Genomic DNA, 60,948 nt, shown 5'->3' on the forward strand with positions numbered 1-60,948 from the left:
AAACTATTATTTGATAAATTTTAATAAAAAATTAGTAAAAATATAAATTATATTAAATTATTTTTTATAATAATTACTATTATTTTAAATTATTATTAATAATTAATATTATTATTATTATTATTAATTACTATATATTAATTTTATTATTTATTGTTATATTTCCTTACAATATATATATATATATATATATTTAATTATTATTATACATATTTTTATATATTTATTATTATTATTATATAAACACACACAAAATACTAGTCATTGCTCCCCTATACCATCATAATTACACACCCACAATACGGGTTACATAACCGGTGTTGCTACCTCTACAAACCACATTCTCTCTCATTCACACAACACTCACACACAGGGGTATAATGGTGAAAGTCGTCTTCGCATCCATCCAAATCTCCTCAGCCACAGAGGGATGTGCTTTTCCTAATATATCTTAAGTCCGTCTTCGCACTTACTCTTTAATCATAGCATTGGAACATAATTCAACCACAACATCCATCTCGCTCCAAATCAGTGAGATTTATAAATCCCCTTATGCGAATAGGCCCTAAGGAAAATGCTAAGGGGTATCCTTAAGATATTGGTTAATAAATAATTAATGATCTCTAATTTTACTATTTTTATATCAAAAATTGAAATAATTAACAAATTTTAATTAAAATAATATAAATTTATATAACAAATATTATAAAGACAAAAGTGTCTTCTAGAATTTCTAAACAATATCTCTGGCACAAAAATAAATATTTTGGAATTTTTATCGCCTTTATTAAAATGCAAGAAAAAATATATCTTGGACACTTGAAGAGTCTCTCCGTGGAAGCCTAAAATGTTTGAAATGTATAGTCTTTAATTTTTGCAAAAAAAAATCTTTGTGAAATTTATAGTCCTTTTCAAATTCTTCTGTGATGAAAATATTGCACTTTCACGTGAAAATATTTTCCATTTCTTCATAATATCTTTTGTTAATCCTTCAAATTAATTTTATTTTTTTACGTTTAATTATATTTTAATTTTTTAGCAATATTAAAATATAGTGTGCATCAAATAAATTATTAATTAGGGTTGTATATCACTTATGGACATTTTTGTCCTTTAAATAAATTCAAATTGTATTTATGATGATTAAGTCAATATTCATTTAATTATCTTTAACCAGTGTCTATAAGACACTAGTTAGCAAGACCCAATGTTAAATACACATTTTGGACTGTTATGAGTGTTGCTTGACAAAGAAGGAAGCAATCTCTTTAAATTTGTTGGGAAGTGAAGTTTAGGAGATTGTTGGGAAGTGAAGTTTAGGAGATTACTCTTTGTAAATATTATTTCCACATGGATTGTTAGTTTTGAAATGGTTGAAAAGCCAAGAAGGGGGGGGGGGGTTGAATTGGCTAGTTAAAACTTTAGGCTATTTTTGCAAGCTAAAAACCTTCTTTAATTGAATCAAATAGATCACCAAGTTAGGATGCAAACAGTACTGAACTATACACTTTCAATCGATCAAAAACAGAGTTAACAGATTAATTTTACTAAACAGATTCTGTTCTGGTATAATCAATCGATTGAAATTGAAAAACAGTCGACTGAAGTACTGGAAAAAATGCAGAAATATGAATTTGAATTTTAAACCATAAACAATGCTCAAGAATGATCAAGATCAGTTCCAGATGATTATACAAACATGCTTAATGCTTCAGATGCTATGAAAACATGCAAGAACATGAAAAAGATGATTAAAGCACAAGTTCTTGAAACTTTAAAATGAAAATGCAAGAGAGAAAGGTTAGAGAAGAGAGGACACCACGAATTTTTATACTGGTTCACTCAAACTTGAGCTACATCCAGTTTGTCAAGGCAACATGAGCTTGACTTTGCACTATTTCAAAAGTTTTACAAAGAATCCACCCTTACACTTCCAAAATATGCAAAAACACCACAAAAGACTCTTGAATCACACAAGAATCACACCAGCACAGCAAGAACTCTCTTGCAGACCTGGAAAACCACCAGGCACACACACAAAGCTTGAGAAAGATCAAACCTTAGTGGTAGCATAGCCTTGCCTACCACAAACCACTTTCTCCAAGCTTCAAACCAAGCCAAAAGCTTCAAGAATTGATCCAAGATCAATCTTCAACAGCTGCAACACCTATGATCACAAAGGAGAGAGTTTCCACACGTTTCCAGAACCAAATCGTGCTCTAAAATGATCAACAGACCTCTCTTTCGAAAATCACAACTTTTATAGTCAAACTGTTACGAAATTCAACAGGTTGATTTTCAGATCAATCAGTTGATTTCACTTGACTTAAGTGAAATCAGTCGATTAAAAATTAAATCAACTGATTGAATTTGTTGCAATTTAAGACTACTACAGCCAACCTTTTAACCTGTTAAAAAGCCATTCAACAGATTAAAAGAGACATTTTAACCTGTTGAAAACCATTCAACAGATTAAAAACACACAAAAGACCAAACTACATCTAATTAATGCTTTAAGGTCTACAACATGAATTACAAACTACAAGCACACTTTCTTAATGATGTAAGTACATGGAAAACACACATTCTAGCCTTGATCACCATGGATATCATCAAATCTCCTTTCCTTCATCAATGTAGACTTCATTCCAATGTTTATGGCTTCAAGATAGTTCAAAAGAGCTTCATTCAATCTTCATCAAATCTTCAAGAAGCAAACCACATTGGCTTCTCATGTCAACATGGACAACACATGTGAAGGTATGTGACAAGTGGTGTAGATGCCTACGTGAAACATCATTTATTACGTAAGACAAAATGTAATGTCGTTAGAAAGGAAGGACTAGATTGTGGCCACAACAATAATGGGTTTCAGAGGTGGAGGAAGAGGTGGGAAGGAGGAACAAAAGAGAAAAAAGGATGAGAAAGAAGAAATATAGGAGGAGGTAGAACTGGATGCAGTAACGTGATAGTGGTGGCGATGGAGAAAGAAGAGGGCAAAAAGGAAAGGATGAAAAGAAGAGGGAAAAAAGGAAGAAAAAAAAGACACAATCATAATACTTATCGACATCCAAAATTCGTCGATAATTATCGATGAATTTATATCGACAAATTTTAGGTCACCAATAACTATTGATGGATTTTTTTATCTGCCGATGAAATTTATTAACAAGCATTTTACTAATGGATTTTTGGTCATCAGTAATCTATATGTACACTCGAATAACCACTGAATTTTCGTTATTGATTATTGACATATTTTATCCATCAAAAATTAATAATTTTCTTGTAGTGAATATTCATAATCTAGGTATACCTACGCGTAATATCTATTTATACTATTTACAGTACTTATTTATAGCTTTACTCTGGCAAATGGAAATGAATGTTTGGAAAGGAAGAATCAAGTTTGTGGAGAAACATTTTAATATCAAAATATGGGTTCTAAAGAGTCCTAAATGAGAACAAAGAAGGCACTAATTACTCTTGGTGGTGGAAAGACACAAAGGGAGTATGGAAGATGAATGGGGGTATTTGGTTTGACGCATTAGTGTAGGAAAGTCTTTTTACACCAACTAAAAAAGATTTTTAATGTAAGTTCCAAAACCAACATAGAAAATCCACATTCTATGTCGGTTAAAACCACGATCAGTATAGAAAGTATACCATCGCAAAATGGCTGTCTTCTTCTTCACGCACACTAGGGCACCCAACCTCTCTTTCATCCTTTAAGAGAACCCACCAAGAAAGCTCCAATCTCACTACTCATCTCCTTCCTTCTCCAATTTCTTCAAACAATATTTTCTTCCCCATCACAAAACCACACACACAACTTCTCCTTCTTCCAAATTTTCTCCAATTTCATACACAATGCACACCCTCCATCTCATCTTCTCCACTAGACCCTACCACTTCATCATCTTCACTCCCACTTTCCAAAGAAACCACTCTCCTCGCTAAACAATGGCAGTGCAACTTTGCACCAGGCCTTCATTCTCGCTCTAGGAATATCCTCTACACCAACCACCACAAACATCTTATTGATGGCTAGTTCATGCTTTTGTCCTACTCCGGTGCCAACATTGTATCCTCTAGATTCTACATCAGAGCTCGTTGGAGCCTGCGCCACCTTCACCGAAGCTCGCGGGTTGAGAACGGAACATTCTCCTTCCTTAGCCTTCTCATCCTTCTCATGGATTTTTTTTTTCTTAATCTTTGTTTCGTTAAAGCTTATACATGTGTATAATTTTTAATTTTTGAGTTAATGTAATTTTTACTAATAATCATGCACTTGTATTCATCAACTAATTCAACTTTATCTTGTGGTTGAGTTGTCAATTTACTCCTACTTATACACGTTTCTGTTTGTACTATATTATCTTGATTATCTTTTAACCGAGGTTTACTATAATACAAGAATATTTCATAAACTTTGTTAAAGGAGTTTATTTAAGGAATATTTGTTCTATTCTAACTTATAGCTTTATAATTATTATTCTTGTATATTTTAATATATTTCTTTACTATCTTTAATTTATTTATACCTTTATTACTTATTTTTATTTTATGAAAACAGTTAATTTCAAATAGAATATCATTAATTTGAACAAAATAAAAAAATTCTAGAACTCTAATTATCTTTATAAAAAATAAAATTTTATTTCATAAATTAACTATTAAAACAAAAGTCAAAGCATCTGCATAATTATATGATTTTGATAAAAATATATAATTATATTTTTTGTCATTTTTATCGAGTAACTAACTAGCATGTATATTGACTTTAGGCCAATCATTAATTTATAAACTAGATAGTAAGTAACTTCTTATTTATCAACTAGTTTATGACATAATTTTTCGTAACTTAGTATTAACATACATTATGAAGAATATCTGTATAAGAAAAAAGTAACCATTTTTTTAACTTTTTTTTCTTTCGTAAAAAGTTTTTCAGAGGTCACACTGCTGTCAAAATGGTTTGAAATTCACGAGCCAATTCGACTCGCTGTGGGTTCGGGCAGGGTTAGGTTTAAATATTTTTACAAATTTTAATACAGGTTGACTCTTGACCCGGCTTACCTAGAACCTAGCTCATCTGGGTTGAATCCGTAGTGAGCTGGGTTAGCTCACCAACCTGCAAATAAAGGGTCACACAAGTGTTTTATGTTAAGTTGGACTTTTGGTCATACTAAGTTATTTTTTTTAGCCAACACATAGATAATTTGTAATTTTGTGATTTTGGTGTGTATTTGGGTTGTATTAAAGTTTATTTAGATTCTAATTAGAATTATAATTTAGTTTTGACTAAAAAAATAAAAAATAAAAGTATTTTTTTAATTAAGTGAGTCCGTGAACCAACTCGTTTGACCCACCAACGTGTGGTGGGTCAGACCGGGTTCGAATTTTGTTGGCTCGTTAATAAGTGAGCCAAGTTAGATTGACTCATTAAATGATATATCCCACAGTAAATCGAGCTAGATCGGATCGTGTTACTCGTTTTGACAGCTCACATTTTAGCGATAAATAAAACATGTTAATTAAGAAAGAACTCAATTATATCTCTTAAATATTTTTCAATTAAGTAAAATCTTTAACCCAATAATTTATATAGAAAATTTCTATGTTAATTATTGAAATACAAAAATTAAATTCATATTAAAAACTTGAAGTCTACAAACCCATTAATTCTGAGCAGAGAGGTCGTTGTGTAGCCAACGGAATACGCGTCCGGAGTTGACCAAGTGGTTTTCCTCATTCCGTGTTTGAAAGCACCATAATTTCAACTCGTTTGGAATAATAAGTTTTAGGAAAATTATGTTTTGACAAAAAAATTGAAAAATTTGCTATAAATAGAATAAAATATTTTTTTTTTATTTTTTAATCAAAATAAAGTAATGAAGTAGTATTTTTTTATCTAAATTATTAATTTGTCAAAGTTTTTAAAACAAAACTTTGTCAAAGTATATTTTTCTAAGTTTCATTATTAATAATTACAGTTTTAAGTTATCCACATTATTTTTATTTGTAATATAAAATTAAGTACATTCTATATATAGTTTCTTATAAGTTAATTCACTTATTTAAACTTAAAAAGTATAACTATATACAAAATATCTGATTATTGTTTTAAAGATATATAAAAACCTTTGATTTACATACATTATTATTTATACATTGAAGTATATTATTTATATTTTTATCATTTCGCATTCCAAATGTCAGACATCAAACTCTAGTAAAAGGTATTTTTATATAATATCAAGATTTAAATTATTAACTATAAAAATGATAATTTATTTATTGTTAACAATATTAACTAATTTTATTGATACATTTGTGTAGACCTTTAAAATCCAATAAATAACTTGGTTACACAAATATTATTATATAAACAAATACAATTCTAGCAATTTAAAAGCTTCACATACTAGTTTGTGATATGCTTTATTTAAGTAATGGATGAAATTCATTAAGTAAATAAAATGAGTGTTGGAGTTGAAAATGGTCGAAAACTAAGTGTGTGTAGTGTGGAAAGAGCAAAAGTCCACAGTGGTTGGTTGGGTTTGGAGTCTGATATCATAGCCACTTGCGATGGTTTAATGTTGCGGCGAAATCCCCAACGGTGCAGAAGATGAGGAGCCATTAATAGCACTCACTAGTGGACGAAGCCTATATAAACAACACTAGTCGTTTTGCAAGAGCAGCATCTCCCACTTCGATAAAGTGTGTGCATTTGTATCATTGTTCACACAATTATGGCTGTGGCTACTAATTTTCATCCAAAATGGGTTTCTGTCAGTGCTCTTCTTCTCTGCATTCTTCTTCACTTCAGTGTTGCCACTCTTGTTCTTGGAGATCAGAAGCTTGACAAACAAATATTCGGAGATGGGTTGGGCCGTCGTGGTGCCGGAGGCGGTGGCGGCTTTGGTGGCGGAGGAGGAGGTGGACTTGGAGGTGGGTCAGGTCGCGGTGGAGGTTTTGGAGCTGGAGGAGGTGTAGGTGGTGGTGCTGGGGGAGGCATCGGTGGTGGAGGAGGAGGTGGAGGCGGCGGTGGTGGAGGAGGAGGTGGATTGGGTGGTGGCTCCGGACACGGTGGAGGTTTTGGAGCAGGAGGTGGTGTTGGTGGAAGTATAGGTGGTGGAGCGGGTGGAGGTGGAGGGGGTGGAGGAGGAGGAGGAGGTGGTGGTGGATTAGGTGGAGGTTCTGGACACGGGGGAGGATTTGGTGGTGGTGTTGGCGTAGGAGGTGGTGTTGGTGGGGGAATTGGTGGCGGTGGAGGAGGTGGTAGTGGTGGAGGTGGGGGAATAGGTGGAGGTTCAGGTCATGGTGGTGGGTTTGGAGCAGGAGGTGGTGTAGGGGGTGGAGGAATTGGTGGAGGAGGGGGAGGTGGCGGTGGAGGAGGTGGAGGTGGAGGAGGTGGGATAGGTGGAGGTTCGGGGCATGGTGGAGGGTTTGGTGCAGGAGGAGGAGGAGGAGGAGGTCGTGGCGGTGGTGGAGGGATTGGTATTGGAATTGGCATTGGAGTAGGAATTGGGGTTGGAGGTGGTAAAGGTAGTGGTTCCGGTGTTGGTGTTGGAGGAGGTGGCGGGGGTAAACATTAAGCTTTTGCTTATGCATGCATGAAGGAGCTTTAGCCAACGTTAATCCGTTATTTTATTTATCACAAAGTGTTTTAAGGAGTCAAAGGTTTTTGAACAGTTAATTAATGACACTGTCCATCCAAGAGGTCGCAATTTGTATTTGTAACTATGCCTTTACTTGTTTGTATTATTGAGACATCACACAAAAATAAATTTTATGCATATAAATCATCATGTCTTTTCCAGGCTTGACTTGGACTGTTTAATTATCAATTTCTAGATTTCAAACTTTCTGTACAAGTGGCATATTTGCTTTCATGAACTTATCAAATTTTTAAGGTGGTAATATAGTTTTGGTCGGGGAGACAGTCTATAGGTTCGTCCAAAAAAGTAGAACAAGGTGAGATATTGAGTCCGCTGATCTGCAAAAATTTGATCCACACATTATTTGCAACTTGTACAGTCTGGACCTGACCCGCATAAAAAAACAATCTTACACTTACACTTGTATATATTAGTTTCTTTCTTTCTGGACTTTTGTATGAACATCCAAATTTTTGTATAAGTAAAAAGACAAATGCTATATATTTTTGAATGTCCTAAAATTTAAAGAATTCATCGTGCATGTCAAAGTACAAATATGAATATAATGAAAATGTTGAATTATCAATTTATCATTCAATTTCTCAAAGTCTTTGCTTATTTTTACGAACTTGTTAAAATTTTCTAATTTGTTTAACATTGAAATTTTTATCATAAGAAATTAAAAAAAAAAATACAAACCTGCCCGCGGGCCAAAACTTATGCAGGACGGGCCAGACTTTTGAACCCACATTTTCAACGTGAGGCGGGCCAAGTGCGGGATTGGCCTAAACAGGTCGGGCCGACCCACATTGCCACCCTTAACAATTTTTATAGGAACTCAAGAGTTTTATGTAGGCAGTGATATATTCTTATACATCCTATTTATTTTTATTTTTTTTACGTAATATCATGTCTTGTTCTAATCTCAAAAATAACTGCATAAGAATTTTTTGCACAGAAATTTAAATGTTTTTTTTTTTTCAATTTTGGGTCACTTTTGAACATGAAATTATAAATGAGGTTGTTTGACCAGCCATTTATAATTTCGGGTAATGTCGGATTAATTCCTGAAAACTTTACAGGTGAAATCGCTATGTTCCAAATCGGTTTCTTCGCGAATCATGAGAGAAGTAAAGTCGCTAGGAGTGATAACAGTTTCTCTTTCCTAGGTCTGAAAGAATTCGCTATGAGTCCTAGCGACATTGAGATGAAGTAGATAGGAGTTTTGGTGACTTCCTTTTTATTAATTCAAAGAAGTTGTTATGTATCATAGCAACTTCACTTTTCCTCAAAAATCGTTATTATTCTTAGTGACTTCTGTTTAAATGTCGGTTTGGTCCAATCGATTTCACCCAGTTTTATAATTTTTTAGTCAACCAACCCTGTTTTGTAATTTCTGGAAAAAAATTGACCCAAATTTGAAAATTAGCCAAATTTCAATGTATGCATTTATGATATTTCTTTTTATTTTGGTAACTTAATAGTCATATATATATATATATATATATATATATATATATATATATATATATATATATATATATATATATATATTGAAAAACTAAAAGAATACCCATGAAAAATTTACGGAGTCCTATAGTAGTTCCATTGAAATAATTTACTTGTTCATATACATAAAAATGTAAACCAAGCTAAAAAAAATTCAAATGATAGTTGTATCATGTATTGTTTGTTCGAATGGGTGTTAATACGTGCTTAGTAATTCAGGAGACATGCATTTAAAAAAAACAAGTATTTTAAAAATTAAAAAAATAGAAATTAATGGTTTGTTAAATAATGATGAGAATAATTTTTTATAATTTCTAATAATTTTTAATGAATAAAATAAGATGTGTTAAAATAATTAATATTTTGTGTTGAATTACTTTTGATATGTGTTGGTAACAAGGATATGAATCCTCTTAAAAAACACTTAAAGTGAAGTCTCAATATATCTCTTGAAAGCAATACAAGCACCATCTTCCTCCATAATACTTTATCTATAATTATTATAAAAAAATTTGTAAGTAAAGGAAATATATTTGTTGGTAAAATTAAATTCAGTAACAAATTCTTACAAATATAGATTTTAAAATATTCAGTAACGAAAATATCTGTCAATAATGAATCTGTTAGTAAAATCTACCAAGAACATATATTATCGATGACAAATTTGTCCATCGATAACTTTTGTCAGTAAAAAGGGTAGCACACTTCCCGCTTTAGGTGGATGAAGAAGAGAAAAATATTACTTTATAAATTAAGTGTGATTGGTGAGAAGAAGAGAAAAATAAGAGAAGGTGGATGAGAAGGAGGAATACCAATGGAGGTAGCTGATGCGGTAGTAGGCATTGGTGATGGAGAAAAGGAAGGTGAGAAGGGGATGAGGAGGAGAGAAGGAGGAAGAAGAAGAAGAAGACACAATCGCAGTGTATGCTACGAGCCTATCCAGTTCAATGTGGACCAATTGGGTTAACCCGGGAAATCAAGTTGATCGAACAAAACAATTGGACAGACTAATAAATAAAGTTGTGTCGTCTTTTTAAAAGAATTTGTGTAAGACCCGAGAAAATTAAATAGCTATTTAAATAATTATTTAATTATGGCGGGTAATAGAAACATTTAAAGCAATTAATGTGATGAATTATGATGTGGAAAAGTACTAGCTCAAGTGGTTGAGAGTACTTTATTGTGTGTGAAGACTTAGGTTCGAGTCCTATGTGTGCCACTTGGATGTTATTTAAATTATGCATTTTTGTGTATTTATATATTGAATGCGTGGTGTGATAATAAATTCCTAGAATTGTACGAGTTATCATGAAATTTGGATTGGTTGAATGGTTTGGCCTTGGTTTGGTATGTGCAAGAGTGTGGGTTCAAATCTTGTTGAGAACTAAATAATTTTTTCTTGCCAATTTTTCCTTTGGCATGAATGTGAAAGGGTTAGAAACCTAGCAGCCAATGGAGAGGTAACCTAAGGGCTGGAAAACAGAGGGATAATTAAACATTGGACTAGCCTTAGTGTAATTTTTTTATTAAAATTCGTGTAAGGCATTAAAAGAGTAATTAAGTGAGAGTAATTGTGAGAGAGAAGGTCATAAGAGGAGAAAGAGAGCATTGTGAATTCGTACTCATCATAAGCAAAGGTTTTCCAGAGTTTTGGGGCTGATTGAGAGAAGTGGTGAGGCTGAAATCACGAAGGTTGGATTGGAAACAAAGGCTAGGAAGGTTTATGTGAAGGGATAAGCATACCGATTCGAATTTAGCAAGGAATCCAGGTAAGGGGAGTTGTTTTTTATGTTTTAGATACATGTACATTGTACTGTGTTTTGGTTGATTGAAATCGCATGTCTTCCATCTGATTCTACACTGTTTGATCGAGTTTCTGGGTTTTTTCCCAGAAACCGCCTGGCGGTTCAAGCCCTACCGCCAGGCGGCTCATCAGTGATGAACGACTGTTCTTATTTTGGTTTGAATCGCCCGGCGGCGATGAGTTTCTGCCAGGCGGCGCGACACTATTCGCGTTCTGTTTGGTGGTTTTAATGCTGCTTTGGGTGAATGTAACCGATTGCTGAGGCTTAGTGATTGTGTGTGTGTGTGTATATATATATATATATATATATATATATATATATATATATATATATGTGTGTGTGTGTGTGTGTGTGTGTGTGTGTGTGTGTGTAATAGTTTATTGTTCTGAATTGATATGTTGGGATGCTTGTGATCATATTGGAATTTCGTGTATGGGAAGTTTGGGGTGGAAACCTAGGAGTTAATATGAACCTTGGGTTGTTTGGGCTAATTAGGAAGTAATTGGAAACATGGAATGCGGAAAAAAATAATATTGGTAAGAACGGGTGTTGAAAATGTTGTAAATGAATATGTGGTGGTGATCGGGGGAGAGGAGAAGAGAGTTGAGATTGTGGAGTATGCAGAAAAATGCGTAAAGAAGTCTGCGTCTGGTATGCCGCCTGGCGGCTCCATGCTGGCCACCAGGCGATGACGTGTAGCAGTCCAGGTTGGATGTTGTGCCTTGGACAGTGCGAGAGGGGGGGGGGAAGTCTTGGTGATGGAGTAGTTGGTACAGTGAAAACTAGAGAATTTATGAATGAGGGGTTGGGGAAGCAAAGTAGCTTGAGTGGAGGAAATATAGATGGATAGGAGGTGAATTATACACACACACACACACACACACACACACACACACACACACACACACATATATATATATATATATATATATAGTGAGTCGAAGGGAAGAGTGAAATTGCAATTTATTGATGTCCAACAGGAAATGAAGACGTTGATGGGAATATAAGATCAGATTTAAATAAATGGTGGTAGGAGAGGATAAGCATATTTTGTCAGCAAATATAAGTCCTTGGGTTTTGGTATGCTAATTAAGAATGATTGAAGGATAAAAGAACTCGATAAGTGGGTTAAGCAAAGGCAAGCGTTGGTCAGTTCAGCGTGTTAAGGAATTGAAATGCTAGCTATTTTCATAGGGTGGATGGAATCGTTATGTTATGATAATGTTCTTGTTACTTGAATAAAGTTGAATAGATGGATTAATCATTTTAAAAGTATAGGTACTTGATTACATATAATAGTGGTAGATTAACCACAAAGAGCAGTCGATATTGGAGTCCCTATTTGGTCATGAAATTGAGTTATGCAGTAAATTAGACTAACTAAGGTGCCACAAATCAGTAAGGTATTGTTCTGGTATGGCGCCTGGCGGTCTACTAATCACTGCCAGGCGATAGGTTTAACGTGGGAGAGCGTTGTACTGAGGGACGGCAAGACATGCTCCGCCAGGCGGTAGCGGTAAAACAGTGACGCTGGGAGGTCTCTAGCGCTTGGTGGTGAGCTGGTACCGCCAAGCGGTCTGGAACAGTTTCGCCTGGCGGCATGTGGGCCGAGCCAGGCGGAGATGCTGTTGTCCTTTGTTTGCTTGGTGTGTTGTTTGAGCAATGCTTCTACACTTAGATCGGGAGATGTTGTGCCATGAGCGGGTAGGTTCATGAATGGTGGTTAACATGTGATGGTATGAGCGGGGAGGTTTATATCCAGTTACTCTCACGTGGGGATACGAGCGAGGTAGGTTCGTATGTTCCGTGCTCACGTCTGAGAAATGCCACGTGCGGGGAGGTACGTGGCTGGTGGATCACATGTGTTGGACTACGGGCGGGCAGGTCCGTAGAGCAGGACTACGAGTGGGGAGGTCCGTAGAGTAGGACTACGAGCGGGGAGGTTCGTAGAGGCAGGACCACGAGCGGGCAGGTTCATGTGAGCATCATATTCCCGAGTCCAAGGCTAACCAGGGTGTGATTTGAAGGCTATATACCTGTTATTTTATTTTCTCAGCTCACCCTTTCTATTTGTGTATGGCGATGATCGTGTGATTCGTTGCACGGGAGCAGATGTTGACACAGGTGATGCTGACGATGTCTAGGCGACAGAGTGAAGGCTAGCTTTGGGATTAGAGCTAGGATTTACTCACATGTATTTTTATGCTTTTATTTATGAACACAAACTTCGAGAACTTGTAAAACTTTATGGTTTAAGTTATGAGTTTTAGCGCGCTCTTTTAATGAATTTAAATTTTCCTACGTTGGGATTATTATCGAGACAACTTTTGATATAATTATTTCTTTTATTATTTATTTTTTTAGTAATATTCCTTAGGGATGTCACAATTTGACTGACCACTTGAGTTACCGATTGGTCGTACACCAAGCACAATTAAGAGCATCTACAAAGACTAGCACAAATCAACTTGGAAATTAGGACTAAAGTGTGATTAGGCCATAATTAGGTCGATAGTAAGTAAAAGCCAATTACAATTTGTATAAATAGGAGTCCAAGTAAGGTAGTTGATTACATTGATTGCTACATCTAATATTAGAGAAATCGACCCCCTTTTTGACTTAAGCATCGAAATGCCTTTTGCAAGTACCATTCGAGTTCTTGTTGAATGAACGAAGGGTTACTTGTACCGAACAGAATAAAGAAGACAAAAGACGAATTAAGGAGAAAGAAGTGAAGAATTGAACCACTTTGGAGTTATTAGTACTCAACCGTTCCAGCAGAAACATGTGGTATTTATCGACAAATTTTGGTTGTCGGTAATTACCAACAAATATTTATCATAAGGTATTTATTGACATATTTTAGGTCATCACTAATTGTCGACGGATATTTACCAATGAATTTTAGGCCACCAGTATATCGACAAAGGTTTTGATATATTTGTGAAATTTATCGACAAACATTTTTCAAATAAATTTTTTATTGTCAATAATTTGTTGATAAACTCAAATTAACAACCTATTTTTTATTTTATCCCCTGAATTTTTCTGTCAAAAATCAACAATTTTCTTTCAGTGAATATTCATAATTTAAGTATGCCTACACATAATATCTCTTTATGGTATTTTAAGTTATTTATGGCTTTACTCGACAAATGGAAATGAAGGTTTGGAAAGGAAAAACTAGAGTTATGGAGAGACATTTTGATATCAAAATATGGATCTTGAAAAGTCCTAAATGAGAACAAAGAATGTGTCAATGCCTCTTAGTGGTAGAGACACATAAGAAGAATGTATGGAAGAGCAAAATGGGGTAATTGATTTGATAGTAATATAACTTGGAATAGAGAATTAAGAAATAAAAGAAAGTTTTGGAATGATGTGTGGAATGGAAACCAAAGGATATGAAACTTTGTATGGAAAAGAGGAATGGGAGAAACTAGTAGTTGATGAGTGATGCAAGAGATACATAAGAGTGTAAACCTCAAAGGGATACAAATGATCAATGGATCTGCAAGGCAGATGAATCATAAAAGTATACTATACAATATTCTTATAAGTGGCTGATTAATGGAATTAAAGGGAAGGATGATGACCTATATGAAAAACATTGGAAGTGCAGAGCTTTACTAAGTGTTTAACATTTTTTCTTGGCTAGTTAGTATTAATAGAGTTGCAACAAATGAAATCTGATTAAGAGAGGAGTGTGCTAGGAAAAAAAGCTTTTGTAGTGTAGATTTAAAGAAGAATTAGTATCACTTGTTCTTTAGTTTGATTTATTATCTTTGTAATATTCTTTTCAGACAAAAATGATTAAAATTTTCATTGTGATTAGTTTAGGTCGATGTAATATCTAATTGAATTCGAAATCTAGGCATTGTTATTTGAGTTGAATTAAGATTGTTTGCACTAGTGCAAATTGTGGATATAATAATGATATACAATATCAGTTATCAAGAAATGATGTAATTAAAAATGTGGTGACAATTTTGTAAATATTGAAAACAATGACATATGTTGTTGTTCAACTTAACCGATGTATTATTCATCTAACAAAAGATACTACATCGGTTGGGGGAGGGGAATCCATGTAGTATCTTATTTGAATTTTTTTTTAAAACAAAAAATAAGATATTGCATCAGTTGTTGGGGATTACAAATGTAATTTCCCTTTTTATTCAAAGCCTACGTCTGGATTCTATTATTCTCTTTTTCTCTTATTCCTTTTGTCTCATTCATGTCTCATTCTTCATCACTTGTGAGCCTCATTCGCACTTGGTTTAACCTCCATTAATGTGTGTCTTCATTTGTTTCACTTCCATTATCCTCTCTCAATTTGAAATGCCACACATTTGTGGGTTTTAGGCCTCCATTCTCGCCCTAGGGGAGCTTTTATCTCACCACCGGTACTACCGTCGCTACATGCAAAAAGCATCCTCCTTACGGTGTCATTGAGAAGACCCATCTCATTAGCAGTCCTCCCTTCTCGCAGACACGCTTGTTTAACCATTGCAGCCTGTCCATAACGTGCCATTGTTGTCTTGCGAAGTTAGTTTCACAACACCTTAGTCATCACTGCCACCTCTAACAGTTTATTTTAACAAAAAAAAAAACTAAATTATAAGTTTTGAATTGTTTAGAATAAAATTGAAAATGTTATTTTAATTTTGGTTTTGGAATATATATTTTGTTGTGCTTTGATATTATTGGTTTTTATATGTTAACGTGTTGGTTTGGGTCCGACGGTGTTCAACCCTCAACAATATCTTTAGAAGTTATTAGTTTAAATGTTATTCCATTAATGTTGTAGATGTACTCTTTCTTAGTTTTCCATGTAAGATTTGGTATAAAAATTGAATTCTACTTTTAATTTTAATTATTCATATGTTTCATCATATTTCAAAATTAAAGGAAGTGGTAATGACAATTATTCTCTATTGTACACAACACATTTTATAAAATTTCTAAAAGATTCACTATGATAGTTTTCCTAACGTTATAATTTTGGATGGCAGAAAATATGCACTTTCTTTGACACTATGAATGACCTGACATAGTAAATTCATCTTACTATGTCAAATGTGAAAATATGTTTCATAGTAACGTGAGGTTATTATCACATGACTTAATAATCTTGACATTGTTTGTTCACTTACTATCATGTGCATGAAGACATGACATAATAAGTTTCATTCAATATGAAAGTTAGTGTTACACCTGACATAATAAGTCACATTTACTATGACAATTTCAGTCATAATCGTCATAGTAAATAGAATTTCTTTTCAAAATTATTTTTTCATTTATCCTGCTTTCTCTCTATTCAATTCACCTGCAAGTACATTCAAATTAACCATACAATACCAATCACATTCAAATTAACCATACAATACCAACCAAATCAATTCTAATAAATTTGTCCAACAAATAATTAAACATGAAACATGAAATTGTTTATACAACCACAAAACCATTAAATTTTTTTACAAATAGCTTACAAATGATTAGATACTAGATAAACCTAAGTTTTATGCAATGAATCACTAACACCAAAAATAAAGGAAACCCACTTCATTGTAATTTCTTCCATCTATGTCTCTTGCAATGGGATGAATAATTGAATATCTAAAAAAATGAATATATTAATCATACAATTTAAATATTTTGCTTAATAAAATTTGTTGACTTGGCATTTGTTTATAATTTGTCAACAATTAAAATAACTCGACCGGTAAATGTAATATATTCAAAAAGTAAATCTTAAAAGATTAAAATTAAAATCACACATTTGCGACATTGAAAATTCTATTTCCATAGTGAATATCTATGGATGTATTAATATACCTATGATCTATTAATATATTATGGTGAATATCTCTATCTATCTTCTTTTTTTCTTTCAAAAGGCTTTCAGTCTACAATGGTTACACTTTAATTAGAGTCACATATGTTAAGAAAGAACTTAATTATATGTCTTAAATAATTTTATTCCATGTTTTTAAATTAAATTTTAGATTATATGTATAGAAAAAATATTTTAGACATATATATAAAAGCTTTTTATTTACATATATTATTATTTATACATTGAAGTATATTATTCATATGTTTAACCTTTCGCATTACAAAAGTAAAACATCAAACGCTATTGTAAAATATTTTTATACTATAACAACATTTAAATGATTACCTGTAATAATAATAATAATAAATTGATTGTTAAAAATAATAACTAATTTTATTTGTATATTTTTGTAATCCTTTATAATCCAATAAATAAACGTTTGTTACACATGAACAAATATTCTAATACTTTAAAAGCTTCCCATACTAGTTAGCGATATGCTTCTGGTAATGAATAAAACAGACCAGAGGAGTTGTAGATGTAGAGATAATGACGAAAAGGAGAAAAAAAAACTAGTTAATTAGAGTAAATAAAATGAATAAGATACTATGACTCTCATCTCGTATTTTTATTTTTCTTATATGATTTTATTAGGATTATTGATTAATATATTATTTTATTTTTTTTTAAATAAATGACTCATACTACACCTTATAAAGAAGTTAAATATGAGAGTAAAAGAATGAAAACTATCCTATAATTTTCCAAATAAAATAGGAAAGTTATGAACACACAACTTTCAATCTTTCTTCACCTATTTAATACTTAATAATTTTTTTTTTCTACTTGATTCATCTCCAAATATTTAATATTTTAAAACAAAAATGTTAGTGTTGAATAAGTGTGATGTTCGTTTATCATCACCCAATAAAATGAGTGTTGGAGTTGAAAATGGTCGAAAACTAAGTGTGTGTAGTGTAGAAAGAGCAAAAGTCCACTGTGGTTGCGTTTGGAGTCTGATAGCATTGCCACTTGCGATGGTTTAATGTTGCGGCGAAATCCCCAACGGTGCAGAAGATGAGGAGCCATTAATAGCACTCACTAGTGGACGAAGCCTATATAAACAACACTAGTCGTTTTGCAAGAGCAGCATCTCCCACTTCGATAAAGTGTGTGCATTTGTATCATTGTTCACACAATTATGGCTGTGGCTACTAATTTTCATCCAAAATGGGTTTCTGTCAGTGCTCTTCTTCTCTGCATTCTTCTTCACTTCAGTGTTGCCACTCTTGTTCTTGGAGATCAGAAGCTTGACAAACAAATATTCGGAGATGGGTTGGGCCGTCGTGGTGCCGGAGGCGGTGGCGGCTTTGGTGGCGGAGGAGGAGGTGGACTTGGAGGTGGGTCAGGTCGCGGTGGAGGTTTTGGAGCTGGAGGAGGTGTAGGTGGTGGTGCTGGGGGAGGCATCGGTGGTGGAGGAGGAGGTGGAGGCGGCGGTGGTGGAGGAGGAGGTGGATTGGGTGGTGGCTCCGGACACGGTGGAGGTTTTGGAGCAGGAGGTGGTGTTGGTGGAAGTATAGGTGGTGGAGCAGGTGGAGGTGGAGGGGGTGGAGGAGGAGGTGGTGGTGGTGGGTTAGGTGGAGGTTCTGGACACGGGGGAGGATTTGGTGGTGGTGTTGGCGTAGGAGGTGGTGTTGGTGGGGGAATTGGTGGCGGTGGAGGAGGTGGTAGTGGTGGAGGTGGGGGAATAGGTGGAGGTTCAGGTCAGGGTGGTGGGTTTGGAGCAGGAGGTGGTGTAGGGGGTGGAGGAATTGGTGGAGGAGCCGGGGGAGGGGGAGGTGGAGGTCGTGGCGGTGGAGGTTCGGGTCATGGTGGAGGATTTGGTGTTGGTGTCGGAGGAGGTGGGGGTAAACATTAAGCTTGCATGCATGCATGATATTAAGGAGCTTTAGCCAACGTTAACGCGTTGTTTTGTTTTAGAATAAAGTGTTTTAAGAAGTGAAAGGTTTTGGAACAATTTCGTTATATCCATGTTAAATTAGTCACACGGTTGATTCGTGTGTTCGCAAGGCTTTGCTTGTTTGTATTATTGATACACCACAAAATCATCTACATATAAATCATCAGTCCTTTTCCAGGCTTGCGTTGGGTTGTTTAATGAAGTTTTAGTTACCGAAACTGTTAATGCCTTAAAGTTTTATTAATTTCTAGATTTCAAATTGTGCAACACTAATGTTCTAACGTCTAAAAAGACTCTTGATGTGAAATGTTTTGTTACGGTGAGAATTACACAACACTGACATGGTTCAACAGAGGAAAATGGAAGGTGAAGCACAGAGAAAGTCCGAGTTATGAGTTATAAATACAATATATTTTCACAATTAAACTTTTTGACAAAATTTTCTTATGCATCTTAATTTTGAAATATAGAAAAATGAAAAAATAAAAATCACTTAAAAGATACTACATTAAATTATGAAAAAAAGTTGTCAAAAAATTTAATTGTAAAAAATTATTTTCCAGAGTTATAAGACAATACTAGTAGGGCTTCAAAAGGAATATATAATACTAGGTAGGCAGAATTTACATGAATGTAATAATTAACTTTTGTTGGTCTAACACCAATTTGTGTGGACTGTTGCATTGCAGCTATGTTGCTGCAAAAGTTTATGTACTTAGAATTTTCTAGGTTAAATTATATTTTTAGTCTCATTTTCGTAATAAAATTTAAATTTGGTTCCTCAATTATTTTTTATTTCAATCTGATTCCTATTTTGGGAAATTTGATCCAATCAAGTCCTTTCCGTTAGTGGTGTACTAACGGTGTTAAATGGGGTGTCACGTGTCAGCTTCTGAATTTTTTGAATTTTTTTTATTTTTTAATTATTTTTTTAAAATTTTTTAAAAAAATAAAAATTTGTCATGTGTCAAGCTGACATCGTGCCACGTGGTAATGACAGTGCCACGTGTCACTATTATAGGAGGTGTCATTTTGTCATTCTCAATTTGGTTCCTGTATTTTAATTTTTGTCTCAATTTAGTCCCAATTTTTGTAAAAATTGTGCAATTTTGTTCCTCTCCAAATTGAAACCAAATTTAATTTCTATATAAATATACACAAATATTTCTATCAAAATTGATATTTCAAATAAATATTTTTAACAAGATTAAGTTTATTTTAATTTATATTTTACATTAAAATTTATTTAAAATTGTTTTAAAGTTGTTAATAGAAAATAATGCTAATAAAAAAATTCATAAATTATATTGATATTTTATTACATTATACTTTAATATTATTTTTTATTTGAATTTATATTTTAAATAATTGCATATTTTTAAAATGTGTAAAATTCAATAATTTCTATACAAATGTTTTAGTTGGTATAAAAATAACAATTATATAATTTAAGAAAAGTTAACTAGTTTATGTAACAATAAAAAACAAATAAATTTAAAATTTGAAAACAATTTTAAGTAAAATTGAATGTGAAACAAATTCAAATTTAATAAAAATATTTGTATAACATTTTATAATTTTTGTTTCAATTTGGAGGGGACGAAATTGCATAATTTTTACAAAAATTGGGACTAAATTGAGACAAAAATTAAAATACAGGGACTAAATTGAGAATGAAAAAATGACACCTCCCATAATAGTGACACGTGGCACTGTCACTGCCACTTGGCACGATGTCAGCTTGACACGTGGAAAATTTTTAATTTTTTTAAATTTTTTTAAAAAAAAATATATAAAAAATCAAAAAAATCAAAAAATCAAAAAAATCAAAAAATCAAAAATAAAAAAATTCAGAAGCTGACACGTGGCATCCCATTTAAAACGGTTACTACACCACTAACAGAAAGGACTTGATTGGATCAAATTTCCCAAAATAGAGATTAGATTGAGATAAAAAATGGATTGGGGTACCTAAATATTTATATATATATATATATATATATATATATATATATATATATATATATATATATATATATATATATATATATATATATATATATATATATATATATATAAGTCGTAGATTTTATTAATGATTTATTGAACATATAAATTGATGTTGTCGTGTACAACTCCTGTTAGATGAAGTCTACGACTTCAATGTTTTCTATTTTTTATTTTTTAGTTAAAATGATAAATTTAGTTTTATTATGATTGATACCTATTTTTTTATACTTAATAAATTGTATTAACAAAATAAATAATTGAAAAAGTATTATTAAAAAATTAAAGAAATAAGGGAAAAATATTATTAGAAAGAAAAAAAAAAGAAATATTATCAGAAAAATGTAAAATATATTATAAATGATCATATTATTTTTAAAGTTCTACAATTAGTTGAGTAGTGAAATCATCACTTCTCAACTTATTGTAGAACTGTAAAAATAGGACAATAATATTTTGACAATTTAAGATGTCATTTATAATATATTTTATCATTTTCTCTAATAATATTTCTTTTTTTCTCTCTAATAATATTTTTTTCATCTTTCTTTAATCTTTTAAAAATTTATCTTCCATTATTTATTTTATATTATTTTAATACAACTTATTAAGTATTAAAAAAATTAGGCATCAATCATTATAAAAACTAAATCTATTATTTCAACTAAAAATTAAAAAATAGAAAATATTAAAGTTGTAGACTTCGTTCCAAAAAGGTTCCAAAAAGGTTGTATAACACAACCACAATTTATATAAAAAGTTATTAATAAGAATTTCGACTTCTTGTCCCAAGTCGTTCAATTCACATTCAACTTTGTTCTTTTAATAAAAAATAAAATACCTCGCAGTATTAATATTAATATCATACTGAAATTGTATTTGTTATCTACAACTTAATAAAGTCGTATTCGTGATATACGATTTTTTTTTTAAATAGTATAAATTTGATACAACTTACTCATATCGGTAATTTTTTTAAAAATTACTCATTCCAGTAATTATTAAGTATAATTACACCATAAAAGAACCGAAAATTTGTGTTCTCCGTAACATCTTTACCTTACTCCCTCTGACATCATAAAGATTGGTAGCTAGTAAACTTGGTGTTGTGTTTTTTCGTGTTGTGCTCCTTTATTCAAGTTTTGTACACGATTCAACATTCCAATTCTTGGAAACATATATATAACATTTTTTTTAACATACTGTAATATTAATTAAAAAAAAAGTACCTTTCAGTAAATTAGTATATTATGAGAGTTACTGCCAATTTAGATCACAAAATATATCTTTGTGAATTGTGGAACCTTTTTGATTGATGCTAAGGTTTCTTGATGCTGATGATTCATGTTATAACAAGAAAAAAAATCTAGAAATACAAGTTTTTTTTCTGTCAATATGAAAATTAAGTTTCCTACAAGATAAGCGAAGTTGGCTAAACATATACAAATATCTAAAATTAAAATCTAGTTTTTAAAACATTAGTAATTTGAAATTGATTGCATTTTTTATATATAATACAGAAACTATTAGTCATGTAACTATTTGTTGTTCCTATTTTTCAAATCTATGTTGTTTTTATGATGTCAAGAAGAAAAATGATAGCATAAAAGTGTTGGGATCCAAACAAGACATATGTGTGTGAACATGATGTGTGTCATGTTGTATGAGGTAAATGCCTCACACGTAGTTGATTAGATTATTCAGTCATGTCTGATATATGTGAGATAATTAAAAAAATGTTATTATGTTGTCTCGATAATCAATTATAATACTAATCTAGTCAACTAGATTAATTCTGGAACTTGGATTTGAGCCTAGTCAATTAGCTAATTAATCTAGTCAACTAGGCTCGTCATGACAGTAGCTGATCAATATAATTAGATCACTGCACCTGCTATTTTTCACGTTTTTCAATCAAAAGAAAGAAGAAAAAAGGGCTGAATATTTTCTTGGAGCAGTCTTTGAAGATCTCTTTTGAAGTTCATCAAGATACATCAAGACTGATCTCTACTACATGGATCTTGACTTGGCAAGTTGAAGGAAACAAAGGTGTATTCAATCTGATTTCTAAGCTGTATTTTTGTATTCTGTTATAGTTTGAAATTCACTATATTGCTAATTTTGTTTGAAGCAAGTGGGCGGTATAGCCTTGTTTATTGTGTTTGAAGCAAGTGTGTGATATAGCCTTGCTTGTATGGTTTTCTTGTCTTAAAGTTCAAATTTGCTAAGTGTCTTTGTTAATATTGTAAATCTTTGAGATATAGTGAAAGAATCTTTCTAGTTGTGGTTTGCTAGGGGGAATGTAGATTCTAAGAAATCAAACCAGTATAAAATCTCTTGTGTGTGTTTTATCTCTTCTCCTCTTTATCTTTGAAATGATATAAATGATCCAAACTTTAAGCATCCAATCACATTGTTTCAATTGATTTAACAAGCAAAGGTTTTCCAAAAAGGTTTCGAAATTGCTAAAACTAGGTAAAGATTGTCAAAACAAATTCACCCTACTTCTTAGTTGTGAAATATTGGTGCATCAAAACTAACACTATTTAGAAATCATAATCGTTGAGACAGTCTAACCTTGTGTTTGGATGAACCATTTCAACAATTTTAAGAAATTGAAATACATTATATTTAAAATTCTTGCAATTAAATTTTCTTCATTTTCTAAATAAATTATTTGGATAAAGTGATTGAAATACCTTAAATTTCAATATCTTATTTGGATAAAATAATTGAATTTCTCTTATGAAATAAAATTTCATTTTAATAATATTTATTTTAATATATAATTTTTGAAATTAACTTTAACAAATATAATTGTCAACTAAAAAAAATTAAATTTAGTCAAATTTCGATCGAGCTGACTAGACAAAATTCGACCAAATTTTGGCCGGCGTAAGCTCAGTCCAATTTGGCCAAATTTAGGTCGGAGCCAACTCAATCAAATTTGGCCAAATTTTGGCCGGTGCAGACTCAACCAAATTTTTTCAAATTTCGGTTGAGGTTATGGATGTCAAAAAAATTCGTACTTGTGGGTATCCATGTATAAAACCCGCAACAAGTAGAAAATGGATACCTGTGGGTAACGGGTACGGGTATTTGTTATACCCACTTGTTAACGAGGCGGGTACGGGTATCATAGTATCTATACTTGTGGATACCCATACCTGTTATACTCTCATTTAGATTAAAAAAGAAAATTATTAAAACATTAACACATTTATTTTGAATGAGTTATTTTTTATCAATTGGTTTTAAAAAATCTTCATTTATTTGTAAATTGTCATTCAACACTATTTAAATGGATCATTTTCACTTTGTTTGAAATTTATAAATATTATGCATTTTATTTTTATTTGAATTTATGGTTAAATTTTTTTATTAAATATTAAATTTTTCTTTTATAAATACACGCGAGTGCCCATGAATATTCGTGGATATTAAAAAAATATGGGGGTACCCGCATAACAGATACTCATACGGATATGGGTACGGGTACAGGGGAGCTACTACTTGTACCCTACCTATCCCGTTGACATCCCTAGTCGAGGTCAACTCAGCCAAATTTGGACAGCTCGGCTCGTCTCGATCATCGTGATTATTTGGTTCATCAGGTCCCTAGCCCGTTTGGGTCCTTGGGCCAGTTCGACCCGTCTTGGTTGTCAGACCCGTTTGGGCCCTTTCGGCCCATGTGGGTCGTCAACCTGTTTGACCTGTTTGGGTCGTCTGGCCTGCCTAGCCTGCTTTGGTAGTTGGGCTCACTCGTCCGACCTTGATTATCAATGGGCCCGTTCTGTTTGTGTCATCGGGCCTTCCTAGTCCGTCTGATTGTCTAGCCGGCCCGACCCGTATGGGTCATCGGGGCAGGTCGGCTTGTCTAGGTCATCTAGACTCAATTGACACTCCTAATCTTGAACAATGAGGAATTCTACAAAATGTGAAATTTCAATTTCTTTCATTTTTTTTAGTGAATTTCAAATTCTACTATTTTAGTAATTTGAAATACCTTCTTAAAATTCCTCAATTTCAATTCCCTTTTAATTTCCTCATCCAAACAAGTCATTTTACTTCAAAAAAATTCAAATTCTCCAAATAAATGAATTACTCTCTTAAATTGTTTCGTCCAAACACACCATAAAAGTTTACAGATTATTTTTGCCGAGATATTGATTTTAAAATCCTAATAGAACAAAAGGGATATTCATTATAAAATAATTTAACATTTGTGATGTTTAAAACCATAGCACAAATGACAATTGATGAAATGTTTGGCTAATATAAAATACATACACCGTATATTTTGATAGAGAATGATCTTCACTTTTTCAATCTAATCTCACATTCAAACATAATATATAACCTCTTACTAAACTTACAAAATAAAAACATCCAAAGATTGTAATTATGAACTTTCATTCTAAATTTAACATGTTTGAGTGAGTTTGGGGCAAAAAGAAGCGTAAAGAGATGAAAAGATAATGTATCTTGAAGTTAAATATACCTCTTGCTTTCCTAATCTATTACACTATATTAAAATTATATCTCCTAAATATAATTGCATTAATCTCAAAGTAGTGAATGATGAACCTCTTAATCCTCCATAAAGACTTCAAATTTACCTTATAATTGAATCTAACAAAGTCTTAACTTCATTTGTATCATTTGATTTATGGAAAATATTTTTCTCATTGTAGACCATAGTTAACGAGGAACATTGATAAAAATTAAAAATTACTATAATTGACATAAGAATAAAATGTCTTATCACTGATACAAATTTAGGCCTTTACAATGTCTTTTAAGTCTCGGTTAAAAAAATCTGAAACATATTTCGATACAGTGGTATTTTTGTAATTTCAACAAACTTTTATTCTTCTATGGTCCAAATAATCATCATCAAAACATAAAAGTTTTTCTTTCTCGGTTCTAACAATCAAGGATTAATATTTCTCAAAATTTTCAAATTCGTACACTTTCAAATTTTTTTATTTAAATTCAAAAAATTAGGTCTCGATTATCTTTTAAGGATATAAAAATTATTTTGCCTCGATTGAGAAATATCTGAAGTAGAAAAGCGTCATTTTTAATTATTTTATTCGAAATATCTATGAACATTACTTCCATAAGATTAATTGATAAAAAGAAAGAAAATTATTTTCTAAAAAAGCATCGATAACTTTAAAATAAATAAATAGTATTTGACAATTCACTGTATTAATATTTGATCGAAGGAAATCAAAATATATTTTTCTATTTTAATATATGGAAATTTTATTCACCCGTCACATGTGTGGTCTCTTTCTAATTTAGACAGCTGTTTGGGTATATAATTAATTATATTTTGTCACAGTTGACCAATGACTTTCATTCTATGCCTCACCTTATGACCAAAGCCTAACATATTATGGTTATAGTATTATTATTTATTAAGGGTGTATTTCTACTAACATTTTATAAGAATTTATAGAAACGCTTTTTAAAAATTAAAATGTAAATTTTCTATAAATGTAAATATATATTAATAATAATTAGAACATTTTATCTAGATTATAAATAAGATTGATAGATGAAATTCATACAGAATTATTTTATGAGTTTGGTAAGATAGTTTTTTAATAATTTTATTTTAGAAAGTTATTTATATCAACTTTATAAAAGAATCGGTTAGTATGAAATTTATATTTTACATATTTTATTTTTTGAATAATAATAAAAACCTTCATGTTTAAATCATGTTTATGACTACAATTTTTTAGATAATTATTTTATTGCTACACTCTTTTTTATTTATTGATTTATTTTTATACTTATTTATTGTTAATTTAATTATTCATATTTTTTTAAGTTTAATAAGTAATACCTATTTAAATTATATTGAAGAATAAATTTTTACAGGAATTTTACCTGAAATTTGATTTATATAACTTTCTAGAATATGATTACTTAAAGTAAATTAAAAAAAAAGTTATTATTAAAGTTTATAATTATTTAACATTTAAGATGTGATTTAACAATTAATTATTTTTATGTTATAACTTTGAGCTGGTTTAACTAAATGTTCTACTTTATGAGATATTTTTCATAAATCAACTTATACATAATTTAATTTTAATTATTAAAATTAATTTAGTCTTTTATTTTCATTGTTTTAATATTCTCGTGAAGAAATTAGTCTGAAAGAAAAAACACTAAATGCATTTAAATGAGAAATAAAAACAAAAACAAAAAAGGTACTGATTAAGGAATGAGTAGCTAAATTTCTAAATAAGTATAATTTTTTCAAACCAAACACATTTATATAAAATTTTCTATACTTTGTACTTCATTATAGAAAAATAATTAACTTCGTGGTGAATACAAATTTAAACTAAATTCTATAGTAAATAATTAATTAATTTATCTTTTATATGTAAGATTTTAATAGAAAGTTCTAACTGCTCACGCATGAGTTAACACGTATTCGTTTGACATTTGAAATGAAAAATCAAGTTTTGAATACAGAAAATTCCAAACACATGCATGGGGTGACGCCTCATTGGACCAACACAGACCCTCATTGAATCCACGCGCTTTTTCTCTTCATCTTTTTCATACCTTTCTATTCTCTTCTATTCCTAATTCTAGTCTCTTCTGCCAGTGATCCAAGGTGATTCCAACAAGATGTTGCATCTACTCTACACTGCGATTTTCAGCGAAATGCTTCTGATTCTCACCCTTGTTTTCAAGACCCCTCTCAGAAAACTGGTCATCATTTCCCTCGATCGGGTCAAACGCGGCCGCGGCCCCATCGTCGTGTCCACCGTGGGCGCCACATTGGTTGTGGTTCTCTCTTCCAGCCTCTACAGCATGGCCAAGATCCAGCAACGCACCCTCGAGGCCGGTATACTCAACCCCACCGACCAAGTTCTCATGTCCAAGCACATGCTCGAAGCCTCTCTCATGGGTATGTCTCACAAATCTTTCTTTCGTTTCTAAACTCATACGCCTCTTTTCCAGGGTTTGTGGGATCAGGTTAAATTGTTTGAGTTATTTATTTATTTATTTTTGTCAATTGTGGAACAAAGGTGTACTATGGAGGACTAATTGCTTAGCTTCGAATTGATTTGTAGATGGAGTGATTGAGGGTTTTTGTGCTGTTATCCATATATGAGGTTACAGTGATTGATGAATTTTTTGGAAATTCCGTTGTGTTGTTTTTTAAGGTTTAATTACTTACTCATTTGGCCTCTTTATCCTTATATAATTGATTGCTTGAAATTTTTAGAGTATTTGACAGGTATAATACTTTTAACTGTCTATTTGAATTTGAATTGTGAGATGTTAAGTAAAAATTTGGTATGGATAGTCATAATAAAGAATGCAAAATTACTCTTACGATGAAATCATAACGAAAAGAGGGAAGATTCATGCAAGTGATGTGGTTTAGTTGCCCAGCTGGGTTATTTATTTGTTTCATGATAGTGCTTTCAAACTAGATATCTGAAGAATGAAGTGATGGTATGGTGACCGTGGTAATCTGTAGTTTGTGATATAAATCATATCAGAGCATTTGTTGCTATGTAATGCTATATTAAAGATCATTAGAGTGAGTGGCCGTTTCTTCTTTGTGGAAGACTTAATGTAATATTATTTGATTGTGTCAAAGACTAGCTTGATTGGCATTGTTTTGTTTCCTTTTCGTAAGTGTTTTGAACATCAACAGGAGCCTCCTCCCACTAGATAAGACAACTAAAGTATTCATTGTGTTTTGTCAAAATCTAGCTTTTAGATAAAAGCCTTCATATCTAGCTTTTTTGGGTGTGATTGGGGGTTACCAGGCAAAGGGAGATAGAAGGGATCAAGGGGAAGGAATAATAAATGCTCTTGTTGGTTCATTATCACCCAGCCCAACATCCTGTACCACAAGCATTGCTAATCTTATTGCAGTTTCTTAAAAATTTCCATTGAGTTCAAGAGCACCTAGCACACCTGTCAATCACAATAATACTTGAAACATTTTATCCCAACGAAACCAACACGCATGAATTTTATGATCTACTTCTATGTTTGTCTCATATCTGTATATGATAGTAAGTTTTTTTTATCCGTGTATGATAATAATGTCAAAAAAATTGTTTGATATTATTCATAAAGGAGCAATTTCTCTTAAATAGAATACATAGATATAATAACTGAAAATCCTTATTTTGTGATGGATATAATCTATACCTATAATTCAGGATCGGTGTTCTTGTAAAATAAATATAAAATATATTGGTAGCCTATTAATCCTCCTAATTCTGAAATGTAATTGAATCTCCTCATGATGTAATTAAAATTGTACAAGGAAATATTAACTGCAACATAAATCAAGGGATTATGACACTCCTCCTCAAGTTGGTAAGTGGAAATCATCCATTCAATAGACTGAAATGTAGCACCAGTTAGCCCTTTGGTCAATATATCTGCAAGTTGATTGAGAGGATACAAATGGTGTACATATTGTCCCATTATCCAATTTCTCCTTTATGAAGTGTTTGTCTACTTCAACATGCTTAGTTCTATCATGCTGGATTGGATTATGTACAATATTTATTGCTGACCTATTATCATATTACAGTCTCATAGGCTTCTTCCCATCAATCTTCAAGTCTTTTAAACTTATCTTTAACTTCAGTATTTCACAAATCCCCAAGGCCATGGTGCTAAACTCTACCTCTGCATTTGATCTCATCATAAGATTTTGTTTCTTGCTCCTCCAATTTACCAGTTTCAGCCAATAAATCCAATACATATTTTTGCTGTGAGATAAAATTACCATGATGGGAATGAGGCACTTGAGTGCCCAAGAAGTATTTCAATCTGCCTAACTCCTTAATTTAAAATCTGTTATCAAACATTGTTGTAAGGCTTTCAGTCCTACCTGGTCATTTCCTATCACAACTATATCATCTATTTAGGCAATTAGTGCAGTAACTCTGAATGCTTCATAAACAATGTATGGTCACCTGGGCTTTGCTTGTACCCCATGGTCCTCATCAATAGTCAACATGCCAAACCATGCTCTAGGACTGTTTCAATCCGTAGAGCCTTCCTTAGTTTACACACATTTCCGGTCTCAGCTTTAAACCTAGGTGGGACCTCCGTGTAAATTTCTTCCTCAAGATTGTCATGCAGAAAGACATTTGTGACATCAAACTGCTGCAAAACACCATCCATAGTTAACTGCAAGAGACAATAAAATTCTAACCTTTTTCATTTCTTCATTAGATGAAAAAGTTTCAAAATAACCAATCCCATATGTTTGACTATATATCCCTTGACTACTAAACTTGTCTTATACCTTTCTAATGTCCCATTTGCCTTGTATTTAATTGTGAAAACCCACCTACATCTAACAAGATTTTTTCCATCAAATAGATCCATCAACTCCCAAGTTTTGTTCTTTTCTAGAGCAACCATTTCAACCTTAATAGCATTTTTCTAGTCAACTTTTTGAAATAAGTTAGGAAACATAATTTCTACTGTGTTGAATGATGGATGACCTAAAAGAAGATGCTATAACCAAATTTTTTTCTATATTAGAAACAGTCGTCTCTGACATCAAAGACAAAGGAATTTGGCTCTGAGTGCCATGCATCCTATTAGTGACCTCTAGAAGGTAAAGCCCGTTGTCATCCTTAGCAAGTCCAATCCCCTTCGTTGTTCCTTGATCCTAAAATTGGCTGGTTGTAGGATTAAAAACACAAAACAGTGTAAATCCATTGTAAGCTGGCAAATGGAAATAAAATTGACAGATACGCAGAACATCCTTCAGAATTAGGTTCTGGTTTATCATAATATCTGCTTCTTCAGCAACGGTAATGAAAGTTTCAATCTGCATGTGCAATTTTTGTGTTGCTTGGACAAGGTCTATAAGATATAAACCCAGTAGATGGTTGAATCATGTAGTCTGTGGCTCTTGAATCAACTGCCCAGACACCTTCTTTAGAAGAATTAAGGTATTGTTGAGTGAACAAAATATTACCTGCAGATGCTAAGGAGAAATTACCCGAGTTTGCAGGTTTTGTTAAAGTATCCAGCAGTCCCTTATTTTTAGAATCTCCTCTGTGCTGAACTTTGTGGTGAGTCAAATTTTCTGAGTATCAGACACTTTTGAGTTTGAACTATGACAATACAGGCTGCACAAGAGATTACACAGGCTCCCAAGGATTTTAGAGCGTTGATACCTTGTCAGAAAAATTGTTTCTGATATTATTCATAAAGGAGCAATTGCTATTAATTAGAATACATAGATATAATAACTGGAAATCCTAATTTATGATGGATATATCTATCTTTACAATTCAGGATAGTGATCTTGTACAATAAATATAAAATATACTGTCAGCCTACTAATCCTCCTAGTCATGAAAGGTAATTAAATCATCTAATTATGTAATTAATACTGTACAAGAAAATATTAACTACAGTATTAAATCAAGGGATTCTGACAAAATAAGTACAACCTTGTAATAAGTACTTGATTAACACTGATGGACAAAATTCTTTTGAATAGTGAGAAAGAATAATATTATAAAATTTAACTTAGTGGTGCTAAAATTGAAGACTTTAAGTATAAATAACAACATCACACTATAATAGAGTTGAAAAAAAAAAAAGTGGCAGTCGGGACACCCATTTTGTTACAAATCGATATACATATCCTTGTTAATTATCATCTTTATTTTTCTTTAAAACTGTTAAATTGTAATGGTGTATTGTTTTATTTTATTTATCTACACTCTCAGTGAGTTCAATTTATTAGATCATATATGCCAGTTTCAATTTTTGGGTTATAGTCTTCATTTTTGGCTTTTCGATGAACTACTATTTCAAGATTCGCCATATTTAGATTTTCTCAAGTGTGGTATGTTTTAAGTGCTTTCTGGGTGTCATGAGTGTCGTGAGTTGGGTGTTTCTTTGTTTACTGTAGTCTTTTATATTCATAGTTTCGCTTATAAAATGTGCAGGGTTTTTGCTGTTCCTCTCTCTGATGATTGATAGATTGCACCACTACATAAGAGAGCTTCGTTTACTGAGGAAGACCATGGAAGCCATTAAGAAACAAAGCCGAAGTTTTGAAGATGGCAAAAATGGCCATACAGAGGAACTGAAAACATTGACTGAAGAGATTGCCACATTAAAGTCCAAAATTAAGAAACTGGAATCTGAATGTGAGGCAAAAGGACATGCGGCTAAGTCTTTGGAAACTGAAGTAGAAGCTCATAAAAAGCAGTCGGAGGGTTTCCTTATGGAATATGATCGCCTCTTGGAAGACAATCAGAGTCTTCGGAGTCAGTTGCAGTCCCTTGAGCAGAGCTCTTTGCAATCCTGATAATAAAAACAATATGTGATTTTGTTGAAATATCTAAAATACAACTCTATCCTTTGTGTTTAACTCCAGTTTGAATGCTTCATACTTTCTTAATGAGGTCACATTTGTATATACTAAGTGTTTGAAACAGATTAACCCTGGATTGAGTGAACTTGCTGCACTTTAAGCAGCTCACATATTATGTATGAATTTATTACCCTATAACCATATTCTTCATAATGGTAAGATGATCATAAAGGAACGGATATTTATTGCCTAAGTTGAGTTTTGAGTTGTTATATTCATAACTTGGAAAATCACCGCAGGTGAATTGAATTAGATAACGTTATGGTTCTAAGAGTCATGAATCTACCTTCAGTGCATAGTGTCTTGTTTACATTGCTATTCTTTTCTATTTATAAAATTTAGTACATTAAATCATGGCTATCTGTTCTATCTTATTGTCCACTAAAATTGTTCTATAAAACAAAAACCGGAATTGCATAATTATAGGCTTTTGGATAAAAATCAGAATTTTGATTTGAAAAGATAAACAAGTTTTCACCCATTTGTTCTAGTTCTAGTTGCAAAAACACACTTGTCCGACAAAAGAGGATTACATAATTTGTCCATCGGTATCAAATATCATCGTCCTTTATTAAAATTTTAAAAAATATTGAACTATCTCTGATGTTTTTTTTTAAACAATCTTTTTCGAAAGTAAAGTGGTTTTGGACGGAAAGCTAACTGATGTTGAATGAAAAATTGTTGTAGAAACTGTTTTGCCTTTGCCTTTTAAGGAAAGAAAACTGTTTCTGAAACCACAACGTGAGAAGAGAATGAAGCATGACCATTTGTCCACACACGACGGTCTTACAAATGCTTCTCACATGGCAGCCGCGGCGGTGTGGGAGAAAGGACTAATTGCATCCTTAATTTTCTGAATTTTAAAAATTGTATCTGACTAAAACTATTTAATATAACTTAGTGCGCTTCTTACTGCATCCCCATTTTTTTTCTTACACCTCCAATTTTTTTCTTTTTCCTAATTTACCCTCTACATAATAGCAAACTGATAACATAATTTAGAAGAACTAACCGAATCAAAATTGTTCTTGTACGAAACCAAGTTGTCTCTAAGAGTTTTTAGTCCTTCATCCTTCTTTTGCAGAGCTTTCCCTAAACAACTACTATGCTCTTGAAAGATGGGTATCTACAGGCACACTTTGACGCTTAAATTAGTAATCCTTCCAGTTGAAGGATGAGTAAAAGATGAAGTAAAGATAGTTCTCTTACCTTGAACACTGAACCCTTTCTTACATTACTGAGTCTAATCCTGACTTTATTACATTTGTATCTATTTTTATTCTCTTTGTAAATACTAATAAACCCTATGAATGTCCTATTGTAACCAAAACTATCGTTACATTCCTTTATGCTATCATTATTCTTGAATATGCATTCTTACAGTCTTATATCCCATTTGCGATGTACGCCTTATACCTGAGACCAAATATACTAGGATGTATATTTGTATGCATGAGCCCATATGGGTTAGAAGGTACGTCTGTATGCATGTACGTCTGTATGTCAGAGCCCATATGTACTAGGATGTACGTCTGTATGCCTGAGTCCATATATACTGGGATGTACGTCTGTATGCCTGAACCCATATGTATTAGGATATACGTCTGTGAGCATGTCATGTACATCTATATGTCTGAGCCTATATGTACTAGGATGTACGTTTATACCCTAAGTATATATATGGATTGGATCGAGATATACCTGCCCCTTGTTGAAGTCGGAATGTACTCGTCCTTAGATGAGGTCGAGATGTACTTAGTTCCCTACAGAAAAAATATTTGAAAGATGTGATACGAATCGGAACAAGAAATCCAGTTAACCTTTTTTAAGGGATGTAGTTGTCGGTATTACAAATTTGGTGTACAACTAAGTGTACCGAATTTCCAAATCTGATGAATACTCACAAAAATCAGAATTCAGGATTCAGTGAAAAAAATTTGATAAATAATCGAATTTCGAAATATGGTAAACAAATAATTCAACACATAGTCACCAGATCTCAAAATCTGATAAACAAAAAAGAAAAAAAAAATCCACATATAACTAAATTTTAAAATCCGGTAAAGATCCACATATAAACAAACTTTTAAATCCGGTGAAAAAAAAATGTAGAGATAACCGGATTTCAAGATTCGATAATTCGATAAAGTTTGGAGGTGCATAAAGAAGCGTTCTATAAAATTTCCTTTAACCTAAAACAAGTGTTTAGTTTTTTTTTTTCCTATTGCAAACCACTACTACTGTTGCCAGGTACCACGTCCAGTCGTCGTTGTTGTCACTGTGACCTTTAAATTTGTGATGTTTTAGTATGAGGTTATTATTAATTAAATTTTTAGATATAATATCAATTCTTTTACATTAAAATTATATTATATGTGGTGATATTATATATATTTTTTAACATAATATTTCTATCGTAACTCATTATAATTTCTGTTATAATTTTCATAAAAATTTCTTTTCGTTATTCAATATCAATAACATATATATATATATATATATATATATATATATATATATATATATATATATATATATGCTTTTGGCCAAAATCATAACTTTAAAAAGATAAACACGTTTTCACCCATTTGTTCTAGTTTTAGTAGGAAAAACACACTTGTCCGAAAACAGAGATAATTTGTCCATCGGCTTTACCATTCTGTTAAAATTTTAAAACATCCTGAACTATCTAAATTTTTGGTTTACTTTTAAGCAATCTTTTTCAAAAGTGATTTTGGAGATGGAAAGCTAACTGATGTTGAATGAATATTTGTTGTAGAAACTGTTTTGTTTTTTTTAAAGAAAGAAACCCGTTTCTAAAACCACAAACGTGAAAAGGGAATGAAGCACGGTCTTACAAATGCTTCTCACAATCATTACGTTTTACGGTTACTACTAAACCCAACCACATTTCATTTCACGTGATAGATGTTGATTCCTCACATACGTTTAACAAGAAAAACATAGCCTCTGATGCTGTTTTTACCCTCTTTTTTATTACTACCATTAACTTTGACTCACATAAACATTAAACAAATATAGCCTATTCTTCAAACGTAATTTTTAACTTAGTGCTATAAATCCCGTGAAACTTCACACTTCAAATTCATCTCAAACATCAGTAACAACAAAAGAAATGGCATCATCCAAATTCTTCTCCTTCTCAATACTCTTGCTTTCCACAACAGTGCTTTACGTAACAGAAGCCGAAGAGGCTCTTCCAAAAACCATGGTTTTGTATCTCCAAGAAACAACAAAAGGACCCAACGCAACCGTTTCTCCGATCATTGGCCTCACCGGAAAAGACTGGTCCTTCAACCAATTCGGAACCGTATTTGCAGTGGACGACCCTGTCATGGTGAGCCCAAACCCATTCTCCTCTGTAGTGGGCCGGGCCCAAGGCCTGCTTGTAGTGTCGGCCCACGATGGGGCCAATGTGTTTGTTTCCCTTTCGATTGTGTTTACGAACTTTCAGTACAGTGGTAGCAGCATAGAGATCCAAGGCGTTAGTCGTCAACGTGAGAAGAACAGAGAACTCTCTGTAGTGTCTGGAACTGGCAAATTTCGATTTGTAAAGGGTTATGCTGCATTTCAGACTGCATTCTATGACCCCCAAAATGCACACTCCACCATTTCTTTGACTCTAAATTTCCAGTGATTTTCACCATATTTTGATTTCTTATAATAAACTCATGTTGATTCATGGTTGCTTCTTGATGGTGTATGAAAACACAAACCCAAAATTTATGTCCATGGTGCTTGGAATATAGTTTTTATGATTTGTAATTAATTTTAAGACTTGATAAATTAATCTTTTGGGTGATAGAGGTGGTGACGAGAGGGAAATGGTTGAAGTGTAATATAATTACAATAAATAGTATGATAAAGATAACAGTGGAAGTAATTACGCTTAATAATAGTTGGAATTAACGATCTTATGAAGAAGTATAACAAACACTTATTATAGCAGTAAATAAGTGACAATAGCTCTGGTCAAAGCACTGTAGTAAAAAGTGGTGATAATAATAACAATATTAGGATTAAAAAAATGAAGAGGATAAGTGTACAGTTATTAGAAATTAGTTCGAAACTTAAATAAAAAAAAAAGCAGGTTTTATATATATTAAAGTAAGATTTTAGAATTTTAAAATTTTAGAATAACCATTTAAATGTTAAAGGTATATAAAAAATTATATTTTCAAACTATTTTAAAAAAATATGTTTGATTCTTAATACATATAACTATTTTGATTATGTATTTCATGAAAGTTAAATAAAATATTCTTCGAGTAAACGGTAAGTAGTTTATTTGTCACGTATAAAACACTCTTTTTATTAATTACTAAAAAAATATTTTATGTGATTTTTATAAAATATAAAAATAGAATAAATATATAATTTAGTTTAAAATGAAATATAATTTTTAAAGGTAATTCATAGATGAAATTTATATTTAATCTTAGTTTTTAGTAATTAAAAAAATAAAAAATCTTAATAATTGAAAAACTTTTAGTGAATAATTATTTTAAGTCTATCAAAGATATGTTTGCTTTGAGTACAGAACCTGAGAAGGAATATTGGGATTTTTTTTTTCTTAAACTATATTGTTGGGTTATTGTGGCATACTCGTATCCTAATTAAATACGAGATAAAAATGTTATTTTTTTAAGGGATAATTATTCGTTTGGTCTACTTTGGTTAGAAAGTTTGTCTCTATCTATTATTTTTAGAATATTCAAAATAAGTAATTTTGTCCGACCTAGTTCGACTCATCACGGGTTGATTATTTAGTGAGCCAACCCAACCTGGCTCATTTATTAGCGAGTCAAAAAAATTTGAACCCAACCCGGCCCACCACAGATTAGCGGGTTAAACGGGTTGACTCACGGATTAGCTCACGGGTTCACTTAATTAAAAAAAATACAATTTTATTATTTTTGTACGGTCAAAACTAAATTATAATTCTAATTAAAATCTAAATAAACTTTAATACAATCCAAATACAAACCAAAATTAAACAAATACAAATTATTTGTGTTAACTAAATAAAACAACTTAACATGATCCAAATGTAAAGACTAATTTAATAAAAAAATACTTGTGTGACCCTTTTATCTACAAGTTGATGAGCCAACCCGACTCACCACTGGTTCAACCTAGGTGAGCCGGGTTCTAAATGAGCTGGGTCAAAAATCAACCCGTATTGAAATTTGTAAAATAATTTCAACTCAACCCAGCCCGAACTTGTCGTGAGCCGAGTTGGCTCGCGGGTTATAACCTATTTTGACAGCTCTAATTATTTTGTTTCAATTGAATTTTAATTTTTGAAAAATTGTTTCAATTATATCTTTTTAAACAAATTATAAACCAGGTTAACGACATGTTATGTATTAATTTGTGATTTATTTTTTTAATTTTTTATTTTTGTAAAAAAATTTGTTGTTCGCGTGTTAAATCCTGTGGTGTGCACGTGACAGGATAATGCCACGTATCATTTTGTTTCAAACTAAAACAATGTTGTTTTTCTTTGTATAAATGTTATATTGATATTTATATTAAAATTTATTATTTATGTAAATGTTATTAATTAATTTTAATCTAAAAAAACAAGGATTAATAATATATAAGTTTTAAATACTTAGACTTTTTGTAAAATTTTTATACTCAATTAGTTTTAATGTTATAAAAAATATGGATTAACAAAACATGGATTAATAACATACAATGATGTAATATGTTAAAATGTCATTTCTAATAAAAATATCAAAATAACATTTATACAAATAATAAACTTGATTCCAATTTGGAGAAGGACAATATCACTTAATTTAAAAAAAAAAAAAGAAAATTAGAATGAATTGAATTAAAGAAACATATATAAAAATTAAATTGAATACAATACAATAATACTTTACACTTAACACCGACAATGTCAGTGACATTGTTGTGTCTATCAAGTGACACTATTAAATATCACATCATGAAACTTAACACGTGAACAAAACAAAATTTTATTAAAATAAATAAATCACGAATTGACACATGTTATTAATATCGATTATATTTCTTTTAAAAAATTTAATTGAGTTAAGTTATAAAAAACTAGAACATAATTGAAAAAAAAAAACTGTATTGTTAAAACTTTTCATGAAGACTACACGAATAATTAAACTTATTTTTAAAGATAAAGATGCTTTGATATTCAAAAATTTTGTAGAGATATTTGATGCTATATTTTATTATTTTATACTTTTTTATAAATACAAAATTTTATTATTTCTGTATTATTTTATCCTTACAATACGTTACGTTGTCAAATAGTTATGTTTTGTGTTAATTTTCTTTTACCTATTTTTAATTCAAAATTTTTGAAAATGAATCTTTATATTTTCTCTTTTATATATTACTCCTTTTATTTTCACTTTTATAACCTAGTCAAAAACGGTTCCTTCAAGAAATCACTGACAGCTACTTCAAGCTAAGATGATATTGGCATGCCAAACAAGAGAAACGGTCGATTTAGTTGAACCTCATCATCACACTCAATCAACGTTAAAAACCGTTTGCAAAACACCCTTTTAAACTGCCACCTTTTATGTAACCCCTTTCTTTTTTCTCTACTTTTTTTTCCATACCAAATGCAAATCTTAATCACTTTCTGTTTCTACTTCATTCATCAGAGTCTTTTACTCACGTTATAGGTGACGCGCAAGCTTACTAACAGACAAACTTTATCAGTTAAGAAACATTATAGAAAAACAACTTTTTTCCAACATAAACCACATACAATGAAGACCTTCAACAAGAGTTTTCTAACAATTTGGTTCAATTTATCATTAAAATTACCAATTTAGTACAAGTTTTAAAACAATTACAAATTAAAACAAGGGTGTGGGTTGAACTCTTTCACTAATATTTAAAAATTATAAGGTCAGTTTGATGAATTTAAAAATAAAATGAGAGAAATTTTGAATTCATCTCCTCTCAAAAATATAATAATAATTATTAATAATTATAGATAAAGTCGATAAAAGAAAACAAAAATCATGTTAACGTGATATAACTTTATTATAATCATATTGAAGTCATGTCACTATATTACGATTTATTTATATAAAAGTCCTGCTATATTAACACAACTTTTTTATATTAAAACCGTGTTATGTTAACTCGACTTTTTGATATTGAAATTGTATTATATTTGTATGACTTTTTATTATATACTTTGAATTATACAATTTTTTTTAAACTCGTACGAAATTGATAATTTCATTATTAAATCGTCATAAATGATAAAAACAACCAAACTTTAACGTGTCCCAAACATACTCTCACTTCTATAAATTCATCAATATTTTCATCACATCACATCCAAACCACAAAAAGAAAATGGCAGCACGAGTTTCAACAGCCTTCTCCATTCCAATGCTGATGATATTATTCATCACACTGGTTTATGAAGCCCACGCTGAATTCCCACAACCCACGGGCCGTCAAACAACATACGTGTTCTACCTGCAAGACACAACAACAGGGCCTAATGCGACAGTTGCAGCAGTGGCGGGCATCAAGGGAAGGAATTGGAACTTCAACACATTTGGAAGCATGTTTGTGGTTGATGATCCAGTGACGGTGGGCCCAAGCCCATCGTCGGCGATAGTGGGCCGGGCCCAAGGCATGCTGGTGGTGTCGTCTCGTGACGGAACTAATGTGAACGCGGTGCTTTCGGTTGTGTTCAGCAGTTGGCAGTACAATGGTAGCACGTTGGAGCTGCAAGGGATTAATCGGCAGAATGAGAATGTTAGAACGTTATCTGTGGTGTCTGGAACTGGCCAATTTCGTTTTGCCAGAGGCTATGCTGCTTTGCAAACTGTGGCTTATGATCCTGTATCTGCACGCTCCACCGTTCGCTTCACCATAACCTTACAAATTTGATCAAAATTAAGAATATTTGGTTGTGTATTAGTGCTTCTTTGCTTCTAAATAATATTACATCAACCATTTTAACTAGTATAATAATGAGCATTCATGTTACTGGAGCTTTTTCATTTTTATTCTTAATTAAGTAATATGATAATATTCATATTTTAATACTTTTAATAATGTTACATCATTTTGAAATTAAAGTAAAAAATAATTTAAATATACATTATTTCTTCAATCTCTTAAATAATTTTTTAAGAACAAAATTGTGATAATTTAATAATTCGAATATAATTACTGAAATTAAGAAAAAGAGGAGAAATTTATATCTAAATTCATTTTTCATCTTGATAAGTAACACTTTTCAAACACGTTAACATGAGACCAAATTTATATGAATATTAAAACTCAAATGAGTGAATAAAAATATAAAAATGAAAGTGACTTATAAATTTAATAATGATCAAATTACTAATTAAAGTAAAAAAAATAATCAATTTAGTATCTCATATATTGACAAGTTTTGTTTGAGTACCAAAAAACAATTTCAGTTTCTTACAAAAAAAAATTAATTTCATTAATTTCTCCATTAATGATTTAAATAATTGAAAGTTTTGATCTATAATAATTATTGCCAAATGTATATTTGGTATAGAAAAGATCGAGGGTTAAATACGTTGTTGGTCCAACTTTCAGGTAAAAGTGAAATTGGTCTATGTTCCAAACTTTGATACATTTTGGTTTTTCAAAATTAAAAAAAAATGCGTCAAAAGTTCAATAATTAAAAACATATTTAACCCAAAGATTAATTATACATTTAATATTAAAAAAAGTCTTTTAAATCTTTACTTTTCACTTTCTAGATTTAAAACACATGATAAGTTCTTTCAAGGTTAACTTTATGTTAATATTAATTTTTTTCTTTAATAAATATATAATGTTAATCTAAATGTGAGTTTAACTCATATTGAGTAAAATTGAGGAAATTGAGTATCATATAAGGATAAATATTCATAAATTCATTATCTTAATGTTTGTGGTTAGAAAGTGGTGTTGATGCTTTATGTGTGAGTTAGACTCATGTTTCAATATTGATGTTTCAAAAAAGAGATTGTTGGAAATACAAGTAAATTTAAATCTCGATTAATATAAAATGAGAAAGTTGAGCGTTATATAATGATAAAGATCCTTGTATACATATATGCTTACATCTCATAGATGTTCTGTCTCAGTAATGATCTTTAGTAGATTCATCCATACATATTATAATTATTAAAAATTAATCATGTCTTCTTTATATTAATCATTAATATATTGTAACATAATTAAAATTATATTATAAAATGAGGAGTTAAAAGAAGTTTCATCTTTTCCTGCGCGTAATCTGAACAACGATTGTGCTTTACAAGAACAGGTGAATTGAAGCATATTTCATGTGGTAGACGTTAGTTTGTCTCAAACACGATTTTCTTCATCTTACATCAATACAAACAAACGGTTTCGAATCATTAACAGTTGGCAAGAGAAAAAGAAAGAACCTTTATTGCTTCTTCTGCGCTTCTTTGTTTACACCATCTTATTATTACTATCACTCACACATGAAAAGTGAGAACCGTTTTTTTCTTTAACATTAAATTAATAGCCTAATTTCTGGTTTAGTGCTATAAATATCATGTAATCATTTTAGCATCGAAAAAATCCATCTCATAACATAAAATGGCACCATCCAAATTCTTCTCTTTGTCACTACTCCTTTTCATATCCACCACAATGCTTTACCAAGCTAATGCTCAACCCGGTGGTCAAACAACTTTGACTTTCTACCTTCAAGACACAGTGAAAGGGTCCGGTGCAACCGTCACCCCAATCATTGGGCTCCCCGGAAGGGATTGGACCTTCGACCAATTCGGAACCATAATTGCAATGGACGACCCTGTCACCGTGGGCCCAAGTCCACTGTCTACTCAAGTGGGCCGGGCCCAGGGGCTGCTGGTAGTGTCAGCCCATGATGGCGCTAATGTGAACGCGATTATTTCGGTCGTGTTTACGAATGCGGAATTCAGTGGAAGCACGTTACAGATCCAAGGCGTGAGTCGGCAACGCGAGCATTATAAAGAGCTTTCGGTGGTGTCTGGAACTGGGAGGTTTGGTTTTCTGAGGGGTTATGCTACACTTGAAACTGTGAACTATGATCCTGGAACATCACATTCTGCCATTCGTTTCAATGTAACTTTGAGACCTTGAGAAGCTTTTTAAATTTAATAATAATTAATGAATTGTTTTTTATGTACACAAATTGTTTTTTGTTTTAGTCCTGTATGCTGTAATAACTTTTAAGTCATAATACAAAACTCGCAATAAAAAAAGACAGATATAAAAAAAAAAGGAATGGAAAAACAAAATATTAGTAATGACAAAGTTCTACTGGGTTTTTGTTTGATAAAGGTAAATGAGATAAGAAATCGTGAGAAAAGAGTTAAAAACTGAAGATAAAAAAAAGTAAGTTTTAATTAGTCATGTTGTCTATATTTTCGTAAAATAATATCAAGTTGGTCTTTGGTATTTTTTTAAAATCTTGATTTGGTCTCGTCTGAAAATTCATGCAATTTAGTCATTTCTATTAAATTTTTTGAAACAAATAATTGATTTTTTTATCGACATTGATATTAAGATTATGTTAAATACATTAATAAAACAAATTATCTTTATTAACAATTTTAATTTTTATGAAAAATCTTTAATCCCTTTTAAGAAATTTATCGGAAAAAATAAAATTGTATCAATTTTTTACAAATTAGGACCAAATTGCATCAATTTTTTTAAATCAAAATTAAATTGAAATTAAAAAAAATACTGGATGACTAACTTGACATTTTTAAACGAAAACATAGATCAAATTATTAATTAAACAAAAAAAAGTGATGCTCTTTAGTCCATAAATTATTAAAGAAAGAGATTCTAAAAGAGATAAGTATAATTTTGATCATGCTTGTGGTTAGGTTTGTAGGAAAAATGTGGGGGCTAATCGGATATTTTTGTTTGCTGATTCGTTTAGGCTAATACAAACACAATTTGTAATTCATGTAGACCAACAACTCGGCAAGACAAACAGGTATACATAGCTCACATTGTGTGAATTTGCATCAAAATATGTTGATAACTTATGATGTGCCCACTTATATAAGTATCGTGGATTTGCCATTAATTAATTTGAAAGATCTTTTATCATTTATCAGTTCTACTAATTAACTTTAGTTACTTGAAACTTAGTTTATGTTGTTTTAGCTATATACATATGTTATGAAATTTTTAACACATTTGTAGTTAAAATTAAAAATTATAAATATTACTTTTATCAATAAATAGACTTATAAAATTTATCATTTCTACTAATTTAATTAAATAAAAATAAGATTCTTAAAATCTCACACCCTAATATTTTACATGCTATAAGTGAGAAATAAAATTAAAAAATAACTCATTTTTATGTAAACAAGTTTACAAGTTAATGTTATATATAGGATGAGCCAAAATAGTTAGTCCATATTTTTTATGAGATGGACCGATCCAATTCACTTTTTGTAGACCAAATAATAAGATGGATCAAAATAGGAAGGACTGGCTTGATATCCTTTTTGTAAACCAAATACAAGATGGACTAAAATGAGACGGACTAACCCATATTGTCATTTTTATATAGAACTGGGTTCCAATCCGTGAGTCAACCTAGGCTCATCACGGGTTTGAGCCGGTTTGGTAAAAAATTCAATTTTTTTAAAAGTAGGTTGAACTGAACTCGACTCACTTAACTAACAGGTTAAATGGGTTCGAGCTGAGTTGAAGGTGGGTTGACCCACAACCCACCAACAACAACATTATTAATTTTTTTTCCATTATAACATTTACAACTTCTAATTATATAGGTTCACAATTTGATATTTTTAAATACTAGAATGTTGTTCAATATATTTAAATAGTTTGCATGTTTGATTTATTTATTTGTCAAGTTATATACGTTGATACTCTAATATTTAACTACTATTTTTATAATCATATTTGAAGAGTTAGATGAACACTTCGATTCTACTATTATAAAAATAAATCGAGTCAATTCACCTTTATTAATACAATAAATATATAAAATAAATTATAAAGAAAATATTTATAAGTGAGTCAACCTACCAACTGATGGTGAGTCAGTCTTGATTATTAAATTTATGACTTAATAAAACAATAGTCAAGTTTTAGCTTAACCCATGATGATCCAATCTATGTTACTAACACCCGTATATTTTATATTAAGGATTTTGTAACTTTTATAAAAGGAAATATCTTTTTTACTTATTTTTATATATTGTATCTATTTCCGTCTTTCTTATATCTATTTATTTTTATTGAACATTTAAATTCACTCCTGAAGGTGATTGATTGCACAGAGACCAATAATTCTCAATCACACTCCTTCCACATTAAAACTCTTTCAAAGCAAATGCACATTATAAGGGTACTTGATCAGACCTTCTAATAATTCATGGTTAATCAAACTGTGGAAAAATACATGACAACCAAAGGACACCTCAAATTCTACTGCAGAGAAAGTGACACTTCTATCAAACTTTTATTACCCAAAAGGACAACACTTGTTCCATACTTATCAATCAGATTTTTCAAACAAAGGAGAAGCATATATGCAATCATGAAGATATGAGCAAAATCTGGATAACTTCTATAAACGCTATTTATCAAACTCTTTATTTTCTCACCATTTTTTCTCTTTCTCCCTTAATTAACTCTTACCAAACAATTCATAAAAGTATATAAAGACAATGAAGAAAATAACACATTCGAAGTATTAAAATAGTTTGGACCATATACAAAAAGAAATATAAATACTATTTGTCTTATTAAAAATGATGCCCTCAATAGTGTGTATAGCTGTAAATGACACAAACTTTAGCTGTAAACGATACCAACTTTAGAATAATCAACATTCGTTTTCATCACAATATTCTCACTACACTCACATTCGCACAGACATCACAATCATACTTTTTAACTACCAATTGATTATGAGGTCGGGGATGATAAAAAAAAACCCGATCTTGTTGATTAAATAATTATTGTGTACTTGATTTTGATGATCAAATATTTGTTCTAAATTCTCAAAAAGAAAAGAAAAGTAATGTTTGGGAAATAATCAACTAAAGTATTTGGTGATTAATTAAAATATTACCCAATTTTCTTGAAAAAGAAAATGTGTTTTTAGTAGTAATCTGATTCTTGAAGATTGAAATCTAATAAAAAATAGTTGCATAATATTGAAAAGTTTCATGGTGATTAAGCCACCCTATAAATACATCACTCTGTTCTCAAAACCCACGTCAACACACAAAGGTTGAAATGGATGAGAACGAGAAACAACATCCACAACCCCATGTAGAGTTACCAATAGATGTTTCAGTCACAGAAACCGAGTCAAATTGCACCAAAATCCAATCTTTGTGCTCTATTCTGACACAATTCCATGCAGGGTACTTCAGGATTAGTTTGTCTCTGACAAGCCAAGCTTTTCTCTTGAAGATCCTCATTGAGCCAATCCAAGATGCACATGCTCTCAGACGTTTATTTTCATCTATACCCTCTTCTGTCCACACTCTCCTATGGTTCCTGGCTTTCTTCGTTCTGGGCACACTCTCTTTTCTTTACATTCTAAAATGTGTTCTACACTTCGACAGGGTTAAGGATGAATTCTTAAACCATGTGGGGGTGAATTATCTGTTTGTCCCCTGGATTTGCTGGCTCATTTTGCTAGAATCATCACCATTCCTCTCCCCAAGAACGCTTTTTTTCAAAATACTTTGGTGGGTGTTTGTTGTGCCAATGGTGATGCTTGATGTGAAGATTTATGGGCAGTGGTTTACGAAAGGGAAGAGGTTTTTGTCAGTTGGAGCAAACCCAACAAGCCAGTTGTCTGTGATTGGGAACTTGGTGGGTGCACAGGCTGCTGCACAAATGGGTTGGAAGGAGAGTGCACTGTGCATGTTTTCTTTGGGTATTGTTCATTACTTGGTGCTTTTTGTGACACTCTATCAGAGACTAGCAGGGAACAATAGTATCCCTTCAATGCTGCGTCCAGTGTTCTTCTTGTTCTTTGCAGCACCCAGCATGGCAAGCTTGGCTTGGAACTCCATTTGTGGCCAGTTTGATACCACATGCAAGATGCTCTTCTTCCTCTCCTTCTTCCTCTTCTTGTCCCTGGTAATTTGAAGTTAAACTTTCAAGTTATGTTTCATGTTTAGATTTTGAAACTTCAAAAAAGAAATTTCACACTATAGATCAGTTAAGTCTAGTTCAATTTTACAAAAATAACTTGTAAGATAAGATTTGTATTTACGTATATACCGTAAATTAATCTTATTTCTAGTTAATGGAACTTCGAACACACCAGAGATATATACATTTCCATCGTGGAACTAGCATCGATGGGTAGTCCAATAAAATCCCGATAGCCGGTAGAACACTAAACCCAACAAACATTTTATTAGGATAAACTATAACTCATGACTCTAATATCATATTAAAAAGTAAATTTTAAGTCTAACTCAACTTTACAAATTCAGCTTCTAAGATGAGATTTTTACTTATATATACACTATAAATTTGTCTTATTTCTAGATAATGTTCTACTTTGAATAAAATTTTTTATGATTCAGAAATCTTATTACAGCAAACGATAGGTTAGTGAGATGAGTTTCTGTGAACCGGAAAAAAATCATGAGATGACAAATTGCAAACCTAACAAAATGTCTTAATATAGCATAGGTAGGTGAATATCCAAGTTTATCTATCAACAAAAAGGTGGTCCAAACTCTGTACTGATGTAGTCAAATTGTGTACGCTTCATGGCGTTAGTGTCCTCATCCTTGATTTGTTTATTTGAGGTGTTGATGTACCTAAATTGACTATCATTGTTGAAACTTGCAATTTAAGGGACAATTGATTTGGTTGTATTAGGCCAGCAGAACAAAATTAGTAATCAGTTTTGTTGTTTGTTTTTGAACAAACAGGTTTCAAGGCCAATGCTATTTAAGAAGTCGATGAAGAAGTTCAATGTGGCATGGTGGGCTTATTCTTTTCCTCTTACGGCTTTGGCACTTGCTTCAGTAGAGTATGCTCATGAAGTTAAGGGAATCATGGCTCACACCATCATGTTTCTCTTATCAGCTGTCTCAGTTTTTGTCTCTCTCCTATTACTGCTTATCACTGCTATCAAAATCAGCAGACACGCTTTTACCTCTCTCCAACCTTAGTTTCAAACACACAAATGTTGTTGGTCTCTCGTACGTTTTAGTCTATCTTGTTCATAATTATAACATGGTGTCACCCTTAATTTGAATTGTTTTTCTTAAACACAGAACACCATTATTGAACACCATTATTATCAACTATAGACATTTTCATGAGAGATCGTTTTCATTATAATATTGAACTTCTATCGTGATCCATGTATTTTCCAACATGTTTAAATGAGTTGTCTGAATTTGTCCTTTGCGAGGTGAAAATAGATTTTCTATATTTTATGTTAAATTTTAGTTTATAAATAATTTTTAAGTCGAAAAGAATTTTTATTGTCCTGAAGAATAAAACCAAACATGTAATATGAAAGTTTTATTTGTTTATCTAAAAGTGTTGTAGAACCTCAACATTGAGAAAAGAAGCATCAAAAAATGCTACGCTTGGTGTTCTAATAACCCCACACAGCTAACATGCAATTGTACATTCTTTCAGCCTCACACCACCAACACGACATTCATATATCTTCACGTGATGTGTTTTGGTGTGGGCTCCTTCTTAGATAGGTTCATGCACTTTGGAAAGCCCAAATCTGTGTGGGCTGTCAGAATTTAAAAAAAAAAACAAGAACAATAATAGTAATTTAAAAATGAAATCATTTGAAGCAATTAATCAATTGCTCTATAAACTCCATTCTTAAAACATTTATTTAATAATATAGTGAATGACCTCAAGTTCACTTCTTATTTATTTTTATTTGATTTTAGTTTAAATACATAATATTTTTTTTATTAAGAAGTGAGTTTAAATTTAATTCATACAATATTAAAGATAAAAATCTTAAACACACCCACTTATACTAAAATATAGATATCTCGTGTGTAAAACTGGGAATATATAAATAGTTTAATTATGGATGACACAATAAGATTAACAAATTTTAATATTATGTATGTTTAAATTTAACTCATACTTATAAAATCAACGTGTAAAATGATAATTCTTTTTAGTTATATAATATAAATTAATATTTATTAGGAATAATTATGTTTAAATTGAATATAATTATTATGAATGATACACAAGTTTTTATTTTTAATATTTAACCTATTTGTATATCTAAAACATGAGTTTAAAATTATTACTTAATTGGAATAATTATAGACAAGTATATTCATACTCAGTCTTTCAAATCATTAAGTATAAACTAAAATTAATCAAGCTCAATAGTACCACTTCAAATGATTCAGAAGCTCATAATTCATTCTCACCAAACCTATAATTAGTCACAAAACCATCACAACCTTCATTAGATCAAAAGCCCAAAAAAGAGAAAAACAAACCTTAATAACACATCAAGCTCATGTTATTATAACCTTAAACAAAGGTTTAGAGAATATAGAAGTATAACTACTCTTTCATTTTATTTTATTTTTTTCCTTTTCGGTGCTTTGTTCTAAAACTTTTTCAGCCAACCAAATTCCATTGGGTACGATGTTTCTTTAATTTAAAGTCTTATCTCATTAGAAGTGACACGAATTAATTATCACGAACCAAATAAAGTAAATAATAGAAAAATGTAATAATTTCTTGTTTCAAATAATTTAGTTTGGCATGTCAAGTCGAATAAGTCTACTAACAACATGTAAAAATCACATCTTGTGTTTGTGTTTTTGTTCCCAAAAGAACCTCATGATTTAACATATGCAATCAAATTTCCAGATTTTGTTATCTTCTAAATCAACGCAAACATGTAAATTGAATAGCATGTCATCATTTCAAAACCAAAACTTGTCATCTCCTAAGTTAACACTTGAAAAGGAAGACTTAGATTAGTGTTCCTTAGTATAGACCAAATATTACTTTGTTAGTATAAATATTACAATTTTATATCAATATATTAAACAAACAAGTAATTTTGTTGATGTGAAAAAATTATCAAGGACAGAAGAGAAAAAGGGATTCTTAACCCAACTTTGATCCATTTTTATTTTCAGGCTAGTTGAAGATTTCAATCCACTAATTTGCTTGGACCATTCCCATTTTTGTTTTATCGAGAGAATGGGTTGAATAAGAGTATTATTTATCCATTGTCATTCGGTTTAAAAATAAAAAATAAATCTTTCTTATTAACTCTTTTTATTTGTTATGTAACCACGAAAACAAATTTATAATTTTTTTCATATTCCTATTTTTTTATATTCATAAATATTTGTAAATATTTTTATATTTTTAGTTTTAAATAAAATTATTTAAAATGTACATAATTTAAATAAATTTGTATGATAAAATATTAGTACCAATAAATTTATTTTTTATAAAAAAATAAATTTAAATAAGTTATACTATATATACAGTGTAAAAAGTATTTTTAAAGCGCGACTTTAAATTCATAGATATAAATAAAAAAGTATAAATATATATAATTAATTTTTAAAAAAATATTATAATATTTAACTCACCAGTAGCTTTATTTAATCACTTTTTTTAAAATATCTAAATAAAATTTATTAATAATATATTAATTGAGTATCATGATATTTACCCATTCATAAACAAGTAGTAGTTAAAATATTTATACTTAATATATTAAGATCTCTTACATATTTTATTAGTATACAATTGTAGCCTGTAGGTATAGATATTTTCTTTTATTTCTAATTTTTCACTTGTCAAGAATGTGCTTCACCGAATTCAGAGATTACAACAATATTTGTGTTCGTGAGAATGTGAATAAAATTCGCAGGAGATAATTAATGCTTTTGGATATTCATGAGTAACGGATAACAGATATTTTAATATTCGCTTATAAAAGGGTTAGATGCGGATATTATACTATTTGTACCATGGGTATCCATTACTCGCAAAAAAATTAAAATTAAAATTATATTTTATTAAGTTAAATTTAATTAAAATTATATTTTATTAGGTTAAATTTAATTAAAATTAAAATGTAATTTATATTTAATTTAATTTAATTTATATTTTAATTTTTTATGAAATTTAATTAAATTTTATTTTAAAAATTATAAAATATTTTCTTTCTTAAATATTCACGGGTATGCACGTATCCATGGATATCCGCGAGTTTTAAAAAAATCTGTGGGTATTTCTTAAGTGGGTATCCGATGGGTAGAGATGTCAAAATGGGTTTCAAGCCGTGAGCCAACCCAGCTCACCACGGGTTCGAGCCGGGTTGGGTTGAGAAAAATTCAACTTTTTTAAAAGTGGGTTGAACTCAACCCGACTTACTTAACCCACGGGTTAAACGAGTTCGAGCTGGGTTAAAGGTGGGTTGGCCCACTTAACCCACTAACATTTTTTTATAATTTTTTTATAATTTTTTTAAAATTTTCTTTTAATTTTTTTTAATAATTATTTACTACTTCTATTATATTTGTTCACGATTTTATATTTTTAAATGCTAGAATGTTGCTTAATTATATTTGAATAGTTTGAATGTTTAATTAATTTGATTGTCAAGTTATATATATGTTGATACTTTAATCTTTAACTATAATCTTTATAATAAATTACTCAAGTAACCGTCTTATAAACAATTTTTTCTAAATCAGCATGAAAAAATGTATAGTTTTTTTATTTATATTTTGTTGAGTAGCATAACAAAAAATTTGTAATATTAGCCATGATTTCTTAGACTAATGGATACTTTCTTGAAAATAATTCTTCATATATTGGTGGTGAGCATGATCAAAACATTGATTCTTGATTTTACTATGATTGTCATCTCATGGGTTACTTAAAAATTTATTTAAATATTTGAATACTAAAAAAAAAATTTAAGTGGGTTGGTGATTCAACCCACTTAACCCACCAACCCGTGGTAAATTGAGCCAAGTTACAAAATTTCTGGCTCACCAGAAAGTGAGCTAGGTTGAGTTCATTCATTTTCAACCCGGCTCGTGGTGAGCCAACCCGTGTGAGCCGGGTTGGCTCACTTTGACATGTCTACCGATGGGTAGATTGAGGGGTAGTGAGTGAATTTTTTTCTTTTACGGGTTAGGTTGCGGGTTGGCACTATCTGTGTCCAACCTGATCCATTGTCATCCTAATAGGATCCACTCATTTTTTTCTATTAATAATATTTTTTGTATTATATATACATGTATTACTAATAATTATTTAATTTATTTTTAATTAAATAAATTTTTATTTCAAATGTAAAGCAATGTATTTAATTTAAAATAAATATTTGTATTTAGTATTTTTAAATACATAATTAATTGAAATGTTTATTTTTTTAATAGGTTGATCCATTAATCTGGTTGTCATTATGTTTTATGGATCAACTTACCAATCTAAATATAACGAAGATACATAAAGTTTTAACTCGATTTTTTTGACTGAAGTCACGATGGCTTAAATTTGGAAGGTCAACAATATTGGGACAAATCTAAAATGAACTCATTTTATCATCTTAAGATTAACTCAATGTCATATGGTAGTAATATTGATGTATTAGACAAAGGAAAATTCCATACTACGGTATTTTAAAATATTATTTGAAGAAGATACCTTATTAAAAGTTAATGTTGACTTGAATTTAAAAATATTCTTCAACAATTTTTTTAAATAAATATTAGTTACTTATTACTTACTTTTATTGTATAATTCCTACAGGGTATAGGGAAATTAACTATGATTTTATATAATATTTTACTTTCTATATTAAGTAGGAATAATAGTTTAAATTGAGAATAGTTTTACTTTCTCATGTTTCCGTCGTGATTCAAATAGTAGTTTCACAACTATACACATAGGAATACCCGTCAAATAAAGAAATATATTACTCCTTCCATTCTTTTTTTCTTAAGAGTTGGTCTTTTTAATACAAAAAATATTCTTTTATTTATATTTATTCAATATACCATTAATTTATTTAATATGAAAAGGAGAAAACATAATATCAATAAACGTACATCGAAATAAACAAGTTAGAAAATATATATTTCGTCTCATCATATAAAGAGTGTTTGTTTTATCTATTATTTTTAAAATTTTAAATTAACAACTTTTGTGACAATACTCTTATTTCTAATTATTTTTGCTCTCAAAATTATATTGTCTACTCCTTTTAGTCATTAGTGTTGTCTAACACTTAAGGTCTAGTCATTTTATTATTAAAGTTGTTTAATGCTCGTATTGTCTATTCTTTCAATCGTTTACCATTCATATCATATACTCCACAATCATATAATACTTAAATCATCTACTCACCAGTTGTCGTATGCTCACATATCTCCACAATCGCCTTATGCTTATATCGTCTACTCCTCAGTCATCTAATATTCACATCGTTTACTCTTTTAACTACTAGAGTCATCTATTAGCAAGAGTTGTCTACTCCCTTAGTCGTTTACTCCTTTCACAATAGTTGTCTAATGCTCACATTTTTAATAATAATTGTTTACTCTCCCAATATTCCAACAGTAGTCGTCTACTCCACCTTATACATAATGTCTACTACCCATAAATTTTATTATTTTTTCATTTGTTTTATATGTATACAACATGCATCTTAGGAGTCTTACAAATCTCTCTCCTTGAAATACCTATAAGTGATATCAAAGTTGATTGCTCGTCTTATTGACTAGCTCAAACGAATACAATATGGGTGAAGAATCTTAGATGTGATGATTTCTTGTATCGAAAGATAGGGATTTCAAACAAGTGTATCCCATTATTGTGTGATAGAAGAGAGATAGTTGTGAATTCAAATGTGAGACACTAATTTTCACATTGGTGGAGATGAGAAAATGGTTGGAAAATCACGCACTAAAAATAATAATTTCTTCAAGCAGAAGTACATCCACAAATAAGAGCAGAAAAATATAAATAAAAACACACAGAAAATTTAACATGATTCGACAAGAGGTATTATAAACCAAGTGCAATTTTTCTGACAAAAATTGCAAACCTTCATACAATTTTTTATGGACTAAAACTGCAAACCCTTTATAGTGCAATGTTTCTGGTGAAAGTTGCAAACTGTGTACCCAAGAGACCTATTGAGTTGTGGTGACAACTCCAAAACCAACTCTTTACTTTTATAATACTTTTATGCTGCTTTCTTCTTCACATTACTCAATGTGGGACTTTAGTGAATGCTCAATTGAGAACCATAAAAAATAATATCTTAGAAGAAAGAAAGCCCATTACCTTTAAGATTTTGGGTTGGAGATGATCTTAATATCTTATGTAAATTGGATTCAAGTCTTATTAAATTTATATAAGAACCATATAGCTCACTTAATAAAAAAAATTAACCACAACAATGAATTATATTTAAGTCATTTAGAAATTTCTTAAAGTTTAAACAAATAATTCACTTATTTTAACAAGATTTTTTTTTCATATTCCAAGCTTGAAACTTCTATATGTATATAATATAGTCGAAATATAACTGATATATTATGAAATTATTATCATCAATAAGAAATTATATCTAAAAGACAAAATATAAAAGTTGGACTATTCTCTAATCTATCTCTTATATATTATGAGCTACGACAACTTCTCTAATCTATCTCTTATATATTATGAACAGCAACAACTTTAATGAAGAATAACTATTTTATCATTATTCATGTATTTAATATATTTAAAATATAATTTAGATGTCTTATAAATGAGTTATTATCAATACATTTTTTGATAATTGAAAATAAAATCTAACAATTCGACTGTCTTCTAATGTATCTCTTATATATTATGAATTCTAACAACTTTAGTAAAAAATAATTATTATACCCTGGCTCATGTCTTTAACTTTAAATCAAGGCTCCAAAACTCTGTACAATATAATACCTCCCCTACAGAAGAAAAACTTTATTTTAATTTATACTATCGCTTGTCCTTTACAGTTATTATTTGTTTTCTTTAGTAACTGCTTTCTTATTCTTTTACTTGTGGGAATAACATTTGTACATAATTATAAGAGACACTCAAAAAAAATATTTAAATAACAACTAAAATATTAATTAATTTATAAACTAAAATATTAATATCTAAAATAAGCATTATCATAAATAAAAAATCATAATTAGTCATTAATTAGGTTCTAAATTAATTACTATTATTAACTACTAAGATTTTGGTTATCAGTAGATTAGTCACTCAATATATTAGTGACACCTATAATTTTTAATTTTTAATTTAGTATTTATATTAGTTGATTTAATATTTTTTTGTCTTTAAAATTGGTTTCTATTTAATTTTTTTTAAGTGAATAAAGTTCTTTTAAATTTGTTTGTACAAAAATTCAACTTTAACTTATAAATTAACCTCTCTGTTTTTTTTAAAGAACTTATGAACAAGTTCGTCCAAATAGATTCTAATTGAGAGAAGAAAAGATGCGCATAATAGACAGGTACTGTTTTGTTATTTGTTCTTTTTGTTATAAAATATCAGTTTTTTTATCATAATAATCATAAAAAATTTAATAATAAATAAACAAGTCAATAAATAGGGATAATAATAAAAGTGTTATTGATAGTAAACAATATTAATGATAATAGTAAAAACAATAAAACAAAATTAACGATATCTTTCTTTTTTTATTCTTTTCTTGAATTAAAAATCCATATTTTATTCTCCTTCTCATCTGTTCTTCTTCAATAAAATAACTTGTGTATTGTTACTACTTTTTATATATTTATCTTGTACTCCTTCTAATTTGTTCCATCAATAATAAATGGAAAATAAAAGCTGAAGGTTCCACGTATTTTCTGCGATCCAGAATATTTGTCATTGTATAGGTTGAATCCAAGTATCATATTGTCATAATTCAAGATTCACCACCACATATGTTACAAAAACTACATATACTAAATTTTCTATTTAGTAAAATAAAAGCGCCTCTTTAAGTATTTCATTTCATACCTAAGATTGTTTCATCAGGTAGGCCGATTAAATTTAAAAAGCGAACCTTAATAATATCAAACTTTAATGACATTTTATGTTAAAATATCCAACGTCTAACTTTTTGTGTTGTGATATTCATTAGAGTCTTGGTATTTTTACGGCTATGTCATCTCATACAATTATTCTATATTATCACATACTTAACACATGTATTACTATTTTATTTTGAAATTGTATATTACTTATATAATTTAATATTATATCAATACATTGGAACGTTGGAACGTTATATATATATATATATATATATATATATATATATATATATATAATATATATATATATATATATATATATAATATATATATATAATATATATATATATAAGTTTTAATTAGTATTTCGGTACTAATATTTGTAGAATTTATTTAATTCATTTTTCTTATTTTATTTAAAATGATTTCATTTGATTTATTTTATTAAATTAGTGTTAATAATATTTAGAAGATGATTACTAGTTACAGATTTGATTCTTTTATTCTAAGATTTTTCAAAGTTTTTTTTTCTCTAAAACAAGCTTAGGCCCATGGACTAACCCACTGGTCCGCCAAAATTAGGGAATAGATTGAAGTTTTTAACTTGTCAATCCACTTTGATCCGTCTTGTGTTTAGCTCACCAATTTAGTAAACCAGAGGTGTAGGGGACAAATTTAACCGTTAAATTGTTTTCTTTCTTACAAATATTCTTTTTTGAATTATATTACATGAAGTATGTAAAAATACAATAATATTGTAATTTAAATGGTTAACACTTATAAATTATCTTTCAATTATTAACTATTACTATCATAAAATCCTTGAATAATGATCAATTTTAGTGACAAAAAATAATTAGTCACTATAATGATCAATTTATATGTCAATTTATAAACTAAATTTTATTGGTAACTAATAGTTTCAAAAAATTATAATTGGTAACTAAAATAGTTTATATTACGAATTTGTCTGTGAATTGGTCACTAATATTAGTTACCAAGGTTTTGGCTACTAAAGAAATTAATTTCTAATTAGAAAATTGGTTTCTAAACATATTTTTGTCACTCAAATTGATTTTTATTTGAGAGTTTTCTTGTAATGTATAATGTAATAATGCATGTAAGGAAAATAATTATTTTAATTTATTCGATTAGACACATTAATTAATTTATTAAAACTTACACACACACACAACAAAATTTAAAATACAATATTGAAAAAAAAAAGTTGGTAGGAGCAAGTGAATGACAGGTACAAATGAAAAATTTTGGTATGGCCAATGGCGGATTTTCAACTAATATTTTGGGGTGTCAAAATTTTGATTGAATTACTCTTTTGGTTCTCTAATTTTTTTAGTCTCAATTTGATTCCGATTTGTAAAAATTGATGCAATTTGATCTTTTTCGTTAAATTTATTGAAGTGGAGCAAGCCAACAATTACACCAACAAAACAAATCATCCTTATTCACAACTTTAATTTTGATGAAAAAACATTGATCTGATTAAAGAAATTTAACGAAAAATGACAAAATTACATCATTTTTTTCAAAATTGGAAACTAAATTGAGAATAAAAAACATGGAAAGACCAACTTGATATATTTGAACAAAAACCGAAATTGAAATAGTAATTCCAAACTTTTTATATAAACCAGTAAAAACATTGTATTTACTTTTTTATGATAATAAAAAAATTAAAATTAAAATTATTTTTATTATTATAATTATAATTATAAAATAAAATAAAATAATTTTTATAGTTTTATAATAATTGATTTTCATTTATACCGATTAATTTTTAAAAAAATAGTCAAATAAAAAATGGTTAAATTAAAAAAATAATCACTTTAAAGATAATATTAATAAAAAAATTATTTTTATTTAAAAAACATTTAAAATGTAAAATTGAAAAATAAATACGGACAAAAAGAAGAAAATTCTTTATATATAAATACATACATATAAATTTTTTTTAGAATATCAAATATATAAAATATGTTAAAAATATTTAATTTTTAAAAAATATATTTAAAATTATATAAATATAAAAAAATTTGGGAGAGTCATGACCTCTTTGGTCACTACTATGGTACGCCATTAGGTATGACGCCATGTGATAAAAAGGAATATACGATATTAATGAGATTGATATAGACTTTAATGGTAAGGTGGTCGAGGAGGTCAATGGTAAGGAGGATGACAATGAAAAAACTGTGTTTGGGAAAAAAAACTAAAGAGAAAAGAAATTTAAATAAAACATATCAATAAAAAAAAAAGTCAAAATAGTTACATGTGACCATCTTTCAAACGGTATTAACACCAATCTAATAAAAAGAATTAAATTAAATTCTTTTAAATAAATTGAAGACTTAAGTAAAGACAAAAAGTTTATGAAATAAATCTCTTATATATTATTGCCAAAATACTGATTAAGCCAAATTATTATTATCATTTTAATTCAATGAAAATAGAAGAGACATTTCCTATTTTACAAGAGATATTATTGAACTTGTAACTTTAAGATTAGTGCAACGTGAAGATGAATTTGTATGATAATATTAAACCACCATATATACAACGTTTGTCTAAAGCTACATATTGATTTGGTGTAGGAGAGTGGAATTTAATGAGTAGATAATTTATCTGCTAACCAACACAATTTAATCTCTAAACCTACCAATATACATGAGTCCTTAGAAAGGTAAAAAAAGACAAAGTAAAGCCACCAACCAAGGACATTGAGAGACATTGCTCCAAAGGGTGGCCATGATGGTTCCCTCTGCTCATGTCCATTGGAATCAACAATCCCAAATAATAGAAGATAGGTTGAAGCCAAGTTCAGTATGATATGATGGGGTCGGTTAGGTGTCTTTAGGAAATTGCTATTCTTCCTTTGTTTTTGTTTCTTCTTTCAGATGTACCAGAAAAAACAGATTGGGACCAGCCATGCCACCTTGTTCTCTTTCCCTACCTTGTTTTATCTCACTTAATTATCTTTTTTCCACCAAATCAACAAACTTCGATTTTCAAAGGATGCTGTCGTACATCCATCTTCCATTTTCATGTTGTTACCTTTGAACAAAAAAGTAACAAAAGTTACTTCTATATTCTCTTCGGATGCCTCTAGGAAGATACACACATAAATCCAAAAAATATCTAGTGTTAAGTCCGGAAAAATGTTACGGATGAGGCTCGAATATTATATATATATCTAAACCTTTATTCTCCACGAGTATATTCATTTTTGGTCTCTCGTGAAAAACGTTTTTAAATTTCTATGTTTGAAATTACTCTTATTATATGTATCACTTTCACGTAAAAGAAAATCGAAACTGATGTGTAAGGACAGAAATTTAGCACGTATTATACCTAATAATGACACATAATACAATGAGAAGGATTTATTTATGTGTATAAATCGATTTAAAACTATGAGTGAAATTAAAGATAAACGTCGCATATAATAATTTAACTTTAATTAGACCTGATAAATTCAGTGCACCAAACATAAATACAATAAGTACTTAAAGGTGAGAAAATTACTCAATTTAACCTAATTCTACCAATGAATTATAATTTATAGTTTGATTTTTTCAAGTTTAAGTCTAAATTAAATTTGATTTTTTTTTAATTTGATCTGGTCATGGTCTGAACAGAGCAAAAAAAAATCTAAAAGATCAGACTTTTACTTGTTTGTCTAAACTAGGCTGATATGGCAAATTGTTCACATTAGACCAAATATAAGAAAATGAGAAAAGAATAGAAAAAAGGTGTAATTATTATGCAGAAATATAAACAGTTTTTTGTTGTTTGAAGTTAAAGAGAGATGGATAGAATAGAACAGGGGAGAATGAAATATTGAATAATTGAATTATAAACAAGAATCTGATGTTAAGGGAATCGCATCTAACTAAGCAATGCCTGGGTCAAAAATGAGATCACTAACTACAACACTAGCACTCTACATCTGTGATCCTGACAAACATGTCCACTAATTTCTACCACTGACATTGCTTTTTCACCATTCCTAGTGAGACAACTCATGACTACCAGAAGCTGTCCCTGCCCCACCATTGCCGAAACCTTTCCCTCCATTCCCTCTGGCCGTGATCCAATCTTCATCATCATGTTGTGCCCAACAGGGTACCCCAGAAGACAGAGCCAACATTCTGACCCTCCCAGCAGCAAAAAGTTCAAACTTTCTTGGGTTGTGAATCAAATCGCCAACACTTTCTGACTCTTCCACAGACCTCCAAAAGCATGGCTCAAGAACACTAGTTGGGGAGCTGCTTGAATTAGATTCCAATACTTCCTTATTCTTATTGGAACATGATTTTCCAATAAATGGATGCTTCAAAAGTTCACTGGCCTTCCATCTCTCTTCCGGATTCCTCCTCAAGCACTTCCCCAAAAAATCCTTTGCTTCCTCAGATAGAAAACAAGGAATCTCAGGCACTTCACCGGAATATGCAATACGATAAAGCACCGAAAAAGGGTCTTCCACACTCGGCCATGGTGCATTTCCCGTGGCCATTTCAACCACAGTGCACCCAAGTGACCAAATGTCACTGGCGCACCCTTGCTCCTCCCCACGCGCCACCTCCGGCGCCATGAACATCGGCGTGCCGCCGATCACCACCGCGGAATCCACCACACTCTTGGCACACCCCAAGTCTCCAATCTTCACCCCATCTTCACCGATTAAGATATTAGCACCCTTGATGTCGCAATGCACCAACTCTTTTGAATGCAAGTACTCTAGCCCCTGCACAATCTGCCTGGTGTAGCGTGCCATAGCCGCTTCCTCGAGCCTCCCACCGTGCCGGCGAGTCGCCTGAGCAACCGTGCCAAAGGGCATGTACTCCATGAAGAGGTTGAACAAGAGCTTGTTGTTGTCCATTGTAACGTCACACCCTTTGTACGCAACCACGTAAGGACTACTCAGAGAGGACAGAATCTTCTGCTCCCTTTTCAAACACTCCGATTGAGACACCTCCGCCGACTTCACCGCAAAGACACCGCCACCGGCGCAGCAGGTGGCGGTGGAGACGGTGGCTGATGAGCCTCGGCCTATAGTGTGGCCTCTTTGCCACCCCATGTTATGTTTATTTGGAAAGAAAAAAGTGAAGGGGTTTTGTGAGGAGTTTGAGTTTAGTTATTGCGGGCTTTATATATATGTGTGTGTATCGAATTGAAAGAAGACACTTTTGAGTATAAGTTTTTATAAAAAAGTTGTTTTTATTGGTTGGGTACTTAATTTGGTTGGCACACTCTCTCTATCCTTTGTTTTGTGTTCTGTGTGTAGAGTGGTCAACGTGGCCTAATTTTGATGGCAGAGGTTATTAGTCGGCAAAGGACACGTAATATCTTAAAGTTCAGTGATATATTTGTACATTTTTATTTATATATAAGATTATGGAGATTATAAATATTTTTCATATACTTAATAATAATATGAACAAAATTAAATTTATATTGATACACCCTGATATACATAGGTCCGTTGAGTTTAATTATGATTGGATGTTAAGTGTGTGTAATTAGGGAAAGTGTTTAGATTGGTGCACATTAAGATGTGAAGAGTTTTGGATGAGGTAGATG

At 30.7% G+C, this 60,948-nt stretch overlaps 5 protein-coding genes and 1 pseudogene across 6 annotated transcripts; 5 read left to right on the plus strand and 1 right to left on the minus strand.

The window, feature by feature from the left end:
- Positions 1–27,298: 27,298 nt before the first annotated feature.
- Positions 27,299–32,405, plus strand: LOC114170065 (uncharacterized; annotated as a pseudogene). Its single transcript, XR_014986593.1, has 2 exons — positions 27,299–27,733; positions 31,782–32,405. The product of XR_014986593.1 is annotated as an uncharacterized LOC114170065 (transcript).
- A 2,903-nt stretch (positions 32,406–35,308) lies between these two features.
- Positions 35,309–35,922, plus strand: LOC114168171 (dirigent protein 22-like). Its single transcript, XM_028052910.2, has one exon. The coding sequence runs from the start codon at positions 35,349–35,351 to the stop codon at positions 35,868–35,870; it is 522 nt and encodes a 173-aa protein (XP_027908711.1). The 5' UTR covers positions 35,309–35,348; the 3' UTR covers positions 35,871–35,922.
- Positions 35,923–39,562: 3,640 nt separating this feature from the next.
- On the plus strand, positions 39,563–40,251 carry LOC114170617 (pterocarpan synthase 1-like). The gene has a single exon (XM_028056130.2). It carries the CDS (start codon positions 39,602–39,604, stop codon positions 40,145–40,147), a length of 546 nt encoding a protein of 181 aa, XP_027911931.1. The 5' UTR covers positions 39,563–39,601; the 3' UTR covers positions 40,148–40,251.
- Positions 40,252–41,817: 1,566 nt separating this feature from the next.
- LOC114170713 (pterocarpan synthase 1-like) lies at positions 41,818–42,426 on the plus strand. The gene has a single exon (XM_028056257.2). The coding sequence runs from the start codon at positions 41,852–41,854 to the stop codon at positions 42,377–42,379; it is 528 nt and encodes a 175-aa protein (XP_027912058.1). The 5' UTR covers positions 41,818–41,851; the 3' UTR covers positions 42,380–42,426.
- Positions 42,427–45,504: 3,078 nt separating this feature from the next.
- On the plus strand, positions 45,505–47,545 carry LOC114169047 (S-type anion channel SLAH1-like). The gene is made up of 2 exons (XM_028054065.2): positions 45,505–46,393; positions 47,203–47,545. Exons 1-2 carry the CDS (start codon positions 45,536–45,538, stop codon positions 47,443–47,445), a joined length of 1,101 nt encoding a protein of 366 aa, XP_027909866.1. The 5' UTR covers positions 45,505–45,535; the 3' UTR covers positions 47,446–47,545.
- Positions 47,546–59,185: 11,640 nt separating this feature from the next.
- On the minus strand, positions 59,186–60,550 carry LOC114170084 (mitogen-activated protein kinase kinase kinase 18-like). The gene has a single exon (XM_028055566.2). It carries the CDS (start codon positions 60,443–60,445, stop codon positions 59,375–59,377), a length of 1,071 nt encoding a protein of 356 aa, XP_027911367.1. The 5' UTR covers positions 60,446–60,550; the 3' UTR covers positions 59,186–59,374.
- Positions 60,551–60,948: the final 398 nt, after the last annotated feature.

The sequence above is a fragment of the Vigna unguiculata genome, chromosome 11, assembly GCF_037176805.1.
Source record: "Vigna unguiculata cultivar grain cowpea cultivar isolate G323 ecotype 2 chromosome 11, ASM3717680v1, whole genome shotgun sequence".
Classification (NCBI taxonomy): domain Eukaryota; kingdom Viridiplantae; phylum Streptophyta; class Magnoliopsida; order Fabales; family Fabaceae; genus Vigna; species Vigna unguiculata.

Coding starts and splice junctions, on each gene's coding strand:
- LOC114168171 (XM_028052910.2), top strand. CDS start 35,349: ATGGCATCATCCAAATTCTTCTCCTTCTCAATACTCTTGCTTTCCACA.
- LOC114170617 (XM_028056130.2), top strand. CDS start 39,602: ATGGCAGCACGAGTTTCAACAGCCTTCTCCATTCCAATGCTGATGATA.
- LOC114170713 (XM_028056257.2), top strand. CDS start 41,852: ATGGCACCATCCAAATTCTTCTCTTTGTCACTACTCCTTTTCATATCC.
- LOC114169047 (XM_028054065.2), top strand. CDS start 45,536: ATGGATGAGAACGAGAAACAACATCCACAACCCCATGTAGAGTTACCA. Junction 46,394..47,202: donor TCTTCCTCTTCTTGTCCCTG/GTAATTTGAAGT, acceptor TTGAACAAACAG/GTTTCAAGGCCAATGCTATT.
- LOC114170084 (XM_028055566.2), bottom strand. CDS start 60,445: ATGGGGTGGCAAAGAGGCCACACTATAGGCCGAGGCTCATCAGCCACC.